The sequence below is a fragment of the Benincasa hispida genome, chromosome 12 (genome assembly GCF_027475165.1).
Source record: "Benincasa hispida cultivar pf3 chromosome 12, pf3_genome.v1.1, whole genome shotgun sequence".
Taxonomy (NCBI): Eukaryota; Viridiplantae; Streptophyta; class Magnoliopsida; order Cucurbitales; family Cucurbitaceae; genus Benincasa; species Benincasa hispida.
Genome location: NC_143489.1, coordinates 34,859,924 through 34,932,012, shown reverse-complemented (window position 1 = coordinate 34,932,012; position 72,089 = coordinate 34,859,924). Strand labels below are relative to the sequence as shown.

General features: G+C 33.4%; 1 protein-coding gene and 2 pseudogenes across 1 annotated transcript; 2 read left to right on the top strand and 1 right to left on the bottom strand.

Moving 5' to 3' along the window:
* Window positions 1-29,609: 29,609 nt before the first annotated feature.
* Window positions 29,610-30,176, bottom strand: LOC120067488 (uncharacterized). The gene has a single exon (XM_039019041.1). It carries the CDS (start codon window positions 30,174-30,176, stop codon window positions 29,610-29,612), a length of 567 nt encoding a protein of 188 aa, XP_038874969.1.
* A 3,530-nt stretch (window positions 30,177-33,706) lies between these two features.
* LOC150031960 (uncharacterized) lies at window positions 33,707-36,701 on the top strand (annotated as a pseudogene).
* Window positions 36,702-36,733: 32 nt separating this feature from the next.
* LOC150031959 (uncharacterized) lies at window positions 36,734-43,618 on the top strand (annotated as a pseudogene).
* The last annotated feature ends 28,471 nt before the right edge of the window (window positions 43,619-72,089 follow it).

The window sequence follows — 72,089 nt, the reverse complement described above, 5'->3', positions numbered from 1 at the left end:
GCTAATGTGAAACACATCCATTTTTAAAGGACAAAATCTATTGAATTTAATAAATGTGGAGTTACTCAACTTTCTTTCTTATAATAACAATATTTTTCTAATTTCAAAAGTAAGTCATGAGTTTATGTGTATTTTAAATATTTTTAGTTAAGGTTCAAAACATAATGTTATTGAGATTTTTTTTTTTTTTTTTTTTTTGCAAAATACAAAAATTTTCATAAAGAATTATATAATATCACAAGCTTAGGTAACATGAATGAAAAAAATATATACAAAAATAATATAAAATAATAATTTAAAAAAATTATGGATTTTACTAATGTTGCACTTGACCCCATTACCTCCTTCCACTTTCAACTTTGTCAAACTTAAAAGTTTTATCTTTTAGTGATTGGTGCCTCTTGGAAGAAACTAACTTTAACTTTCGATTTTTAAACATATGAAAATTAATAAGACAAAAAAAGCTACACTAATTTTGCAAATAGTTTTCAATTTTCCTTAGATTTACTATAATTTTTTAAAGAGCCCTGATTTTGCACTTAATCCGTTGTTTGTTGAACCAAGTGGAGTGCACGTGTGCATTTATTTTCTATGGAATTTAATAGGGAAAATATATTTGGTCTAATTTTTATTTAGTCTCTAAAGAATATTTGGACTCCAACTTCACGTAGGCGGCGTATACAATTATAATCCACTACATTTTAGGATTTCAATTACAATAATTCATGTTTCCAACTAGGGTTGTCTACACATGTAGCCTAGATGAATAGGTTTTATTACATAATTGTCGAAACTTTCTTTTCTTTTTTTTTTTTTTTTTACCTAAATAGCCTAATAGAATATTATTTTACACAAAAGTCTGACTTAATTTAGTTTTTCAACCCTCCTTACTTGTTGTGGGTAAAAAAAGTTAATAGTTATTTGTCTCAATATGAAGATCGAGCCACCATAGGTTTATTTGGCTAAGTATGGAGAGCGACCTATCAAACTATAAGGTCAACCATAAAGCTATAAATTTATTTGGCTAACTATGGGGACCGACCATAGACATGCCATACAACTTAAGAAGGTTAACCCTATAACGGTAAAGATTATGCCTAGTGCTGTACTTTTGCACATGCTTAAGTCACTAATGAAATAAATCCAATAATTCACAATGGTTAGTAACGGCTTGCTTAATAACCTAAGAAGTTAATTAGCGAATGATTGTTATGAAACCTATTTTTATATAATTGAGAAAAGCTCATAACATTTGAGATATGCTGAAATACTCTCGAATTCTCTACTCTTCTAGCTCTCTCTAAATGATTACTAACTTGATCATCAAAGTGTCGATGGTCAAGCACCACATCAATGATAGATTTTCTATTTTACAAGGCGTTTGTTCGATTCCTCCCAAAAATTACAAATTCAAAGTCGATACCAAATTTTGGTATCAACATCACCATTAACTTTTTTTAAAAAAAATACATATAAATAACATTATTATATAAAAAAAAAAAGAAGTATGCAAGATAAGTTTTTTGTGGTTATGAACTTTCTAAAACAGTTTTTTTTTTCCAAAACCTACATAAGTAAGGAAAGTTTCTCAAAAAATACAAAAAATTGTTGCCATCATAATTAAAATAAGAATCGACAAGAAGTCTGGAAGGAGAAAACAAAGTATATTTGATATATACAACACCATATATTTGAATTTTGTAGAAATAGACCAAATACACTTGATAACTGCATAAACAAGACAAGTACTACAATATTTCGTGATGTATATATTGTTGGCTTTTTTGTCCTTAATCTCATATTAGTTAATTTTAATTAATTAATTAATATTTTGATGATAACAAACTTTCTCTTATTCACTAATAATTTTAGTATTTTGAAATGTCCATTGCGTAGAGCTCGGAACAACTATTACAATGCAATTTGAATCATTCAAATAGGAGCTCAAACAAAGAAGATATAAGCAAAATAGGTTTAATGAATGAGAAATTTTGGACCAATCACAAATTGCCACGTCATTCATGACGAAATTCCAAATCATCAAATTTGGGACCAATTAGGAGTTGACATGTATTTGGAATTGAAGACAAATTATGATGACGCTACATGGTTTCATCATCACCAATGAATCAGATAATATTAATTTGACCCAATTTAACATTATTATTTGCATTAAAGTCCAAATAAGCTTAAAATTGGGTTGAATTTGATCTAAACGTCAAATCAGCTCAAGTCCAACTAATCTGGTTCAAGGACCAGGCCCATGGACCAACCAAGCCTAAGGCCACAAAGCCCACCAGAGAGCTCTATAAATAGAGGAGCTTTTCTCATTTCAAGAGGTCAGCAATTATGCATTCCATAGAGCTTAGAGAATTCTCTACAATCAGAAGACTCTTTGACTCCTGAAGTTGGGTCAGTCCTTTGAAGATACAAGCATTCTGAACACGCTTGAAGAGTAAAGTCATTTAAAGATACAAGCATTCTTCCAAGACTCGAAGTTCAAGAACATCCACACACCCCGCTTCTATACATCAAGCGTACACATTCAACCGAGAGAGAATAAGAGGATCAAGCACTAGAGATCGAACCATACCGCATAAAATTAACATCAACATCAACACCAACTTAAGTTCAACTCCACGAAACAAGTTTCTCCGAAAATTTTGTGCGAACACTAATCCTCCAAGAAGATCAACAAGCCCGAAGGCCGATCATCCAAGAAGATCAACAAGCCCAAAGGCCGATCCTCTAAGAAGATCAACAAGCCTAAGAACGATCATCCAAGAAGATCATCAAGCCCAAAGGCCGATCATCCAAAAAGATCAACAAGCCCAAAAGTCGATCATCCAAGAAGATCAACAAGCCCAAAGGCCAATTGTTCGAGAAGATCAACAAACCCGAAGGTCGATCATCCAAGAAGATCAACAAGCTCAAAGGCCAATCATCCAAGAAGATCAAGAAGCTTAAAGATCGATTGTTTAAGAAGATCAACAAGTCCAAAGGTTGATCATCCAAGAAGATCATCAAATCCAAAAGTTGATCATCCAAGAAGATTAACAAGCCCAAAGGCCGATCCTCCAAGAAGATCAATAAGTCCAAGAACGATCATCCAAGAAGATCATCAAGCCCAAAGACTGATCATCTAAGAAAAACAACAAGCCCAAAGGCCGATCGTCCAAGAAGAACAACAAGCCCAAAGGCCGATCATCCAAGAAGATCAACAAGTCCAAAGGCCGATCGTCCAAGAAGATCAACAAACCCAAAGACCGATCGTCCAAGAAAATCAACAAGTTCAAGGGCCGATCGTCCAAGAAAATCAACAAGCTCAAAGGCCGATCGTTCAAGAAGATCAACAAGTCCAAAGGCTGATCATCCAAAAAGATCAACAAGTCCAAAGGCCGATCTTCCAAGAAAATCAACAAGCCCAAAGGCCGATCATCCAAGAAGATCAACAAGCCCAAAGGTCGGTCATCCCAGAAGATCATCAAGCCTAAAAGTCGATCATCCAAGAAGATTAACAAGCCCAAAGGCCGATCCTCCAAGAAGAACAACAAGCCCAAGAACGATCATCTAAGAAGATCATCAAGCCCAAAGGCCGATCATCCAAGAAAAACTCAGCCCAAAGATCGATCGTTCAAGAAGATCAACAAGCCTAAAGGTCGATCATCCCAAAAAATCATCAAACCCAAAAGTTGATCACCCAAGAAGATCAACAAGCCCAAGGACGATCATCCAAAAAGTTCATTATGCCTAAAGGCCAATAATTCAAGAACATCAACAAGCCCAAAGGTCGATCACCCAAGAAGATCAATAAGCCCAAAGGCCGATCGTTCAAAAAGATCAACCAACTTAAAGATTATAGTTTATTTTGAAAGCATAACAAATACTATGTATTAGATATTGTATTCACTTTCCACAAAATTAATACAAATACAAAGTTCAAGTTCCACGAAATAAATTTCTCTTGAAATCTCATGCGAACAGTGTCACTTAGACCAATGGAGGAGTGGTACATGGTAGACTTTTAATTTTTGAATTGGTTCCAAGAAAAACTCAGCTCAAAGGTTGATCGTTCAAGAAGATCAACAAGCCTAAAGACCGATCATCCCAAAAAATCATCAAGCCCAAAAGTTGATCATCCAAGAAGATCAACAAGCCCAAGGACGATCATCCAAAAAGATCACTATGCCTAAAGGCTGATCATTCAAGAACATCAACAAGCCCAAAGGCTGATCACCCAAGAAGATCAACAAGCCCAAAGGCTGATCGTTCAAGAAGATCAACCAGCTTAAAGATTATAGTTTATTTTGAAAGCATAACAAATACTATGTATTAGATATTGTATTCACTTTCCACAAAATTAATATAAATACAAACGAAATAAATTTCTCTTGAAATCTCATGCGAACAGTGTCACTTGGAGCAATGGAGGAGTGGTACATGGTGGACTTTTAATTTTTGAATTGGTTTTAACAAGAAATTGAATTTAATATCATTATGTTTGTGTCTAATGACTAGTTGGACACATGGTGAGTTTTTACTTTTGTTGGATTTTAAAAGAAATGATTTTTAAAAAATATATATTATTATATTATATTATATTTATGTCTAACAACTAGAATTTAAATCTCCACCATTCAATTTTCTTTTACCAACATCCAATAGCCCAAATTGAATTTGACTTTCATTTACCCCATATCTTTTCAAACTCTTCATCTTCACCAAAATCAAGACAACAACTTTCATTATTTTTCGATCCTCCATAATTCACCAAGCCACCATTGTTGCTTTCTCCAAAGTTCAATATTATTCTTTTCATCTAATTCTCGAGAGGGATATTTTATGTATTGTGAGGATTGATTAATTGCGAGCTAAAATTTGTAAATCTACTCTTTTAGAAAGTTTGTCTAAGTGTAATATTTGTTTTTTCATATCATTGTCGGGCTACTCTTGATCTCGAAAAAAGAGTCATTATAACTATTTGATCCTCACCCATGGAAAGGATCGAATTTATTCTTGCGTCCAAAAAAGAACGTCGTACGGTTCGGCTCTAAGCCATGGAAAGAGTAAAATTTGTAGTGACATGTCCAAAAGGAGCTTGGGAAGTGGATGTAGACCGGGTTGTCCTGAACCACTGTAAAATTAATGGTGTCAATTTTTCTATTTCTCTCCTAGTTAATTTTGCAATTCATTTGTTAATAGATTTCATTGCATAGAATTAACTGCTATAATTTGTTCTTGAATTTGTTTAAGTCAATTTATTGATATTTTTGAAGTAAATGTGTTTGCATAAAATTCTTGTTTAAATTACCAATTAACAAAAAGTTTGTTGATTTTCTTATTTGGGCCCACATTAGTAACAAGTTTTCATTAATTTGATTAAAATCTATTCACATCCCTGTTAGAATTATCATATCGATCCTACCATTGGTATTAGAGTGAGATCGCTTTTATTTTTAATCAATTTTTTTTATCAAAAGTTATTTTATTTGAAACTTATTGAGGGATATTTGGCTTATCAACATGAGTCGAGTTGAGTTAAATTACCAACTAAATGTTTGGCTCACCAACTTTAAATATTGGTGGAATTGAGTTGGTTTTTCAACTCACTCTAAATCCCCCCAACTCTCCCTCTAACTCATCCCAACTCTCCCTCCCTCCAATGTTTTCAATGCCTCTACCCATCGACCATTGTCGTCGGCTAATGCTATCACACTCTGATGACTACCTTCGTATGGCCAACTACGACAACCAACTCTAGACTCCGATACCACCTTCGTCCTTCACGCAAAGCAACTTTGACGACCAAGTCCAGGTCTCTATAATCACCTACGACGACCACCTTCGAACAAACAACGCCAGCGACATAATCTTGACAACCACCTTCGTGTGGCCAACTCCGATGACCATCTACATGCTTCAAAAACCACCTTTGACAACAACTTCAAACGAAAACCACCTTCGATTGACAACCAACACTAACATTAACCTCGTGCAACCAACTTCGACGAAGACTATCTCTTACTTGTAGGCCAAACTAATTGCATAATTCCTCTAATAATTAGTTTGAGGTTCATTATTTTTAAGTTTGGAGTCTACTTTTTATAGTTTAAATTTTGTTTAATTGTTGGAGAACAATTTGTGATGTATTGAATGTTATTCATTGCTATGTATTTTTCATGTACGTAGACATTTTTGTAGATATTATTATTTCATTTGTAAATGGAAAATTAAACTTAATCATAAAAAATGTTTGCAAAAAATGAGTTTGCACAAAAAAAATCATTTCGTTATATTAATATAAAATGTAAAAAATCAAACATTTGCACGAAAAAGGAAAAAAAACATTAACTATGAAAATTGAAATTCATATTTCACAAATGGCCAAAAAATATGATAAGAATGATTTTTTTTCCTTTTTGAATTAACATTTATGGTTGAGTTAAAATTAATCGAGGATTAGGGACTAGAAAAAAATGTTCATTTTATTGGAATATGACTTGACTTTAGGAATGTAGATAAAATTATTATGCAATGAGTGTTCAGATTATGTGGTAAAAATATGTTGCATTTTTCAAATACAAAAGGTTGTTCAATTTTATGCTTTTTCAGTGTTCATGATTGAGGGCTAAGTAGTTGTGAAAAGTTTTCATTTGTTTGAAAAATATTTGGTGTATAGGAATGGAAAAAAAAATATGTTATATAATTGAGTGTCAAAAATTAAATTCAAAATTTGTGCTTAGTATATGTTTATTTTATAGGAATTTGTTATGTTTTAAGAATAGGAAAAAAAAAAATTCAACATTGTTTAGAAAAACTGCATCAGATACAACAACTCAACGCAACTAAATTCTACATCCCAAACACATATTTTCTGACTCAACTCAAGTCAACTCAGCATCCAAAATACATGAAGGATTGGAATACCCCGAAGCAGAAGCAAACGGATGCGTAGTTTTCCATTTTCGTTTTACAAAACATAAAATTATAGAGGACAGAAACATGATAAACAGTTTACACTAATCTAAGCATGCTTGTCATGGAAATTACAGAGAAAAATGGATCAAAAGGCTTACCCTTGAAGAACCGTATATTGACATATCCTCTCGTTCACAGTACAAACTCAACCTTCTCGATCTCTGGAACTCGACACCAAAACCTCGAACACTGCAGCAAGGTGACACCAACACAAGGAGTCCTTGTTATTCTCAAGGATGAGGATCAACAGAGAGTCGTGGGCTTCTATTGATTAATTGGGTTGAAAAGAGTTTTTTTTTTAGATAAATCACACAAAGAATTCTTGGGAGGATGTAGAAGGAAGATGAATAATTGTAAAAAACTCTTTTTTCAAGAATTAAAAAATCAAACTCTCTCTCTATAAAGCACATTAAATGAGAGGGTGGTTAATGGGGTGTTGAGGGAGTTATCAAAATATATATAAATATTAAACTAACTTAACATATATATAAATATTAAACTATATGATATATCATATATAACACATAACTTATAGTTTATATTATATCACATATAATATAACCTATAATTTATTACTCTTTCGTATAACCTATAGTATTAATACGAATCATATTCATATTGATTTTAATCTATAGTTTTTATATAAATCACATTCATATAATTAATATTCGAATCATATTCAAATATTCATTTCTCTCATTAAAATTTTATATTATAATGTATCATATACATTATATTAATTATATCTTATATAATTAATTTCCTTTAATTTAAACAATTTAAATTAATCCAAAATTGATTCGATTCTCATTAATCCTTATCGAGCTAACAAAAGAACCTTATGGACTTATAGATTGAAGCTTCAATGATACTTGATTAATTAATTAAACTCTTTAATTAAATTAATCAACCTTCATTGACTGTCAGTCACTCCACTAAAGACCAACAGCTATACTCTTCGCACTATAGATATATTTCTGTACTCATTGGATATACCAATCAATAGGGCATTGACCTTTCACAAATTAATCGTAAGTACAACTAGGTTAATTACTGTTTGCCCTTATACTTACATCCAACTTCTTAAGTACCACTGATATATCAAATTAACATTTAGTTATAGTCCAACTATAACCAAATCCCTCTTGGACCAGGAAAGAGTGTGGCGACACATTGTTCAAGACCCGAAAATCATCCTTAGGAGAGCAATTTATCTACTTGCCCTAACAATAGGAAAAAAGTGAATTACTTCTTGTGTATTTGTGTTCCCAACTCCCCAATCAAATGGATCCCTAAAATGATAGGATTATTGAGTCAACAAATCTGGCCACTCTTACCCATACAAATCAAAGGACTACCCTCATAGGCAAGAGTTCACAACTCACTTAGGATTTAGGTCAAGTCACCTATGGTCTATGGTCATCCTAGTAAAATGTAAGTCTCTTTTAGCAACGGAGTTATAAAGAGAGACTACTCATTTCGTGGTTTAGTCTTATATAAACTATTTCTATATGATACCCCCACTCACAGTTTTCTACATGAATGATTAGGATCATATCAATTGTAGCACTTTACAACAATTGTAACAACTATAAAGTGAACCGTATCTGTATTGTCACAAGGATAAGGTACCCAACCTTATCTATCTACAACATAACCGTTCAGGTTATTGCTTAAACATGATCCACCTGTATGTATCCATATACATGTTTAAGCTTCATCTAATAACCTTGAATACTAGTTTATTGGTTTTGGGATTAATGCAACTAAATGTCAAATAAAATACAATTCATTTTATGAGATAAATAATAAGTTTGTACAAATACAATTACAAACTACAAGACCATGAGATTTAGGGTATCAATCCCAACAATACAGACATTCCAACTCAACTCAATTCAACTCTAAACCCCAAATACAGACAATCTAACTCCACAAATAATCTCCCCAAACACAGACAATCTAACCCCACAAATAATCTAATTTTCCAGATAATAATTACATATTCGACTCAACTTAACTCTGCACGCCAAATGCCCTCTGATTGAGTTATTTACTCCAACAATTGGTATTAAAGAAGTTGTTTTAATAAAATTATTTTCCAAATATTATTTGGATACTTGAAATATATTTTTAATAATTGAAAAGCTTAATTGCTAGAACTATGATAAATTAAGAATATCTTGATAGACTGCAATTCTTTGATGGTAATAGAAATTATGATGTTTCGAAAAATAAAAGGAAAACTTTTATACTTGCTATAGATTTTAACATTTTATGTGCTTGTGAGCATGCTTTATCAAAATTGAAATTGAATAATGAGTTATTACTTTTAATGTCAAAGCCATAAATATTATATATTGTGCATTAGATAGACAAGTATTTAACAAAATTTTACATTTTGATTATGCATATGATATTTGGAATTTTCTTGATAATATATATAATGTAAAAAATTCTTCTTGTACTACTAATGTTTTATATGATGTGAAGGGGAATTATAATTCTAATAATCAAGAAAAGTTTCATAAAGTGAAAAAAGAAATATGTGATAAGTCATCTTTGTGCTTGATGACTCATTCGAAAAACAACTTCGATGGTGAGACCATTGAAGATGAGGTTGAAGGAAATCAGACATGAGGATTTCCATGAGCAGCAAAAGGATCGTTCCAAATTTCATTCGAAGTTGAACAATAACAATTACAATCAATAAACGGAAACTAACAAGTCATGCAATAACTAGGATTTACAGCATGCTAACAAGATAATCAATGGATAGAGTATGCGTACCTTTGGACAGTCCAGATTGGTTGGGTTACTGGATTTTTGAACATCCCAAGCATGTTGTTTATCCTTTTAGGACGAGTAATTGTCTTTTGATTAAAATTTTATTTGATATTTCTACCCTTGAGTTGATTTATGTGCTAAATGTTTTTCTGTCCCTTATTAAAGGGGAGTTTTTAATTGATTTCAAAAAAGGGAAGAAATTTGTGAACTTGATTCATTCTTTTATATAATGATAAGAGAAGAAATACTAAGTATGTCTTCATGATTTTAGGAGAAACTTTCATGTCTTTATGTTATTTTTTTCTTAATTGTCCTTTTTTATTGATTCCAAAAGGGAGGAGAGGTAATAGGAAAAATGAAAGCATGTTGATATCGAATATCTTTGTTGCTTTTGAATATGAGAATTGTTGTTATGTTGATTGTGATTCAAGTTCATATTTTATATCATAAACACTTTGGATTTTATTTTTCTTGAGTAGTTTGTCATTATCAAAAAGAAAAAATTGTTACCTTTAAGCCCTTAATCTCAAAATAATTAATTTTAATTAATTAATTAGTATTTTGATGATAACAAACCTGTTTTTATTCACTAATAATTTTAGTTTTTTTAATAGAGCTCGAAATAAAGATTAGTATGCAATTTGAATCACTCAAATCACATCTCAAACAAAAAATATATAGGCGAAACAAGCTTAATTCCGAGCTGATGACATAGATTATTTTTCATCAAAGTGGACCCGTACCATTGGGAACAATGGAGGAGTGACATATGGTGGGTTTTTGATTTTTGGATTGGTTTTAAAAAGAAAATGAATTTAATATTATTTTATATTTATGTCTAACGGTTAGTTGGACACATGGTGGGCTTTTACATTTTGGGTTTTAAAAGAGAATGATTTTAAAAATATATATTATTATATTATATTTGTGTGTAATGGCTAATTGAGTTTAAATTTCCACCATTCAATTTTCTTTTACCAACATCCAATGATTAAAATTGAATTTGGTTTTCACCTATGACGTACCCTCGTATCTTTTTAAACTCTTCATTTTTTCCAAAATCAAGGCAACGACTTTCATAATTTTTCAATTCTCCATAATTCACCAAGCCACCATTGTTGCTCTTTCCAAGCTTCAATTTTATTCTTTTCATTTAAATCTCGAAAGAGATATTTTATGATTGTGAAGATTGATTTGTTATGAGCTAAAAATTTGTAAATCTATTCTTTTAGAGAGTTTGTCAAATGTGCTTTTTATTTTTTTTCATGTTATTGTAAGGGTTGCTCTTGATCTCGAAAAAAGAGTAATTGTAACGACTTGATCTTCAACAGTGGAAATGATCAGATTTGTTCTTGAGTCTGAAAAAGAACGTTGTATTGTTCAACTCTAAGCCGTGAAAAGAGTGAAGTTTGTAGTGACATATCCATGAGGAGCTTGGAAAGTCGATGTAGGACGGGTTGTGCTGAACCACTATAAAATTACCAGTATCAATTAATTTGTTAACGGACTTCATTGAATAAAATTAATTACTACAATTTGTTCTTCAACTTGTTTATGCCAATTTATTGATTTTTTTGAAGTGAATATATGTGTATAAACTTCGCTTAAATTACTAATTAACAAAAAGTTTGCTGATTTGCTTAATTGGGTCCACATTAATAAAAAGTTTCCATTAATTTGATTAACCACTATTTACCCTCCCCTCTAGGGTTGTCATATTGATCCTACATATATGCATTTTTCAATGTATTTGTAAATACATAAAAAAAAAAAAACCATGATATATGTGATGTGAGATGTTTAAGTATACTATCTGTATGTTCGACATATACTTGAGATTTCAATGAGAGGTGATTGATTTTCAATTAGAAATATGGAAGAAAATAAACAAATTTCCTAAAATAAAGGAATCATTAATTTGAAATATCCTAATGAACGTCAATTGAAATCAATAAATAACAAAAATTTGAAAATTGTGTGAATGAGGAAAAATAAATATTTCAAAATTTTATTGATGATAGATAATGTAATTAATAATATTTAAAAAATCTTCATATAATCGATAGTAAATAAAAAAACTGATATACTTTTTTATTTTAAAATATTATTAAATTAAAAAATGAGAGATTTTATCAAAAGGTTAAAAATGACCCAAAATGTTGTTAAGATCCAGTTATGAGATGTACTCAATTTTAGAATATTTGTGAAATATTAGTTATGTAAATTCCCTAAATATTTATTTCATCTATTATATGTCTGAACCAAAATGTCAAACGTCATTGTTATGTCGTGGTAAATCTACTGCTTTGGAAGCAAATTTTGGCACAACCTTCGTACTAAATCGCGTATGTCGGTTGCTTCCCAAGGCTAGTACAACTCCCTTATTCAAGCGTGCACCCACCGAAATTAGGAATAGAATCATTAGGAAAGAATGCTCAGAACAATATTAAGAAGGGAGAAAATAATAGAGAAGAGAAGGAGACGATTTTTTGTGTCCCCAGTTGAAAAAGCTCTCTTGTATGTATGTAGGTGAAGAACACGACGACTAGTTGGAAGAATAAATGGCCAACGGATTGGAAATTACATAGCCAACGGATCTAAAGCGAAAAACGGAAGGAGAAATAAATTTAGTTCCAATGAAAACGTTTTAATTAATTAATAAAACGATAACATTTTAAAAAGAAAAAAATGTAGTAAAATTTTATCCTTTTTGACCACCAGCACAGTTACCCAAACTCACTGCTGCCCATTCAACTTAATGAAAATCGTAATGGCACATGTATGTGGCCACCACATCTGAAGACTCCTTTACACATCTTTTTATTTATACCACTTCCCCATCGTCAAAACTTCCAATGTGGAACAAGTTACTCCAAATCCCTTTTACTTTTGCTATGGTCCGAGAACATTAGTCATTTCAAACATTATAACCTACAATTAAATATAATTACTATTTCAAATCCCTCTTCGTTAAAATGTCTACTTTTTCTACCTATAATAAAATAACATGTACCCTAAACACAAATTATTACAATGCATACTAAAATAGAATGCACCTCAAACAAAGATTATTACAACTTACAAACTATTATAATAAATTACCTACATACTATAATAACCACTTCAGCATCCCCAAATACCCCATAAGTTTCCAACTGTTATGTTTTTAGTCTTTTATGTTTTGAGTTTGATTTCAATGTTACAATATTACATTTGAGATTTGAGTTTTGTTTCAATTTTATCTCTAGTCTCAAGATATTCACACTTTGAAGTTTGAACATCGATTTTTCATTAAATACTTACTTTTTGTCTTTAGTGCCAATATCTATTAAATAATTTAAGAGAATTAAAGAATTATAATGAACTAAGTTTCACTATTTTCCATCACTATTAAAATTAATTTTAAAATTCCACTTCATAATTAATTTAAATTAATTAATAAACATTAACTCCAAAAACTGAAATGAACACTTGATAAAAAAATTGATATTAAAAGTGTAAATCTTGGAACATATGGATCAACTGAAACAAAACTCAAATTTCAACTGTGAAATAATCACATTTTGAAGCTTAAGGACTATGTTGAAATCATATTCAAGATTTAGAGGTCATTTGGATTAAGATTTAATGGATGACTTTAGAATAAAAAATGACTATGTCTAATTGTACATAAGAAATGCTATTAGAATTTTATGAATAAAAATTATGTCTATATTTAACTTATGGAATTAAGTATGACAATCTTAATTTTAATGGACAAATTAATTAAACCATAAATATCAATCAATGTATTGATAAAAAAATAATTAATTAAGAATCATATAATAATTTTAATTATAAATATTTGAAGAATGAATAATTTTTAATTAAAATTAACCTATTAATATATTTTATGAATATCTAATTATATTTAATTATTTTCAATTAGTTAAGTTTAGCAGTAGTAAATATAAATTTAGTTTACGTTTATGAATAGTATAAAAAAAAATATTTTAATAAACAATATATTATATAAAAAGTAAGAATACTAAAAACAATTATAAAATATAAATAAACAACAAGTAATTAACTATGACTATTAAAATGAATTTTTGTCTAGTTTAATTAATTAAAGATTTTTAATATGTTGTTTACTAATTAATCAATAATTCAGTATAATACGAGTTTTGATCTTATATATTTTAATGGAATATTATTGAGTTGTTAAACAATTAATTACATTGATTTTGGTAAACTAATAATATTAGTTTTAATTAATTAACTATATTTAAAATAAAAAGTAAATGAATGGAAAAAAAAAAAAAAAACTCGTCATTTTGTAAGGACATGAGATTCTACTTATCTAAGAGAAAAAGGATGTTCATGAATACAATATTATCATACCAGAAACCTAATTCTCATCCTTTATTTCCTTGTACCAAATGGTTTTGTAAGAACTAAAGGCGCGGCATTTTAAAACATAAAAATCAAATAGAAAGTAAACCAAAATACTCAAGACCAACGAACTTTCTTTTTTCTTTTTTTTAGTTGTTTTTATACTTTGTAGAGTTGGGAAACCCTAGGTTTTCGGTTCGAATGGACGATCAATATTCAATAGGTTTTAATCAATGATGCAAATATTTGTCAATATGTCGATATCTCATACATCTATTATAAATACTCATAAAATATTTAAAAAATATCATATATTTAGTCGAATATAAACAAAAATACAAATAATAATATCGATAACTTAGTAATTAATCTAAATAAATTTTATAAATTTCATAACCTACAAAAATATCTATCAATATTAATATTTTATCGATATATCTATAAAATTGAAATCCCAACACTTTGGTTCACTTGTTTTTGTTGAACAAATCTCGCACTTTGAATTCCCTAAAATCAACGGTGGATGTGGGTCCCTTCACGAAATATAAATGCCAGATTGGGTTAGTTAGAACTTAGAATAGCATTGTTCTCAGTGGCATGTGTCGTGATTTGTGTAAAGTATTTGGTCAATTTAAAAAGACATAAACATGCGTGTCATTTTCGAGCTCCATGGGCCGCAGCAAAACGCTTGTTCTCTGGGTGTCTTCTTCGTTGGCGTCCCAAAGAAGGGTAATCTAGGAAATAGGAATTCAATAGTTGGATTATTTATTTATTTGTTGACAAATATAAAAAAGTGATTGAATTGATTAACCTTTAAATTATATTTTGGTCTTTGAATTTCAAATCTTGTTTATTTTAATCTCTATAGTTAAGATTGCATCAATTATTTAGATATTGAAATTTATTTAAAGATGCAATTGTATTTACCATGAATTGAACAAGATGAGTGAAGCAAAATATCAACAATCAACGTGCCAAAATAGTGAACGATCAAAATTTTAGATACAAAGTGACTTTTGGGATTTCCTATAGAAAATCGCTTTACCACTTAATTCAATTTTGAAGCTCTAGGTTTTTTAGCATGACTAATTTAAAAATTGAAACTTTAGATTTTTTAACATGACTAATTTATTTGTCTGTCTAGTCATCTAAAAATCCCAAGTAATCTCATAATTATGTTTAAGAGTTAACATAATCTTAATACCAGAAATCAAAGTAATCGTCAGGGATTAGAATGAACATTTTTTAAAGTTTACGAACAAAAATAGAAAAGATTCAAAGTTTAGGGACCAAAATAGGATTTAAACCATTGATTTATAATTCAATTCTTCCACAAAAGATTTTTTTTTGAAATATACAAAAGTTTTTACAATGGCTATAAAAATGGAATTTATAATTAAATTACTTAGGTTAAAATTTTCATTCTACAATCACTTTCAAACATGATAAACTAGATGTAAATCATTTTGAATTATGTTTGTACATTCCAGTCTTTTTAACTAAGTGATTATATGACTAAATGGTACTTCATTTCTTGTCTTGATATGATTTAGATTATAAATATAAAATCATATTATAATTTTACAATGAAGACACGTTTTAATGGACATGACTCACGTCTTTTGTCCTTTTAAAAATTCATAAATTCTTATTTTTCTTAGCTTTACTATTCAAGTAGCTATAACTATTTAAATAAATAGAATCTTTTTGAGCTTCTTTCTTGTACTGAAATAAAATTACAATTTATATTATATATCACTTAAGCTTGTTTTAGCTTAAAAAGAAAAATCTTTAAACAAAATATTAAAAAGAATGTTAGAGACTATATGCTTTGTTCCCACTTTTACCATTTTATTGTGTTATTTCAACAATATGACCGAATATTGTTTCATAGTAGTTTTTAAATAAACCAACCATTCATTAACAGATACGTCAAAAGCTGAATCAATGCTTTGGTTATAGAAGTCAATTTAATAGTATTGATTTTAAAATTGCTAAGATAGCCTTTGACCCTATAAAATTATTTTTAAAATGTTTTTCAAATCTCAAAATTAATTTTAATGGTAACAAAATCGTGTCCAAAATTAAAGTTTAAAGTGGGAGTAATTTTAAACACAATAAAATTAATCTTAATTATAATTCTCATAACATTTAATATAAGATATTTTTAAAAGGTAAGTGGTTTGATTATCTAACTTTTTGAAATAGTCGAACTTTTATATATATATATATATATATATATATATATATATATATATATATATATATATATATATATATATGATCATAAAAATCTATAAGAATATTTGACCAAGAAAAGAACTTCATGTTATGTTTAGTTTCTATTTAGTCCTATATTTCTAAATGTTATACATTTAATTATTTAAGTTTTGAATTTAGTTTTAATTTAGTATCTAGATTTTAAAATGCTATAATTTTATGCTTGACATTTAAATTTTATTTCAATTTGATTTCTATACCTCGAGGTTTATACTTTTAATCTCAAATTTTCACTAGATACTCACTTTCCATCTTTTGGAGTTAATTTATGTTAATAAATTAAAAATTATTAAAAGAATTATAATTAATTAAGTTTCACTATTTTTATCACTTTTAAAATTAAAATTTCTAATTATTTTAATTAATTAATAGAAATTGACGTTAATGATTGAAATAAGTATTTAATGAAAAATTGTGGTTAAAAATATAAAATCTTGAATTTCATAGACCCAACTGAAACAAAACTCAATATAACATTTTGAAACTTAGAAATTAAATTGAAATAAAACTCAAAACTTTACTAATTAAAATCTAGGGGCCAAATAGAAATTAGGACTAAAACGTAGGGATAAAAAGGTATAATTCTTTTTATTTTTTAAGTTCAACACCCCACGTTATGGAAATACCGTTAAGAATATTAAAATATTACAAAATATATATAATATTTGTTAAAATATAAATCCACACGTATGAAATAACTAGAGGACAAACAAATCACATAAAGTTGGTGACAAAGATTGTGGTTATTAAACAATGGATTTTTTAACATTAAAAAATAACAATGGATTTAGTTTAAAGAAAAACAAATCTAAGCTTTGTCTTCAATTCTTATGATCTTTTCCAATCCCATTAGGGCACAGGTGGCAATGGGTCGCATCCATTAACGAGGCCACTTGATTTTTTTTTTAATTAATTAGTAATTTTGTATTCTTTTTTAGACAACTTGATAGAGAGAATTGGGTTTTTTTTTTAATATAAAAAAAATTTACAAATATACCAAAATTTCACTTTCTATCTGCGATAGATTACGATAAACTACGATAGACTACTATCTCTATCTAATATACTTTTAGTCTCTAATATTTGAGGTTAATGTCAATTAGCTCCCTGAGATTTCAAAAGGAATACTTTCATCCTCGAGGTTTGGAATATGCTTTTAAGTGATCCCTACATGAATTTGACCGTTAGTTGACTAATGGAAAAGTGAAGTGACATATTGAATAAATAAATCTAAAATAAGGTGGAAATTTTTATTAATTTTATGTATTCAGTAGATTTTTCTATTTACATTTTTTCCTTTTCATTTTCTCTTCCCACTTTCTCTCTTCTTTCCTCCTTTCTCTCTCCCCTCCGTCTCTATGAAAGAAAAGAAATAAATTAGAAGAACTTTTAACAGCCTTTGAATTGACTTGGGAAAAATATATTTTTAAAAAAACTCATTTTATTTAAACATTTTTGATAAAACTCTATTAAAATGTAGTTGAAAAGCTATTTTGAACGATTGTCAAACACTCAATTTTTTTTTAAATGACTTATTTTTTGAATCAAACACTTGAAAATATATTCCAAACACGTCCTAAATTCACTATCAATTTCCTTCCTTGTGTTTTTAGCATTCTTTTAATGAGAGAGTTGAATTGGTCGTCTCTAATATGGACATTGAACAAAAAATTGTTTCCATCAAACCCCTAAAACTCACAAGCTAAAAAATCAAAATAATAAACCATTCAACAATTCGTGGTGGCCAGATGAACTTTATCATCCCATAAATCTGGATTGAATTTAGATGGAGAAGCGTAAATCATTTAGAGCTAAAAGATTTTATGAATTTGGAACTAATCTTGGAGTCAACCTTAAATTTAGGAGACCAAAAGTGCATTTTGTCGTCTTTTTTTTTTTTTTTTTTTTTTTTTTTTCAATTATATAAAATAGATAGCGAACACTTTCATTAAGTCAAAATCAAAGGCTGAGACGCGTCCTTCTTACCTCCAACAGGCTCGACAAGCCAATCAAGAAAAGAATGAGTTAAAAACTATAAAGACATAAGATAAGATTAGAAGCATGGGCAACCAAATTATGGGCTATGATATTAAAAATTTTAGGGATGAATTTGAGGTTCACAGTTCTGATTTTAATCATCAAATCATAAATCTCAGCATAAATGGCCCTCCAAGGAGAGAGCAAAACTAAATAAATGCAACTTCTTGACAACCACCTCTACATTAGTTTCAATCCACGAAGAAGCACATCCAATTTCCTTAGCCATTTTTAAACCCAACAGTAAAGCCAAAACTTTCCCCGCCTCTGCCTCTATACTCCCTGTCCCTGATCAGTACAAAGCTTGGGCAGTCACCATCTCCGTATATTCATCATGGATAATCGCGCCCAACATGACCCCTGCTTGCTCGGATGCTAAGCCACATCCACACATTAAGTTTTAGACCGCGCCTACTAGTGGCGTCTACTTCACTTATTGGATTTTGATAAAATATTAGAAGTGTAATGTTGTCCCACTTCGCCAAGATTCAAGAAAGTGAGAAGCTTAGGCCCATAGGAAAAGTTAAGAGAAGTGAGAAGTTTTGTCCCACCTGGATAGATTTAGAATTGCCTAGAAAGTATAAATACCAAGACATTCTAGATGAGAGTCTAAAGTGTGTTGGTGGTAGAAGTATAACTTTTTTACCATACGCGTGTTGTCATCGCCAAACGGATGGGTTTGAGTTTTTTTTTTTTTTTTTTTTGATCTTTCATTTTTTTTTAACTTTTTAATGACTGTTCATTTTTGCACTTTTATGAATGTTGTATCAACATTCATCTGACTATTCATATTCTTTTTACTGTTTATTTCCTCTTCTCCTCTGTTATTTAACACAAATCATACCTGAGAGGAGACACACAATTGAAATTTCTTCTTCTATTCTCTTCTAATTGTTCTTCTATTCTGAGCAATCTTCTCATCGATTCTAGTCCATTTTCCGGCGAGTGCATGCCTGAATTTGGAGGCTGCGTTAATCTTGGGGAACAACTGACATAGTGATTAGCACCAAGGTCGTGCCGTAATTGCTTCCGCAGTGGTTTCTCCACGATGCAACAACCTTTCGTGACATCTGTTCTAACAATCTGAAAGCAAATAACCAGATGTTGATCAAGAATGGTAAGGTTATCCGCAATTTGTCCAAGCTCGAACCATTCGATGGAACAGATTATCGCCGCTGGTCTAAAAAATTTGATCTTCTTCGAACAGCTAGAGATTGATTATATCCTTACCATAGAAGCGCCTACTAATATCGAGAAGGTGACCATTATCTCTGATCTAGAATCCTCCAAACAACCCCTTGATGTTTTTGATCAATCAAAGCAATCCTCCGCGATTGATCCTGATAAGAATGAGAAAGACAACAAAACAGTCTGTGGCCATCTGCTGAATCATATGACAGATTCGATGTTCGATTTGTTCGTGGTCCAAAAGCCAGCAAAGGTAATTTTGAGTATGTTGGAGTCCCGGTATGGAGGAGATGATGTTGGCCGCAAGAAGTATGTCGTCGGTAAATGGCTACAATTTCAAATGATGGGCAAGAAACCAATAGTGGAGCAGATACATGAATATGAAAATTTGGTGGCCGACGTTTTGACCAAGAGCATGAAAATGTTTGAGGTTCTCCAAGAAAATGTACTACTTGAGAAATTTATGCCATCTGAAGCAACTACAGAAATCATTTGAAACACAAAAAGAAGGATCTGACACCCTAGGAGTAGATCAATCACGTGTACAAGAAAGAAGCCAACAGACTAAAAAATAATTTAATTTTTGGAAATCTAAATTCAGTTATGCTAACTTGGTTGAATCTTCTGCTGTTAACAAAGACAGGTGCAAAAATCATAAGAAGCAGTCTGGAAAGAATAATTCTTCTCAAAAGAATGGTCGTAAAAAAACCGTTGGTGGGAAGATTGAAAATAAAAAATTAATTTCTTATATCTGTGGGAAACCTGGGCACAAATCCTACCAATGCAGTCAAAGGGAAGGAAGGCCAAATCAACAACCTACACCACAAGCTAATCTTGTTGAATAAGATGACGTAATCGTTGCTGTTGTGGAAGCAAACCTGGTGGAAAACAAAATTGATTGGATACTTGACGCTGAAGATTCGAGATACTTCTGCTCAAACCGAGAGCTCTTCCATGACTACGAAGACACTACTGGCAGAAAATGTGTATTCATGGGTAACTCTATCACAGCATGAGTGCTTGGAAAAAGGAAGGTTCTTTTAAAATTAACCTCTGGAAAAACTTTATCCTTAAGTAATGTATTGCATGTACCTTCCTTATGTAGGAACTTGGTATCTGGGAGTCTATTGAATCAGGTTGGGCTTAAGGTTGTCCTGGAAACTAACAAGATTGTCCTCACAAAAAATGGAGACTTTGTTGGTAAGGGATGTCTTGCTGATGGTCTTTTTGTATTGAATATTATCCTTGTTGCAAATATAATGAATGCAAGTGCTTCTAGTTTTGCTTACATAATCGAGTCTCTTGATATGTGGCATGGTAGACTAGGTCACGTGGATATTGCATCGGTTAAGAAACTTAAGGATTTAAAATTGATCAATGCATCTGAAACACATGAAACTAATAAATATCTTGTTTGTGTAGAAACAAATTTTATCAAGAAACCATTTAAACCTGTCACATCTAGAAGTATAGAATTACTACAACTGATTCACTTTGATTTAGCTGATTTAAAAAACACTACAAGTAGAGGTGGGAAAAATTACTACATTTATTTTGTTCATGATTTTTTTAGATATACTAAAATCTATCTTTTAAAGACAAAAGATGAAGCTGGTAGTATATTTTTGAAATATAAAGAAGAAGTAGATAATCAATTAGATAAAAAGATTAAAAGGTTAAGATCAGATAGAGGTGGTGAATACTGTGATAATACACCTAAAGAATTTTGTGAATCAAATGACATTATTCATGAATTTATCGCACCTTATTCACCACAACAAAATGGTATAGCAAAATGTAAAAATCGATCTCTTAAGGGGATAATGAATGTTATGTTGTTAAGTTCTGGATTGTTTGATAATGTGAGGAGGAGTTGTGCTTTCTGCCTATTTTATTCTTAACAGAGTACCTCATAAAAAACTGAATAAGACACCTTACGAACTCTAAAAAGGATATGCACCTAATCTCTCTTACTTGAGGGTATGAAGATGTTTGGCTAAGATATCATATCTTGTATTCAAGAAACCTACAGTAGGATCTAAAACTTTTGATTGCATGTTTATTGGTTATGCTCAAGATAATGTTGCATACAGATTTATGTGCTTGAATGATATATCTGTATGTAAATATAGGGATGTAGAATTTTTTTTAGCATGTTTTTCCATTGAAAAAGAGAAACATTGAATATATTAGAACGTCTAATTGTGAGAATGTATCTATTTCCATGCCTTCCTCGTCCAATGTATCTAATTGTGAGAATGTATGTAAATAATATAGCTTCTGGTAGTATGTCTGAAATTGTAGATATTAGCATTACGGATAGAATGCATGATATAGAACCTAGAAGAAGTAAGAGATAGAGAATTGAGAAAAATTTTGGTCCTGATTTTTTAACTACTTTTTAGTTAAAAGGCCAAATGATATTGATTGTTAGTTTGCATATATGTATCTAATAGATGAGGATCCTAAAACTTACCAAGAAACCTTAAGTTCTGTAGATTCTAGCTTATGGAAGGAAGCCAATAAGAGTGAACTAAATTCTCTAATTATGAACCAAACTTGGAACTTAGTAGATCTTCCAAAAGAAAGTAAACCTATTAAGTGCAAGTGGATTTTCAAAAGGAAAATGAGGCCAAATGGTTCGGTTGAAAGATACAAGGCTAGATTGCTAGTAGTAGGGTATACAAAAAAACAAGGTATTGACTACTTTGACACGTATTCCCCTGTAACAAAAATAACTACAATTAGAGCCTTAATTGCACTAGTTACTATCCACGAACTTCCAATTCACTAAATGGATGTAAAAACAACATTCCTCAATGGTGATTTAGAAGAAGAAATCTATATGGTACAACCTGGAGACTTTAAAGTTGTCGGTCAGGAAAACAAAGTATGTAAACTGAAAAAAATCTCTTTATGGTCTTAAAGAAGTTCCTAAACAATGGTATGAAAAATTCAATGATACTTTGATAAACAATGAGTTTAAGGTAAACTCCTCAGATACTGTGTTTATTCAAAGTTGTTTGGAGCTGAGTGTGTGATTATATATTTGTATGTTGATGATATGCTCATCTTTGGAATATACATAAAGACGATACATAATACCAAATTGTTATTATCGTCACATTTCGAAATGAAAGATTTAAGGGAAGCTGACGTAATACTTGGTGTTAAGATAAGAAAAACTGAAAATGGTTTTTCTCTGTGTCAATCACACTACATCGAAAAATTACTAAAGAAATTTGGCTGTTTTGATGATCCTCCTGCAAGAACTCCATATGATGCTAGTATAAGTTTTAAGAAAAATAAAGGAGATGGTGTATCTTAGTCCGAATATGCAAAGAACATAGGTAGTGTTATGTTTTTAATGAATTATACTAGACCTGATATTGCATATGCTGTGAGTAGATTAAGTAGATATACACATAATCCTAATAATGATCATTGGAATGCTCTTCGTCGTCTGTTAAGATATCTTAAGGGCACTATGAACTATTGTTTTCATTTTAACAAATTTCCTACTCTATTAGAAGGTTATTGTGATGAAAACTAGGTATCTACAAGTGGATATGTATTCTTACTCAGAGGAGGAGCAATATCATGGAAGTTTGCAAAACAGACTTGCATAGTTAGATCCACTATGGAATCTGAATTTATTGCTCTAGAACTAGCAGGACAAGAGGTTGAATAGCTTAGAAGCCTACTAAGGGATGTACCATTGTGAGGGGCATCGGTACTAGTTTATATGCACTATGGTTCACAAGTTGCCATAGGTATTGCCAAGAATAGTGTATATAATGGCAAAAGGAGACACATATGTCTTAGACATAGAGTTGTGAAACAATTGCTAAAGGGAAGAGTTATTTCCTTGGAATATGTGAGGTCTGAGAAAAGTTTGGCCGATCCTTTGACCAAAGGCCTAACAAGGAAAATAATTTTAGAATCATCAGTAAACATGGAGCTTAAACCTTTATAGGTTACATACCCTTATTCTGGGTGGTCTATTGTGATAGACTCGATGGTCCATAGCCCATTTATTTGGGTGGTCTGTTGGGATAGACTTGATGGTGCATAGTCCGTTATATAGGTGGTCCAAGGATAGACTTGACGGATAATACTAAAACATTTTAGTGGTCCATAGCCCTTTCTTTGGGTGGGATAATGATGAAATCTTCATAGCTCAGTATTGGAGTGATTTTTCTTTGACAGACCTGATGAAGATGGTTTTGATACGGACTAGATGACGAAGTCTTCATAGCTCAGTTTAGTGGTTTGACTTTAACAAACTTGATGAAGCATCTAACGTGGTTGTGAAGGTGTGTCCGCCTTCTATGAAACAATTTAAAGGTTTCTTTCTAGAGCTTTCATGGTGACCCGAGGTTTATGTGTATGGCCATAATAAGCACACTCTATATCACAGAATCGAGAAAAGGACTAAGAGGGTAAAACGTGTTGTGGGGGTATCAACTAGTATTATTGAAAGTTCAAGAGGTAACTCACTATCTCTAACAAGGTTGTTGCCCTACTTCACTATGCATCAATTCAAATCGTTAGATCTTGATGTTTAAGTTTGATCTCTTTTACTTGCTCAAAACAGTTTTTTCAAAATAATATTTTATGTTGTTTACTTGTTAAATACCATGTATTGTTGAGAGAAATTAAAACTATAGGTTATATTGTACTTGATTCAATATAAAAATTATAGGTTATATGTTATATTTGATATAACATATAGTATATATACATATAATAAGTTAGTTATTATAGAATATATTTATCTATCTATCTATCTATCTATCTATATAATTATTAATTAAATTAAATTAATTTTAATTTAAATTAAATTAAAGGGAGGGAGTTACAACTCCCTTCCCTTAATTGTCTCTCAACCAGACGTGCAGTAGGGGTATTCAGTTTTGACGATTCATCATCTTCTTCCTTTTCTCTTTGTGGGTTAGAGAGATCTCTCTTAAAAATCCCACAACTCTTAAATTCTCAATCCCTAATGAGAATACACGAGGTTCATTTGTGGTGGTGGCCATTTGGGATATTGAATTTTAGAGATTGAGATCTAGATCAAAGAGTTCATGATCTGGATCGAGAGAATTCGTGGAGACCTTTTTGCTTCAAGGGTAAGATATTTTTTTCCCTAATTCCTTATCAATCAACATGTTGTTATTTTTTCCTTATAATGCATAATTTTTTTTTCATTATGTAAAATTTTGATTCTCTGAAAAATAAAATTGGGAACAATCCTACTTCTGCTTGGAACTTCATCGTTCCTTCAGTATAAACCTTTTGCCACACGCGCACGCCGTTGCCACCACCGTTCGTTCGGTCCGATGGACGGGTTCGGTAACTGCGCTAGCGCGAAAAAGAACTAAATTTTTATTACTTATTTATTTAATTATTTTTAAATAAAATCATTTTATTAATTTTAATGTTTGGGCGTGTGCAGAAAATAACATACATTAAATTCCCAACTGCTGATGCATAAGGAATTCTTTTCATATTCTCAATTTCTTGAGGTGTCTTAGGACACCGTTCCTTAGACAAACAAATTCCATATCTAAAAGGTAACAAACCTCTTTTGGAATCTTGCATATTATATCTTGACAATATTTTGTCAATATAAGATACTTGAGATAGTGCTAGCGTTCTGTTCTTGCGATTTCGAACTATTTGGATTCCAAGAATATATTGTGCATCTTCTAAATATTTCATTTGAAATTGCGATGCTAGCCATCTCTTCACATCAGTAAGGAATCCTACCTCATTCCCAATGAGCAAGATATCATCAAAATAAAGTACCAGAAAAGCTATAGTGTTGTCGACTATTTTCTTGTAAACACAAGGTTCGTCAACATTCTGTTCAAAGTCATAAGATTGGATCGAAGTGTCAAATCTTATATTCCAAGATCGAAAAGCTTGTTTTAAGCCATAGATGGATCTTTTAAGTTTGCAAACTTTTTGCTCTTGATCCTGTTCAATGAACCCTTTTGGTTGAGACTTATAAATACTTTCTTCAAGATAACCATTCAAAAAGGCTATCTTGACATCAATTTGCCATATTTCATAATCATAAAAAGCAGCAATGGATAAAAGTATTATAATAGATTTAATCATGGCAACAGGAAAGAAGGTTTTTTCCATAGTCTATCCCCTCTCTTTGGGTAAAACCTTTTTACCACGAGTTTAGCTTTGTAGGTCTGTACCTTACCAGTTTGGTCTCTTTTTGTCTTGTAAATCCACTTACAACCAATAGGTTTTACTCCATCTAGTTGATCTACAAAATCCCATACAAAATTGAAGTACATAGACTCCATTTCAAGATCCATGACTTTTATCCATTGGTCTCTATCTACATCTTCTATTACCTGTTTAAAGGTTAATGGATCCTCTCAGCCATCATCAGGTATGACGACCTGAGTTTCTGTTAAACCCATGTGTCGGTTAGGTTGTTGAACAATTCTCTCACTACGTCAAGGCATTCTCAATTCGTGAGAAGGATGTGATGGATCTGTTTCATCAATAACTTTTGTTGAAAGACCAGCTTGATCAACAACTTTTGTTGATTTATCTATTGATTCTCTTGACATCTCATTTAATACCAGTTTACTGTGAGGTTGATGATTTCTTATATGATTTTCTTCTAAGAATGTAGCAGTTATTGATACAAGTATTTTGTCTTCATGAGGATCATAAAATAGACTATCTTTTGTTTCTTTGGGGTATTGTACAAATAGGCAGTCTTTTGAACATCGTTCCAATTTCTTAGGGTTTTGCACCAATACATGTGTTGGGCATATCCAGATTCTGAAGTGACTACCTTTACTTCCTCTCCACAACTCGTATGGTGTTTCTGAAACACTTTTTGAGGGAAATATGTTCAAAATATATATAGCAGCCTGCATTGCATACCCCCAAAAGGACTGAGGTAACTGGGCATAACTAATCATTTAACGAACCATGTCTAACAGGGTTCGATTTCTCCTTTCTGCTACACTATTTTATTGTGGTGTAATAGGAGGCAGTGAGTTGGGATTGAATTCCATGTTCTACTAAATAGTTTTAGAACTGTAAATCCATATACTCACCACATCAATCTGATAGAAGGGTTTTAATCTTTTCACCTAATAGATTCTCAACTTCTGCCCTATACTCGTTGAACTTTTTAAGAGTTTTGGACTTATGATGCATCAAGTAAACATAGCTATATCTAGAATAATTATTAATAAAACTGATGAAATACTCAGATCCTCCTCGAGCTTTAACATTCATTGAACCACGAAGATCTGAATGTATAAGTTTTAGAGGTTCTTTGGCTCTAAGACCTTTTTCTAAAAAAGATCTTTTAGTCATTTTCCCCTCAAGACATGATTCACATGGAGGTAAAGAATTGTTTTCAAACTGATTTAGATGTTCATTCTTTACTAATCTATCAATTCTATTGAGATTTATGTGTCCAATTCTTAAGTGCCAAAGATATACTGTCATACCACGTCCCGATTTACCCTCTAAAACCAAAAGGGAACACGACGATAGCAGTTATCGACCTACTTGCCAGCACTTACTGCCTAACTTAAGTGAAATCTGCTTTAGACCTCAATATGCAAAAACAACTTGGCAGTAAAACAACTATGACTTTAACCAGCATAACAAAACTTAATTACAATTCCAAAACAACAAACATAAGTCCAACAAAAGCATAAGAATGAACATGGGTCCCAAAACAAAATTCACAAATCCCAGACTCCTCTCAAAATATGTGTACATCAAAACAAGCTTAAACTAAGCTTCTTCCTTCGATAACTGAGCTTTGAGTGGCAAGCTGTAGTGGGTTAAACCACGAGGAAACTGACCGCTACTTGGGAAAAAGGAAAACAATTGAAAACAGTGAGTTGGTTGCCCAGTAAGTGACTCATAGAAATACAGTTCTTCCCAAGCCTTTCATATGCATTAATGTAATTAAATAAACATGTTGGAAATAATCTCAAGCAACTTACATAGTATCATACATTAATCATCGCGTCATAATCAATCATATTGCCAAACTTAGTTGAGAACGAGCATTCATAGCTCAAGCTCCCAACGTCCATTCATGGCCGTGGACCTATACTTTGGTCCCATTATAAAGACTGTAGCCCGGAGACCTATACTTCGGCCTCTTATAAAGAACTACCTACGTGCATATGGAGTATACTAAGTACCGTTAACACCTTAGGTACTTCCCTTGATACCTTTTATACCTTCGGTATTCAATTTATTAGAAACGTAATATTCATAGAAAATTTGAGCATTATAAGCTTTAGGCATAACACTTATCTAGCTTTCCACATAAGAGCATTATTACAATTCAACATGCATGCTTTACAATTATAAACATGTAGTTTCCGATACTCTTTCATTCAATCTTAACATGTGCTAGGATTAGTAAAACTCATTTAAATAACTTAAAACATCATGCTTCGAAAATGCCATGAACCCTTTAAAACATAAGTATAAACTTTATTTGCTTGGAAAACCCATGAATGCTAGCATGAAATTCATTTGGAACGCATGTCCCTTTTATATACATATTTTGAAAACATTTAGTCACTCATGGATCTTTAGGCTTGATTTTTCCTAAGCTTGGTAGGCCTTTCCAATGGACGTAGCTCTTACACATAAAAGAATACGAGTTTAGTTGTCACTTTGGTCTCCCTTTTGAGACTAATCTTTTAACCAAGTCATACTTAGCAAGAGGTTGCCTGTTCGTCCAAAATTTTCAGATTCAATTTCTAACGCCAATAACTTGAAAACTAGAACTCATTTTAAGAAAGTTCCTTTTCCAAACATGTTTATAATTTTGTGAACAACGTTACCTCAAAGTTTCAGCATGAAAATCCTTGTGGTTTAATCTGGGCCTTCAAATCTCTCCCAAAAGTTCTAAACCGCAATTCCCTGCTTGAGCAATGATTCTAGGTTTAATTCCAAAATATGTAGCTTGAACCCTAGACCCTTTTCTTTCAAAATTTCTTTCTACAAACTTACTTGAAATGGTGTTAACAATAATACCTTAAAATTTTGGCTTGAAAACTCCAAGTGGTTTGGTCTAGATCTACGATTCTTCGTCCAGTGCCCAAAAATGCCTGAAAATGAACCTTTGACACTTTCTTCGTTCTCTAACCCTCTTTCTAGTGAGAACTCCATTCCAAAGGATTGATTTCAGAAACTAGACTCATATAGCTTTCTAACGGTACCAAGTTTGTCTAGTTTGCTCGAGGAAATCGTCCAAAATGAACTCTTGAGTTTCTCTTCTCTTTTTATACTATCGTCCAACCCTTTTGCATGGAATCTTCTTAAGACACCTCACCCACTAGTGGAGATTAAGAGCCGAGATTAATCCATCTATATAGATAACTAAAAGAGAAGTTTAAAACTGAGCGTTTCGAGCAAACTAGATTCTCGCTGGAAAAACTCGATAAAGAAGGGTCATTACTCAATGGAAAATTCAATGGCTCTCTGTTGAATACTCGATGGTAAGGACTCGATACTTGATGGGATACTTGGTTTGGGATAGCCGCTCGATGCACATTCCTTACTCGATCGTTCATACTCAATGATCGACCCTTCCTCGCTTACACTAGATGCTTGACCCTTCCTCGATCGCCTACACTCGATGCTCGACCCTTCCTCGATCGCTTATACTCGATGTTCGACAACATTTACTTGATGCCATCCTTATGCTCACTCGTAGTCACCCCTCATCACGACCAACATTTAGCTAGAAATTCTCTTTGTAAGGCTAGATTAATAAGTATCCGAGAGCTAAGTTTCATACTTAAACGTTTTCCTTCTTTAAACTTTTCATTTACCTGAAAACGCACAAATCCAATCTAACTTAAATATTTAACCTCATCACTTTGCTTAACTCAAACAATAAACATAATAAAAAAGGGAAAGTAAGGTGCATGTTTTACAACCTACCACCCCTTAAAAGAAATTTCGTCCTCAAAATTTACTTGTATAAATAAGTGAAAAAGTTGAGGATACTTCTTCTTTACTTGCTCCTCAGATTCCCACGTCACTTCTCCAGCTCCATGGTTGTTCCATAATACCTTCACTAAAGGTATAATTTTGTTCCTAAGCATCTGTTCTTTACTGTCTAAGATCTGAACCGTCTCTTCTTCATACGATAAATTTTCCTTGAGCTGAATCGGTTGTTCTACCAGTACGTGCATAGGATCAGGTATATACTTCCTCAACGTCGATACATGGAACACGTTGTGAATACATGTTAGCTCTGGATGTAACTGTAACTTATACGCTACCGGGCCAACTCGTTCTATAATCTCATAATGTCCGATGTAGCAGGGACTCAGTTTCCCTTTTCTTCCAAACCTGAGTACTTCTTTACATGGGGATAATCGAAGGAATACTTGGTATCCAACCTCAAATTCTAAATCTCTCCTTCGCTTATCAGTGTAACTCTTCTGCCTGTCCCGAGCTGTCTTCAAGTTTTCCCTGATAAGCTTCAAAATATTTGCCATTTGTTGCACTAATTATGGACCCAAAAGTTCCCGTTCCCCGACTTCATTCCAACATGGGTCCTACATGGTCTGCCATACAATTCTTCACATGGGTCCATGCCTATGCTCGAGTAATAATTGTTGTTATACGCAAACTCGACCAACGCATTTGTGCATCCCAATTTCCTTTAAACTGTAGAACACATGTTCTCAGCATGTCTTCCAGTGTCTGTATTGTCTGGTCTGACTGACCATCCATCTGTGGATGAAAAACCATGCTAAAATGTAGTTTGGTACCCAAAGCCTTCTGAAAACTAGGCCAAAACTTCGAGGTAAACCTTGGATACTGATCTGATACTATCGATACTGGAGCTCCGAATTGGCTAACTATCTTGTACACATACAACTTAGCCAACCGGTCCAAGGTAAAGGTAACTCTTATCAGTATAAACTAGGCCGTCTTGGTTAGCCTGCCAACTATTACCTAGGTTCCATTATTCCTCGAGGGCGTACTAGGCAATCCAAACAAGAAATCCATAGTTACATGATCCCACTTCCACTCTGGTACTTGGAGCAGGTTGAGTAGTCCCATGGGTCTCTGTCTGGGTTTAACCTGTTGACAAATTAGACATCGGTCTACATATTCGGCTATTTCTTTCTTCATTCAAAGCCACCAATATGATCTCCTCAAGGTCCTGTACATTTTGGTGCTTCTTGGATGCATGGCATAAGCTGAACTGTGCGCCTTCACTAGAAGAAATTCAGGCTTTAATGTCGGTTAAAAAAAGTAAAATCGGATGTATAATGTCGGTTTGGAAAAAAAAATGGATCTTTAATGTCGGTTTTAAACCGACATTGAAGATGGGCTTTAATGTCGATTTAAAACTGACATTAAAGGTTTAATGTTTTTTTTTCTTTATTTTATTAAATAATATATCCCTAAATTGCGTGCTCCTTCTCTTCTTTACGCCCAAACCCTTCTCAGTCGCGCCGACACTAAACCTTACCTCGCCCAATCCCTAAACCTTTCCCTCGCTGTCCGTCGATCATTATCAGTTTTCTTCCCTCGTAGTCCGTCGATCGTTCTTCACGCTGTCGATGATTCACGCTGTCGATCTCCTTCACTCGCCGTCGATCTTCTTCATTCATCGTCGATCTCCTTCACGCCGTCGCTCGCCGTCGAATTTACTGTATTCTTCGACAATGAAGTGACTGTAAAAAATCTGTACTGTTGTCAAATTTACTGCTGTTTTTTTTACATAGTTGTTGTTTCTTCTAGTTTATAGCTTGATTAACCCACTTTTAGCTTGAACTCCCAAATGCACTTCCATATTGATATTTTAGGTAGTTTCTTTTGACTTAGTATGGGTTGCGAAGAAGTTAAGTTGGTTGAAACAAGTGTTTGAAATAGAAAAATGGTGTTAATATTATTGGTTTAACAATTTCAGGAAAAATAAAGATTGGGGAAGCTTACAACCTAAACAGTTCTCGCCCTTGACTGTGAGTGACTACTTTCTTGAAAATAAACCTTTGCAGTTTTACCTGATTTTATGAGCATGACTTGTTATTAGAGTAATTAAATTGTAGTTTTGATGACAATTTCCTATCACTGATTCATGGGCATTTATGGTACTTTTAATATTATGATTCGTTGAAAATTTATATCAAAAATATATTTTAGCTTGGATTTATTGATGAAAATGTTTTGAAAATCCTGTTTTAACTTGATTTTCATGGAATGGTTCGGTGTGAAATGCTATTCATAAAGGTTTATGGAAAGTGATGGTTTATGCTGGTTTGTGAAAGATTGTTTTCAAACTACTAGATCTTATACTCATGGTGAACCACTAGATCTTATACTCATGGTGATTTTACCCTTATGCTATGAGAATGTGTTTAACGCCACCTAAGTGAGTAGGAGATTACCAGGGATGAAAAAGGCCAGAGTAACCGGGAAATCCAGAGATACCTGACCATGTGGTGAAGAGATATGATTTAGATCTTTAGGACCCACCATAGCACACATAAGAAAATAGAGGGGTATGGAGCTCCTATGGAGTAATTGTTTTGATATGTAGTATGTAATATTTTTCCTATTGTTAATAAAGTTGGATCCTTTTTAACTACTAACTTTGGGTCAAGAACTATGGAGTAACTACTAACTCAGTCGCATATTCCTTTTTGTAAATTATCCACCATATGTTATAATCTTTGCTAAGGTATGTTAGTTTCGAGATTTTAGTTTAATGGTTTGAGATTATAGCTTAATTATGTGATAGCTCTAAAAAAGAGCTATTATTCCTTGATATTGACTCATACAAAATCTAAGGACTCGATTTATTGTGATATTTGTTTGGATTGATATTTGTTTTGATTCAATATTTGATTTTGAGTGAAGTTTTTCATTTGTTAGGTTCAAGTTTGATATGTAAGGCTAAATTTTGATTCTTGGGAATTTGGAAGGAAGATAGGAAGATTGCATTGGACGTGTTTTAAGAAGGTTGACAAGTGGAGAAGGTGCACCCGACACAGAAAGAACTTCATAACAACATTAATAACAAAGACAAGGTAATATTTATAAGATGCTTATCTTAAAAGTTTAGTTGTTCTAAATTTGTTGATGTTGCATATTTTACAATTATAATTTTATGCTTTTAAATTTTTCCTTGTTATTGTTTTTTTTTTTTTTTTTTTTTGTAGATTAAGTTCCATATTTTACAATCATGGATAAGTCATGGATGAAAATGAATAAAATGTCAGCTGAGTATGGTTTAGGGGTCGAGGTGTTTATTAAAAATGGTCTACAACATTCAAATATACCGAATGTCATGAGTTGTCCATATTTGAAGTGTGTCAATGCAAAGACTCTAGATGTGAACAAAATAAGAGAACACTTATTTTTTAATGGTATAGATCAAAGTTATCAGACATGGATTTTTCATGGTGAATCATTACCGATTAAGAGGAACAATGAAAATGTGTCTACCAGTGAAAGAGACGAAGCTGATGAGGATGATGTTGATATTGATGACACAATTGGAATGTTTGAGGCTGCATACAATAACTATTTTAGTGGAAAATCCGATAATTTTGAAGAATTATTAGATGATGCGAAGAAACCATTGTACCCAAATTGTAAAACTTTTTCCAAAATATCTACATTGGTAAAGTTATATAATTTAAAAGCTAAATTTGGATGGAGCGATAAGAGTTTCACTGAGTTGTTGGAATTAATTTATGACATATTACCTAGTCCTAATGAAATTCCAACTTCTACTTATGAAGCAAAAAAGATGTTGGGTACTCTTGGAATGAAGTACAAGAAGATTCATGCATGTAGAAATGATTGTTGCTTGTTTAGAAAAGAACTTTCTAATGCAAATGTATGCCCCATTTGTGGTACGTCAAGATGGAAGCTTCAAAAAATTTAAACGAAAGGGTTAAGAATATCCCAACAAAAGTCATGTGGTATTTTCCCCCAATTCCAAATTTGAAAGAATGTTTCGAAGTAAAGAAACAACAAGTTTATTGACGTGGCATGCTAAAAAAAAGAGAAACAGATGGTTTATTAAAACATCCCAAAGATACCCTATCGTGGAAAAAAAATAGACAATTTGTGGCCAGAGTTTGGGTCAAAACCTAGAAATCTTCGTCTTGCTCTTTCGACAGATGGGGTAAATCCACATGGAGATCTTAGTAGTAGATATAGTTGTTGGCCAGTGATGTTAGTGACGTACAATCTACCTCCATGGTTGTGCATGAAGCGAAAATTTTTGATGTTGACTGCACTAATATCTGGTCCTAAACAACCGGGAAAATGACATAGATGTTTATTTAGCTCCGTTAGTAGATGACTTGAAAAAACTTTGGAAAGATGGGGTAGAATGTTACGATGCATATGAAGAACAACGTTTCATGCTTAAAGCCATTTTATTATGGACCATTAATGATTTTCCTGCGTATGGTAACTTGTGTGGTTGTACGGTTAAAGGATATCATGCATGTCCAATTTGTGGAGAGAATACTTCATCCACTTATTTACCAAAAGGGAAGAGGATGGCATATCTCGGGCATCGCAAGTTTCTACCCCGCCATCATCCATATAGAAAACAAAAGAAAGCTTTTAATGGCGCACAAGAATTAGAATTTTGTCCAGAACCATTGAGTGGGGAAGAAATTCTTGCAGAAACAAGTCAGTATCAATATTCATTTGGTAAGAAAAGTATCAAAGAAAAGAATAGTGGAGATAGCATTTCAACTATTCTTTTCGAGTTAGAATACTGAAAGTATCTTAACGTGCAACATTGTTTAGACGTGATGCACATTGAAAAGAATGTATGTGCAAATCTTATTGGCACATTGTTTGATATTCCCGGTAAAACAAAAGATGGAATAAAGACTCGATTAGATTTGGTGGAACTGAACATTAGATCAGAGTTAGCCCCTCAAGTAGGAGAGAAAAAAGTATTTTTACCTCCCGCATGTTATACATTAACACGAGTTGAGAAATTGAGCTTTTGTAAGGTACTATCAAAAATTAAAGTACCTGAAGGCTATTCATCGAACATTCAAAGTTTAGTGACGCTCACAGATTTGAAACTTTACGGACTTAAGTCGCATGACCATCACGTTCTTATGCAACAATTATTACTAGTAGCCATTCGTGATATTTTACCCAAATATGTAAGACTTGCAATTACTCGCCTATGCTTTTTCTTTAATGCTATATGTTGCAAGGTGATCGATTTATCTTCGTTAAAGGGTATGCAAGAGGATATCGTTGTCACTCTATGCCTCTTAGAGATGTATTTTCCTCCATCATTTTTCACAACAATGGTACACCTTGTAGTGCACCTCGTAACAGAAGAGTTTTGTGAACCTGTTTATTTGAGGTGGATGTATCCTTTTGAACGATACATGAAAGTGTTGAAAACTTATGTACAAAATAGAAATCGACCATAAGGATGTGTTGGAGAAAATTATATTATTGAAGAGACTATATAGTTTTGTTCTGAATTCGTATATGGTGTTAATTCTATTGAGCTAAACTCATCAACAAAGAAAGTAAATTCAAACATTGATAGAGCATTGTCAGCTGCTTCTTTTATCAGATCGAGTAAGGATAAGTTGGATCAAGCTCATCTTTATGTCATTCAAAATGTAAATGATGTGTTTCCTTACGTCGAGTATGTAGATCTTCATCTTATTCTTGTTTTAGGTTACTTGATTATTCAATAATCTACTAACTTTGTCATTTATAATAGGCAACATTTGGATATTTTGTCTAAGCTCAATTCTGATAAAAATAAAAGTAGAAAGTGGCTTCAAGAAGAGCATAATCTTACATTCAGTCGGTGGCTGTCCACACGGGTAATCTCTAGAGCCCTACTATTTGATGTATAATTAAATGTTTACTAAAATATTATGAAATATATCGTAGGTTACACTAGCTCTCGAAGTTCCCAAAAATTCCATATCGCCTTCTTTGAGATGGATAGCTAATGGACCTTGTTCAACTGTGGCAAAATATTCTGGTTATGTGGTCAATGGTTAGTACTATCACACAAAGAATCGCGATGATGTTAGGAGGGTTCAAAATAGTGGAGTTAGTATAACGACTATCACAATGCAAGTCTCTAGTGCTAAGGATAAAAGGCCCGTCATGTCAGATATGACATTTTATGGTGTAATACAAGAAATATGGGAGCTTGACTATCATGGATTATCATTTATTTTATTCAAATGTAATTGGGTTGAGAATAGAACTGGAGTCAAAACAGACGAGTTTGGGTTTACTATTATAGACCTCAATCGTATTGAACATAAATCAGACCCGTTTATTTTAGCCTCTCAAGCAAAACAAGTGTTCTATGTAAAAGACCCCGCAAATTCGGGTTGGTCAATTGTTTTAACATCTCCACACACTACAAGAATTTTGGGCTTTAATATCGGTTTTTTTTAAAAAGCGAATCTTTAATGTCGGTTTTAAACCGACATTGTAGGGGTACCTTTAATGTCGATTTTAAACCAACATTAAAGACCCGCTTAATTTAACTCACTTTCTATTTTCTCTCCATTTTTTTTTGTTTCCCTCTTCACTCTCCCCCTATTTTCTTTTTCCTTTCATTCTCACACTTCCCTTTTCAAACCCTCTTCTTTCTCACTTCTCTCTTCCAAACCCTTACCATTTGTCCGTCGATCGTGGGTGAAGAGATCATTGTGGTGTAGATCCGACCTCCGTGCAGGTCTTTTCATCGTGCAACCCGCGCCGCCACACCCAGTCGCCCACGTCCCATCAATCGCCCAGATATACTGCGCACCACCAGGTCCGTTCTTGGTCCAGATCTGCTCCGCGTCTCATCAATCGCCCAGATCTACTGTGTGCCGCTGTACCTAGTCGCTCACATCTCATCCGTCGTTCGCGTGTCTTTGTTATGCGCGCCACCAGGTCCATTCTTGGCCAGCTGCCGCCAACCCATGTCTGTCGTGGATCTCCGTCCGTGCCGTGCTACCGTCGTTCGTGGGTGCATATCGTCTGTTGCATAAAAAAGAAAAAGAAAAATGGGTGCATGTCGACGATGAAGATATGCATTCGTCTTTTGGATGCATTGCTGAGTGAAAACAGGTTTCAAATGATTAGTAAACCGATAAATGTCAAGTTTTTGTCGTGGTTTATTAAAGGCTCTGTTATGGTCCCTTATTCCAAACCTTGAACTCATTCTGTAGTGACAATTTGCAGATTTATGATACCATTCGGAGTGGATCCATAGCCATTGTTGCATCAACATTGGATTCCTTACTTGTATATGAAGCAAGTAAATATTTATAAATACCCGATTGGAAAGCTGAAGGTACAGCCAGTAGGCATTATTGTATTTGCTGCTGTCATGGCTACACTAGGTATCTCTTGTTTTGTAAACCAGTTTGAAAGTGTATTGATTTTCTCACAGTCATTTGAACCATGATTGAGGAGTAGGAAAGTCTAGTAATTCTGTTGCCTATCTACCTTATATTCCTACTAGAAATGAAGGCCCCTTTCTCAATTATAACAAGTGAAAAGATTGACATCCACTATTGATGGTTATTACATCGATGTCTTGTAACTAGCAAAGACCATGTCTGCAATTTTCTATTCTAGGATCTTTAATTTTTGGATCAACTTGGTTACGTCAAAATTTCATATTACTTTTATTGGTAGCAAAGCATGATTATATATGATTTTGGTTCCTTTAACAATGCGGAGTAGCTAAACCGTTTGGATTTCTTGTTTAGGCTTTCAGGTATTGCTTCAACCAGTAGAACAACAAATTCAAGATAAACCATTTGAAAGTCTATCATTAGAACAATTCATCTGGTTGTGTGCAATTATGACCTTTGCCACAGTAGTAAAACTTGCTCTCTGGTTATACTGCAAAAACTCAAGAAATGATCTTTTGGATTCATTGCTGAGTGAAAACAGGTTTTAAATGATTAATTCGTTGTATACTAATATGAGGAAAGATGGGTTAATTCTTAATGTCTTTACATATAATATACTTTTGAAGGCATTGTGCAAGAATGATCGTGTTGATGCTGCACACAAGCTATTTATCGAAATGTCAAGTAAGGGCTGCCCACCTGACGTGGTTAGCTATACGACTATGGTGTCTTGACTGTATAAAGCAGGTAAGATTGATGATGCTAGAGAGCTAGCGGGAATATTTAATGCAAATGTCTAGATAGAATCCTTCAGCATAATACAAATGTTTAGAACTATATGAAATGCTATCGTGCCTTGTGGAGATGACATTTAGTTTAATTAGGGCATTTAGTCTTTAATTAATAGTTGGACCTCGTCTACTGATTTATTGTTGGATGTTTAGATTTTGTTATTGCTCCATAGAACTACATGTTGGATTTGTGATATGTTTCCATTTGTTAGGTATTTTATTCATTGTTAACTTTTCTTCAAGTATTTATAGAAATAGTCTAACTCTAAGGACACGAGTCTTGAAATATATCTCGAAATTAATCTTTAGAGTTCTCATTTCTTATTTGATATGGTTGTTAAGAGTTCTCATTTCTTATGCTAACTACTTGTGTTTGTTGGCTTTTGAAATCACTTCTTTCTGTAGATTTTGTTTTTTGGCATTTCTTTTCATTGATAGGAAATGAATCCATGAATCTAGAGGTAAAAGATCGACTGCCCATGTGACAACTTTTGATATTTGAAGTAAAGTGAGTAATCAAATTTGAGTTTTTGTAAAACATTGTTGTTTATGTTTGAATGTCTGAAGAAACCTACAAGGAGAGTTTTTGTAAATCATTGTTATACTTTTTGTGACAAATTTTGAGATTTGAAGTACATTGTGAGCTAAATTTGATTATTGATGTATGTGTTCTTGAATATTCATTTTTTGGGAATTCTGATAGTTTTATTTAGAACAAGTGGTTGTGGAATATTATTGGGAGTGTGTTTCTTTGAACATGTTCAAGGTAAATATTTGGTTTTGTTGTGGTAGCATTGTTATGCTGCCAAAAATTTTCCATCATCTTCGTAGCTCATATCTAGGTAACCAAGCTTCTCTTCTTCAAGATCTTGAAAAAAAAGATTCTCTCATCTATTGATATCAGCTCTTGAGATCTATCTGTTTTTCTTGGAAGAATATGTTTAAATTGGCTATTTCCTATTTTTTTTCTTCATGTGTATGAGCTAAGAAAGAAAGATTACTAAAATAATGTCATCTTTTGTTGTTTCTTCTTCAATATTTAAGACACCTTTGGAAGAGACATGGAAGGCATTGTCATCGTTCATATGTCTCCGCCACACGCGCTGCCAGGTTCGTTCTACCCTATACTTTTAATGATGTTGTTTGTGTGTTTTTTAGGTGTTTGGAAGGGGTGGGGAGGAGATGGATTTATTGCAACAACAAGGGATTCACGTAAAAATTGTTCCTGGTAAGTGCATTTTTGAATGCTTGCAGTTTTAAGAATAGTTAATAAGTTTTTTCAAGTGACTTTAATGATATGAAAATTCCCGTTTGAGAAGTTATAGTATGTTTATTTCTCTTTGGACCATATTGGATTAGAATGTAACACCCGTTTATGACTCATGGGTACTATTTATTTGTAGTTTAGATTTGATTCAAGGTGCTTGAGTTTGTGGGTTGCACTATGGTAGTTTGTGGGTTATTCATGCACTATGGTAGTTTTTGTGACAACTTTTGAGATTTGAAGTGAGCTAAATTTGCTTATTCAGTATGTGTTCTTGAATATTCATTTTTGGGAATTCTGATAGTTTTATTTAGAACAAGTGGTTGTGGAATATTTTTGGGAGTGTGTTTCTTTGAACAGGTTCAAGGTAAATTTTTGGTTTTGTTATGGTAGCATCCTTATGCTGCCGAAAATTTTCCATCGTCTTCGTATCTCATATTTAGGTAACCAAGCTTCTCTTCTTCAAGATCTTGAAAAAGAAGATTCTCTCATTTATTCGACTATTGAGTTTTCTTGTTTTATAGGTGCAACAAAGGAGTAAAGATTTAGTATCGCAACCTCTTTATGCTTTTTCTTGGGGAACTCTAGATCCAACACATTCACTACAAGAATTTTGCCTTGAATGTACCATTTATACACATTCCCAATAAACACGATTAGTTGAATAAGAATTATGATCACATTTTCACTTTCAATCCTTTGTCTTAAACCTTTATTGTTTGTGATCCTTTGAACAACAGTGGTCAGACAAAGATGCCGATAACCAACCACTGTTGAAGCTGGGGGAGGGGGGGGGGGTCTGTTCAAGAAGAATTATGAAGGGATCCATACTTACCAAGTGGAGAGGGATAGTAAACTCATAATGTTTGTATTACTTGTAATTTTTGTTTTCAAGGCCTGAATTATTGTATGGCCATTTAAATTATAATTTTATAGCAGAATTTGCAGATTAAATGTAATAGATTTGCATTCCATACATGAATAAATGTCATAGCCGCAACGTTTGATGATGATGTGTCATGTTATACTTTTTGACCGAAAAAATGGATTTGGCAACGGAATTTAAAAAAAGACAATAATTGATCAAATGGATAGATCCTGGGCTTTAATGTCGATTTAAAGGGCTTCATTTAATTCTTGGGCTTCAGTTGCAACCGACATTAAAGGGCTTTAATGTCGGTTGCAAATTTCATTAAAGGGCTTTAATGTCGGTTGCAACCGCATTAAAGACAGTGTTATTAAAGCCCTTTAATGTCGGTTTTTAACCAACATTAAAGACAACCGACATTAAAGCCTGAAATTCTTCTACTGACAATGAACAATTGAGGATGATTTTTATGAAGATGAAATAGGAGATATGTTACAAGAGTGTAGTTATAGAGGTATGCAAAGGATGCCCAATGTTGATACATTTACTGAGATTAATGATACAACATCCACATACATTAGACATGATTTTGAGGGTCGATGGATTGTTAAATAATCTATTAAACATGGTATGTCATTTACTATGGTTATATGTATTTAAATATTTAGATTATATGTTTTTTGTGTGAATAATTTTTTATTTTTTTATTTATTTTTTTGCAGATTGACATGGAAACTTCAACAAGTAGCAGCGAGGATGATAGAAATATGATCCCACAAAAACATAGTAGAATAAGTATGCCACGTGGCCCAACTACAATGTCTGAGTTGGCACAAATAAGGACATCAGGAGAATGGTTGACCATCGGTTATAATGAACATGGACAATCGATTGGATTTGGAGGAAAGAAGATGCAGAGTTATATAGGAGTTTGTGTTCGATAACAAATTCCTATAATATATGATTCTTAGAAAAAAGTTCCAAACTATTTAAAAGACAAACTTTTTTATTATGTAGCGGTATGTTTTCTAAACTTTTAATTCATGTGCATAGTAGTTTATTAGTTTATTGTTTAACTACTTTTTTCATTGTGCAGATGTCGTTAAATTTGGACTGTAAGTCCAAACATTATATACTAATGTCTGCATCTAGGAAGTTTCGAACTTTCAAGACAACGTTGACTCAAAAGTTCATACTTCCATTTAAGGATGAACCCTCAGTCTTGCAATTTCCATCGCAACAATATTCTCATATAGAGCAAGATCATTGGACATCGTTTGTCAATGAACGATTGAGTGAAGAATGGGAGGTAAGTCATTCACAATAAATTACATGTCAACATTATCATTGTTTTGATAGGTAACTTCAACTAGATTTGTTGTACAGAAAATCAATCGTGTTAAAAAAGAAAGATGTGCGAAATGTAAATATAATCACCACATTTTTCGGAAGGGCTATGCGAATCTTGCCCAAGAATTAGTGAGTTATTCAACTTAAATTAAATATTTTATTCTAATATGTTTATGCTAATTAAATATGTATGTTCATGTAGAACCTATCGAATGACCCTTCTTATTGGTGACTTTATGGAAAGAAGCAAGAAAAGGAAAGAATAATGAATACTTTGATGAAGTTACTCAAGAATGTGTCAATCGGATTGTAAGTATATATTACGCAAAATTTAAGATGACATATATATAAGTTTAAGATAATATAGATATTGTGTGAAAATTGTAATATGTTTTACAGGATAAATTGATTGAAGTTCATGAAGGTGAAGATGTTGTCACCGAAGCATTGGGTACGGAAGAACATTGGGGACGTGTTAGAGGAATGAGTGATTTTGTTTCCCATTCTCAATATTTCAATTTAGTAAAACCAAAGTCCTTTATGAGCCAAGAAATTGAAGGAGGCTCCAGTCAAAAAAATGTTTGACATGGTAAAGTGTCAAGAGAAAGAACTCACAACAGACAATCTCATCAGTCCAAATCATCTGTTGGAAATGTTGCACTAAGTGCATCTGAAGAAGATACTGAGAAGATGTCTAAAGAAGATTTGGAGGTAATTTATTTATTGTGACTGTTAAATTTTAATCATATTATACGTATTTAACCATGCATGACATAAGTTCTTTTAAATTTGTTAAGGGGACACCATGCCACTTGGCTATAGGAACTGTAGATAATATTGTTGCAGTAGCCACAACATTTGATGATGATGTGTCATGCTTAATTGTTAAAGTTCTAATTGACATGCTCATTGGAGAAGATTTGTCTATACCAATTCCTGTGAAGGGTAAAATAGAGTTCTTAAAGCAAGCAATGGGCAACTTCGTAAAATGGCCTCGTAAACTTATAGTTATGGTTGACGAGAAAAAAATATGTTTCTTTTTCAGTTTATGAGTTTGGTTATTTATTATTTTTCCTACTTTGAATTTTTGTAACTTTGGTTATGGTAGGATCATTCATCAATTAAGAGCTTCAGTCAGTCCTCCAAATATACTAACACTAATGGTACTATCAAATTATTGAACGGACATGCCATGCATAACATGAACGATGTAGACATGATCCGTATCTCTTTGGACGAGCATATATTTTGAAGAGAAAAATTTATTTATTTAGGCCGCGATGATCTGCTCCAATATTGCAATATGGTTGAAATAGGCTACATGTGTATTTTGACATACATTGCGTAAGTATTACTCATCTAGATTCACTTGTGTATACTTTGTTTCATATTGATAAATAATAACTTTTACTTTGTTTAGGTATCTTTGGGATGAATGTGATCGTGATATTACGAAGAAGTTTTTTATAATTGATCAAGCAAGAATATCGCCACATGTGAAGTCTCAAGATATCCGATCCAGAAATTTAGCCAATCAACTAGAAATTGCTAATTTAGACCAATCAGTCCTCATTTCATATAACACAGGGTAAGTAGATACAAGTTCTTAAGTTATTTTTAATTTTCATTATACACGTACTAATATTTCAAAATTATTGCTTATTATAGTTATCATTGGATATTGATTGTAATCAATCTACAAGAAAATTGTGTTTATGTTTTGGATTCTCTTCAAAGCAAGGTTCAAGTGGATTTTCATGGAGTTATAAATATGTAAGTGTAATTGAACTTTCTTAGCTCTTAATTGAAGTATTTATGTTTAACTAATGTTTTTAAACTATTTAGTGGATTGAAAACATGACAAGCCAAGCACGATCTCCAACACTATCAGTCTTCTCCAAAGTGGAAACCTGTAAAGGTAAATTTGTATTCATTTTTTAACAATTTATGTTCATTCGACTTCTTTATAACAATTCAATAATTGTTTTCAACTTCTTTATATGCAGTTCCCCCGTCAATTAGATTCTGTAGGATGTGGGTACTATGTGCAAAAGTATATACACGAAATAGTGCATAATCCTACTACTCCCATTACTAGCCTCGTATGTAAATTATTTATTTTTTATATAGTGCTAGCTTTAATTTAATAAAGTGATGTAAACTTATGTTGAGTTTATCTCTTTTTTCCTTTTTGTAGTTCAATACAAAAGATGCATATACGCAAGGAGAGATCGACGTAATTCGGACCCAATGGGCAAGTTTTGTTGGCTGATTTGTGTAAGGATGTAACTCTTGTTTTTTGTCTCCATAGAATGTAAATGCTAGCTTAGAATGAATGTAAATTTATCTAACCATGATCTTTGTGAATGGAATTAGTACTAATATGATATTTGTGAATGAGAGAAATGATGGCTTGGTGTAAGTATTCTATGAAAGTCTGGTTCTGGTATTGTGATTCTTGTTTGTAGATAAATTCATAGGTGGAAGACATGATCTGTTTATTATTGGAAGTTGTATTCATGGTATTGTGATTCTGGTATTGTGATTCTTGTTTATTCATGGAATTAATACTAATTGATATTTGTGAATGAGAGAAATGATGGCTTGGTGTAAGTATTCTATGAAAGTCTAGTTCTGGTATTGTGATTCTTGTTTGTGGATAAATTCATAGATGGAAGACATGATCTGTTTATTATTGGAAGTTGTATTCATAGTATTGTGATTTTGGTATTGTGATTCTTGTTTATTCATGGAATTAGTACTAATTAATATTTGTGAATGAGAGAAATGATGACTTTGGTGTAAGCTGTATTCTATGAAAGTCTGGTTTTGGTATTATTTTGCAAATTTTGGTGGATAAATTCATAGGTGGAAGACAAATATTGATGAGTATATGTAATGGATTAGAAATATTGATTCTTGTTTGTGGATAAATTGATAGGTGGAAGACAAATATTGATGGGTTCGCCATGCAATTTTTTTTACACTTTTTAATATAAAACAATGACAGACATTTCCTGACCCAACACGAGACATATAATGTCGTTTTTAACTTATTTGACCAAAAAAATGGATTCGGCAACGGAATTTAAAAAAAAAACGGACAGATTCGGGCTTCAATGGCGGTTAAGAATTAAAAAAAAATAGGCTTAACCGACATTAAAGACCTTTAATGTCGGTTGCAAGACCTTCAATGTTGAGACTTTCAATGTAGGTTACAACCGACATTGAAGGCTGCAATATTGGTGTTATTGAAGGCCTTTAATGTCGGTTTAAAATTGACATTAAAGGCAACCGACATTAAAGGCCTTTAATAACACTATCTTTAATGCCAGTTGCCAACCGACTTTAAAGCCCGAATTTCTTCTAGTGCTTCTCTAGTATGACCTGCTTAAGCTGCAACACATTCGACACACACAATCTACCTTCATTCGATAAGGCACCATCTGCCGTTATTTGGAAATCCGTTCTCAGTCCCTTACTTGCCTCCTCTGCCATCTTCTGGAGGTTAAGATCCTTCAACTTTTCACGTACAATTTTATCCATGAGGGTGAGTCGTAGTTGGAATGAGGCCAACAATCCACCTGTTTGTTCTACTTCCAAAGTCGCTCTGGAATTCCTGAATTCTTGGATCAATATGCCCCTTATTGAACAAACAGTAGCTTTAGACCCAGTCAACTTCCTGCTTAAGGCATCAACCACTACATTGGCTTTACTAGGGTGATACTCAATCAAACAGTCATAGTCTTTGATCAGTTTGATCCATCTCCTTTGCCTCAAATTTAGCTCTTTCTGCTAAAAAATGTACTTTAAACTCTTATAATCAATGAAAATACGGCAACGCTCCCCGAACAAATAATGTCTCCAGAGCTTTAAGGCTAAGATAATTGTTGTTAACTTCAAGTCATGAGTGGGATAGTTACCTTCATGCTTCTTTAGCTGTCGATAAGCATAGGCTACCACTTTTCCTTTCTGCATCAACACACAATCTAGTCCCTGCTAGGATGCATCACAGTAAATTACAAACTCCTTGCCTGGAGTGGATAACATAATATGGGCACTGTAACTAGCCTTTGCTTCAACTCCTGGAAACTCCATTCACAATCTAAAGTCCAATAAAACTTTACATCCTTCCTGGTCAGATTCGTTAGTGGGAGGGCTATGATCGAGAAACCCTCCACAAAGCGCCTATAATAACCTACTAGGCCCAAGAAACTACGAACCTCAAACACATTGGTTAGTCTTTCCCATATACGACTTCCGTCTTTTGAGGGTCTACACTAACTCCAGCTACAGAAACTACATGCCCCAAAAACGCTACCTGATCTAGCCAAAAGTCGCATTTGCTGAACTTGGCGTACAACTGCTTTTCTCGTCGTGTCCGCAATACTATTTTTTAGATGGTTAGCATGCTCCTCCTTGTTGCCTGAATATACCAAGATATCATCAATAAAGACTATGACAAACTTGAGATAAGGGTGGAATATTCTGTTCATCAACAAACATAACCAGAGCATTTGTTAGGCCAAAAGGCATCCTCAAAACTCAAAGTGGCCGTACCAGGTTCTGAATGCAGTCTTAGGGACATCCATCTCTTTCACCTTCAGTTGATGGTACCCTCATCTCAGATCTACCTTTGAAAATACTGTAGCTCCCTTCAATTGATCAAAGAGATCATCAATACGTGGTAACAAATATTTGTTCCTGATCGTTACCTTATTTAACTGCCTATAATCGATACACAGTCTGGAAGATTCATCTTTCTTCATTACAAATAGAACTGGAGCTCCCCAGGCGCCATTCTATACAGAGCTTGCGATATAGGGGTCGTGCCATGAATTGGGTCAATGGCGAATTCTACTTTCCTATCAAGTGGCAAGCTTGGCAACTCTTCAGGGAATACGTTCAGAAACTTTTGAACTATTGGTACGTTTCAGTTTCAATTTTTCATCGTGGGAGATCACTACATGAGCTAGATAGGCTTCACATCCTTCCCTCATCAACTTTCTGGCTTTTACTGCTGAAATAAGGCTACCTAAAGTTAACCCCCTGCATCCCACAAGAACTACTTCCTGCTTACCTGGTCTCCTAAAGGTCACCTCCCCTTTTATAGCAATCAAAAATTACATGATACTTACCCAGGAAGTCCATTCCTAGAATTGCGTCAAACCCTAGAAAGTCTAAGGGAATTAGGTCGACACAGAAATCCTGGCCTTCAATCGACTCATCACAACTCCTATACCAATCACTTACTACTACTACATCTCTCATAAGAGTAGAGATATACAAATCCTCTGACATACCCTCAGGCAACCTATCTAAATGTGATTCAAACATGCTATATACATAGGAATGTGTGGCACCAGGATAAATTAAAACATAAGCAAACTGATTACATAAAGTCACATTACCAGTCACCACATCTGGAGCTTCTGTGGCTTCTTGGTGCATAACTGTGTACACATGCCCCTGTTGCTGAGGTCAATTTGCTACACCCTTCAGCTTTGCACCACTTGTTCCTTTTCCTCTACTCCCAGCACCTCTCAGCTGGTTAACAGTCTGAGATGTCATCTGCTGTACTACTGAAGCCCCTCAGGTTAACTAGGGGCATTTCCTCTTGAAATGACCTATTTGCTCACATTGGAAGCAAACACCACTCCCGCTGTAACATACCTCAAAGTGCTATTTACCACAGTTCTAGCACAAGGGCTTCCGGTCTGTGCTGGCGACTGACTCGCAAGAACGTGCTACACCTGGCCGACTAGCTGCACTAGTAGGGTTGGAATTCCTTGTCCCTCGGCTCCACAGACATAACTTGGTCCTTCTATACTTGATCATCATTCGCCAAACTCCGCTCAAACCTGAATAGTGGGCTCCACCAGCTGGTTAAAGTCCACCCAGTTAGTGTAGAAGTTACTGGAGTTCTAATCTCCTTTCTCAATCCATTCTCGAACCTTCTACATCGGTTCTTTTCTTCCGCTATAATTGGAAGAGCGTATTGGGATAGTTCAGGGAATTGATGTTCATACTTAACCACTGTCAATGTTCCTTGCACAAACCTAGGGAACTCATCCCTTTCAGCCTCTTGAAAAGAGCTAGGGTAATATTTGTCTTTAAAAGCCATCCTAAATTGAGGCCACAATAAAGCACTTGAGCTGTCCCGCCTAGTGAATACCACATTCCACCATTTTTCTACTCCTTTTTGCAAAAAGAACACAACGAACCCAACCTTACGGTCTCTATTTGGTTCAACCATACCTCCACCTCTGTGGGGTCAGCAGTTCCCTCAAAGACCACAACACCAAAGGCTCGAAGCCTCTCAATGCCATACCTCTTTTCTGGGTTAGCCTGTACTGCGCTTACGCTGGCCGCCAACATTTGGCAAATTTTGTCAAACACCCTATCCTCTAATTGAGGTCTACTCTGGCCTGAGGTGAATGAACTCTTATTCAAGAGTACCTATGAGCAGAAGTAGATCTTTCCAATTCATTGTGACAGAATTTCCACATATACATTCAAACATACTAAAACGCATTCACAATGCTAAAAAATTGACATGCTCAAAAGAATAGTAAATAAGAGATCGAGAGATCATACCAGTTGAAGGCTTCTTCTTCACAACAAATCTTGCTTTTGCTGAGATGGTAAGCTATTTCTCAGCAAAAACCAATCGTCTATGTCAAACAATTTCCACACGAACAAAAGGAAATGGAAATGACACCACCACTCAAAGCCCCCAGTATTCTTAGAGTGAGAATACAAAGGGTGGGCTTTGTTCGGATTTGGTATAGGGAAGGAGGAAGGGAGATCGTATACAATGATCAAGCAAGTGGGAGATAGGTTCGTCTATCATATATACAAAATGCTTGATCGTTTAGGTGAAGTATACGATCGTGTAGGAAAAAGGTAAGCGATCGTCTAAACGATCATGTCGGAAAAGGTAAGCAATCATCTAAACGATCGTGTAGAAAAACTAAGCGATCGTCTATACAATCATTTAGTAAATATTGGGTGCTAACGATCGCTTAGGAAAAGGTAAACGATCGTTTAGTAAGTAGCGTGTGTGGGTGTAATCGTTAAGCGATCACTTAGCATTATCGTATAGGTAAGCGATCATTCAGGCACTATTGTATAGGCACAGATTTTCTAAGCGATGACAACTTCAACACAATGTCCGTGAATACCATGCTTAACACACCGTGAGCTATTTATGCGTCTCAAAGTGATCTTTCAACTTACTCATCCATTATTAAAACAGGAGAGACGTCATCCCATTACCCTTTTAACCATCCAATTAATAGATAAATCATATTCATAACTTATGAATTAATATCATATATTAACCATATTATTTTTCCTCCACTAGATATAAATCATATGTATATCCAATTTTCTTCAAACTAATGTATCTCATACATAATGTTAATTATACCATATATAATTAACTAGTTCAATTATATCATATATAATCGAATTCCCTCTTGTCAATTTGAACATTCCAAATTGACCCAAAAACTAACTCTCAACTTGTATCCAAGCTACAAAGGGGACTTTATAGACCTACGGCTTGAAGCTCCAACGGTACATGAATAGTTGACTAAACTCTTTAGTCACGATATCCACCATTTGTTAACTGCCAGGCATTCCACTAAAGACCGAAAGTTGAACTCTTCTTTCCATAGATATATTTCTATGTCCATTGGATATAACCAATCATCAGTACAATGACCCTTCACAGATGCTCGTAATTACAGCAGGCCAATTTATCGTTTTGTCCTTGTAGTTACATCTTACTCCTCAAGTACCACTGATCCCTCTAATGAAAGATACAACATAGTCCTACTATATGTGAACACCTCTTGGGCCATGAGAAGATATGTGGCACCACATCGTTCAAGTCCCGAGATCAGTCCTTAACCCATACATCGGGGAAGGAGTGAACTCCATCTTGTGAAGCTGAGTTCCTAGCTCCTAAATCAAACGAATCCTCAAAGTTGTAGGTTTAAGTCGGCACTCTGGCCACTCGCACCCATTCAAATCAAAGGATTGCCCTCAATGGCAGGAGTTCTCAACTCACTCAGGATTGAGATCATGTTACCTATGGTCATCCTAGTGAAGTGAAGTCTCAGTCATGAATGGAGTTATATGATGAGACATTAACATTTCGAGGTCAGGTCTGTTGGGGTTGATGTCTTAAAGTCTCGTGTTCTGTAGTTTGTAAATAGTTTGTACGAACACTTGTATTGTATAATATATGATATTTTACTTCACATATTGCTCAGTTGCATGTTTTATTTGCTTTACCACAAACTAATAAACTTAAAATCCCTGATTATCTGTATGTAACTCAAATATATATGTGGTAACATACAAGTAAATCATGTCTTGAGTGATAACCAAAATGATTTGTAGTATATGGATATAGGAGGGAAACCTTATCTTGGTAACGCTACGGATACTGCCCGCTTTGTGGAATGGCCACAAGTATTGTGACTTGTCACAAATGGTCTGATCCTAATCATTCGTGTTGGGAACATGCGAGCGGGGGCATCCTATACAAAGAGTTTGTATAAGATCTGACCACGAAGTGTTAAAGTCTCGTTATATAACACCGTTCATGACAGAGACTTCACTTCACTAGGATAACCATAGGTAACATGACTTCAATCCTGAGTGAGTTGGGAACTCCTACCATTGAGGGCAGTCCTTTGATTTGTATGGGTGTGAGTGGCCAAGTCGCCGATTCAAACCTACCATTTTGGGGATTCATCTGATTTGGGAGCTGGGAACTCAGCTACACAAGATGGAATTCACCCCTTCCTCGAGACAAGGGTAAGTAGATAGATAGCTCCATTAAGGGCTGATTTCAGGGCTTGAACAATGTGGCACCACACACCTTCATTTGGCCCGAGAGGTGTTCACACATAGTTGAACTATGTTGTATTGTTCATTAGAGGAATCGGTGGTACTTAAGAAGTGAGATGTAACTACAGGGGGAAAACGTTAATTTGGCACAGCTGTACTTACGAGCATCTGTGAAAGGTCACTGTACTGATGATTGGTTTTATCCAATGGACACAGAAATATATCTGTGGTGAGAAGAGTTCAACTTTGGTCTTTAGTGGAATGCTTGACAGTTAACGGATGGTGAATCTCGTGGCTAAAGAGTTTAATCAGCTATTCCTAGACATATGCATGAACTCTCTCTCATTCCCAAGACCTTATGCTTTGATACCAACTTGTCATATCCCCTCCTAGTTTACCCTCTAAAACCGAAAGGGGACATGACGACAGCAGTTACCGACCTATTTACCAGCACTACCTAACTTAAGTGAAACCTGCTTTAGACCTCAATATGAAAAAACGACTTGGTAGTAAAACAACTATGACTTTAACCAGCATAAAAAAACTTAATTTTAATTCCAAAACAACAAACATAAGTCCAACAAAAGCATAAGAATGAACATGGATCCCAAAACAAGATTCACAAGTCCCAGAATCCTCTCAAAATATATGTACATCAAAACAAGGTTAATCTAAGCTTCTTCCTTCGATAATCGAGCTTTGACTGGCAAGCTATAGTGGGTTAAACTGCGAGGAAATTGACCGCTACCTGGGAAAAAGGAAAACAATTGAAAACAGTGAGCTGGTTACCCAGTGAGTGACTCATAGAAATACAGTTCTTCCCAAGCCTTTTATATGCATTAATGTAATTAAATAAACATGCTGGAAATAATCTCAAGCAACTTACATAGTATCATACATTAATTATAGTGCCATAATCAATCATACTGTCAAACCTTAGTTGAGAACGAACATTCATAGCTCATGCTCCCAATGTCCATTCATGGCTGTGAGACCCATACTTTTCAACATGCATGCTTCACAATTATAAACATGTAGTTTGCAATACTCTTTCATTCAATCTTTCAAGAACCTTTCTTCAAGTATCCCTCGATCGTTCAACAACTCATTCAACAGCATGAACTCGAACGCAATGATCCGAAGTTGATCTCAACGAACGAATGAATGTACCTTGATCACAATCGAGTTCAACCCGATCTTCGAACCTCGAACGAAAATAGAACACCACAAGAGTTACCTTGGTATTCTCGATGTGAAAATCCAGGAGTTGTGGGCTCTGTGTGACTTTGGATAGAGGAATGAATGAGGTAGACGTTTAAGTAAATGGGAGATGGATGAAGTCTATCGTATAGACTAGATACTTGATCATTTAGTAAGAAGAAGCTTATCATATAGACTTGCTACTCAATCGTGGAGGAATGAGTAAACGAGTAACTATCGTATAGTAAACTTGGTACTCGATCGCGTAGTCTCTCTATGCTATCGTTTAATAAAACACTTTTACTCGATAGTCCTTCTGTGAGATTAATCCAAAAAAATATATCAATCTTTTGAATTTTGAAAAACCATTTTCCTTTTATCTCACAGTTACCATAACCGTGCAAAACCTCCCACTCAATTTGGTTATTAAAGAAAAAGATTAATTAATTATCATATAATTAATATGTTATAAATAAATATAATAACCAACTTATAATATTATATTTATAACCTATAGTTTTAAGCTTTCGTCATATGAAACATATAAACCATAAATCTTTTTCTATTTTATGGTATTTAATATAAATCATATTTATATTAATTCCTCCAATGATAATGTATCAAATACATCATATCAATTATATCACATATAATTGAATTTCCTCTTGTTAATTTGAACACTTCAAACTAACCAAAAATTTGATTCTCAACTTGAAACTATTGAGCTACTAAGAGGACCTTATGGACCTGTAGCTTGAAGCTCCAACAGTACGTGAATAACTATTAAACTCTTTAATCACGAGATCTATCATCTGTTAACTAGACTGACAGCTGCATTCTTCTCACTACAGGTATATTTCTATGTCCATATAACCAATCAACAATACGATGACCTTTCACAAATCTCTCATAAGTGCAACTGGACCAATCAACCGTTTAGCCCGTATACTTATATCTAACTCCTTAAGTACCACTGATTTCTCTAATGAACAATAAGTCATAGTCCTACAATGACTAAGTCCTCTCGGGCAAGGAGAGGGTGTGGCCACTATGTTCAAGACCTTAAATTAGCCCTTAAGGGAGATATTTATCTACTTACCCCTACTTCGGGGAAGAAGTGAATTCCATCTTATGTAGCTGAGTTCTCAGTTCCCCAATCAGACGAATCCCCAAAATAGTAGGCTTGTTGAGTTGGCAATCTGGCCACTCCCACCCATACAAATCAAAGGACCGCCCTCATGAGCAGGAGTTCCTAACTCACTAAGGATTGTCACCTATGGTCATTCTAGTGAACTGTAAGTCTCAGTTATCAATGGCGTGATATAAAGAGACTAACTATTTCGTGGTTCGGTCTTATAAAAACTCTTTGTATAGGATACCCCCACTCGCATGTCTCTACATGAATGGTCAGGATCAAACCATTTATAGCACTTTACAACACTTGTAACATCTATAAAGTGGGTCGTATCCGTAGTGTCATCAGGATAAGATATCCCTCATTTATCCATCTACTACAGACCATTTAAATTATTATTTAAGACATGATCCACTTGTATATTTGCACATACATGCTTAAGCTACATAAAATAACCACGAATCTTAGTTTATTAAATTGAGTAAATGCTTATAAAATAACATTTATTTTATTAATAACAAAATATTTACAAAGTGTTTACAAACTACGAGGCTATCAGGACAATTAGGACACCAATCCCAACAGCCCCTCATCATGACCAACACTTAGCTAGAAATTCTCTTTGTACGGCTAGATTAATAAGTATCCGAGAGCCGAGTTCCATACTTAAGCGTTTTCCTTCTTCAAACTTATCCTTTACCTCAAAACGCATAAATCTAATCTAACTTAAATATTTAACCCCATCACTTTGCTTAACTCAAACAATAACATAATTAAAAAGAGAAAGTAAGGTGTGGGTTTTACATAGGCATTAGAAGAAATCTTTCGTTTCTCATGTTGAGTATCAACTATTTAAAATAGCTTTTGCCTCAGTTAGCTAAACACATACAAGTTATTTTCAAGTTTAGTAGAACATATTTGAACACCTCTTGAACTAATGAACACTTCATTTATATCAAAAGTAACTTTGTACATAAGTTCTAATAAACAGGAGATGAAGATTAAGTTCTTTTTCATCTTAGATACATAAAACACATTTTCTAATAAAATGTATGCTTTTCCAAAAAATAACTTGAGATCTCCCATTGTTTTAGCCAAAATGACTTCACCTGTTCCCACCTTGAAAGTCATCTTGCATTTTGTTAACTGTGTCGAAGAACTAGTTTCCTAAATGAAAGTGTACATATGACTAGCGATGCCTGAATCTAGTATCCAGGTCAACTGAGAACTTTCAACTAAACATGTTTCTATTACAAGTAAATCAGATTTACTTTGGTTTGCCTTTTCAATCTTCTTTTCCAGAAGATATTTTGGACAATTTTGTTTCCAATGCCCATCTTCGTTACAGTAGAAACATTTTCTTTTGCAACTTTTGTCTTTCTCTTTTAGTAGGAACCTTTTTCTTCCCTTTTCCCTTTTTCTTCATTTGGATACTTTTATCCTTTGAAGGACCAGACTTCTTTTCAAAAGGTTTCGAACCAGATGTCGATCCCTTCTGAAACTTCTATTGGGTAATAACATTTGCTTCCCCTTCTTTATTTTTCATTAATGATTGATAGGTCTAGTGTTCATTTCAGAGAGTCGACAAGTTATAATCAATTTTATTCAACACAACGTTTGTGCGAAAGGTTAGGAAGCTCTTTGAAAGAGATTCCATGATCATACTAACCTGAATTTTCTTGTCTATGACAACACCGTTTGCTTTCGCTACATTGAAGTGGACCATCATATCCAGGACGTGTTCCCTAACAAAGGACCTTTCCTTCATGCAGGAATTGTAAATGTATTTTATAGTATCATGTCGTGCTGATGAAGACGGCTGTCCAAACATCCCTTGTGACGACTCCATGATCTCTCTAGCAATGACCATGGTTTCATGCATTTTAAGTAAGCACATAAGATATGCTTGCTAAAATTTAGGCTCAGGCCTTTTCATTAGCCTTGACCCATCTATCATAGGCATCCCAAACATTTTAGTTTGCATTTAAACTAAGAAACGAAGAACATTCCTCTATTAAAACGAATCTCAGGTCATCAATAACTAGTATAGTATTTATGTTTGATTTTCAATTCGAGTAACCTTCGCGATTGAATTTATCGAAAGCTAAGAGTTTAACATGTTGAAATATAAACAAATTCTATCAGAAAATTGCATCTAAATCCAATTTTATCAGAAAAAAATAAAGTACCAAGAATCTTTATTTAATTGCAACAATACTTTAGTGAGTCAGAATAGATGCTACCGAGGAGCAGTCAAATACTCCTTCACTGAAGCAAGACATTCTTTACTAAATACTAACTCAAGAATAACTCTTTATTCTATTAGTTATTTAGTTACTATTTCCGATCAAGAACTTACTAGCACTTAGTAACTCTTGTAAGTGTGACCCTCCATTTTTCAGATTTCATAGTACGGTATGAACAAGCCCCCAAATTGGATGACAATGTTAAAAAAGGAACTAAGAAACCCTATTCATTTATGAAGTTTGAGTTGTTCCGAATTCTATATTACAACCTTTTGAGAGGATAGTCACGAAAAACGATTAGGTAATGCCGCCTAAAAATGACAGCAAGTGCAACATAAGAATCTCATGATTTAAATTAATGCAAGAGACCGTAGGATATGCTGGGCCATTTCCTGCACTCATTTACTTTGAACTGCTTCCCTTAGTGACCTATGCAGACAATTTTCGATTGGAGAAATCACGGTAAAAACGACACGAAACTGAGCATGGATCTCACGGTGTGAACTCTTACGGACGTGAGACCTCAAAATAATATATCATATATATTATTAATCTCCTATTGAAGTGATCTAATTGTTTGGATATATTCTTTTACTTAGGTCTATTCCGGCTAAAAGACAATTCTAAGTCTAAGTGGTTTATCCAAGTATAACGATTATATTTCACTTTTAACCTACGATGTCTAGGTGATAAAGCCTTTTTTATTTCCTCACACCACTCTCGCATGCTCATAAAATCGGGTTAAATAACATTCAATAATTCGGTTATAATCTCCAGGTAGTAGGTGTTCTGTAGACTGTCAACTTAAATGTTGGAGAGGTACTTTTACGTAGCGGAAGAAACCAGGATCCATCAACACTCTAATTGATTAATTTTGGCAGAAACGGAAACATGCTAAAATAGAATTTAATGGGTTTCAAGACATACCTTTGTAAAACCGTTAAAATATTGATTTTCAGCTACTAAATCCTCCAAATCTTTGTGCAGACCAGCACAAGATCTTCCCTACTATTCTCTTTACTCTATATTGAGTGGTGGGGCTCAAAATAAGCTGGAATCAAAGGGAATTTGGAGAAAGCTCACTGCAACAACCCTAAATAAAGAATACCTTCTTCTACCTGAATTTTTCAGAAAAATTATATCGATTGCATCATCTCAACTTTACTCCAATCTCTTCAATATATTGCAGACTATCATGCAAAGAGATTTGTTGCATGGATGCAGAGCATGCTTGGAGTAAATGAAGGTTGAAGAAGTGGGTTCTTTGTGAGCAACTTTGAAGATGAAGATGACTCATTTTTTCTTTTTGTGTAATTTTATTTCCAAAATCCAAAATTGATTTTAAAATCATATTTTATTTCTAAAATCAAATTTTATTAATTTTACAAATTAATTTTCTAATAAAATTAATAAATAATTATTTAAACAATTTAAATAATTCTAATTAATTTAATATCCAATATTCAATTAATTTTTGCACAAATTCATCTTCATATATTTAAATCATATTTAAATATATATTCTCCAATTCCATTTGATTCTAATTTGAACGTTTCAAATTAACTTATCACGCTACTCTAGAGGTAATCCATTTTCGAGCTAGTAGAGGGACCTCGTGGACCTACAGATCATGGGCTCCAACGATCCGAGATTAATCGGCTAAACGCATTAGACCAATCCAACCCCCATTCGTTAACTAATGGGTCACTCTACTAAAGCCCATAGTTAAATTCCTCTCACTGTAGATATATGATGTCCAATCGATATAACCATGATTAGTAAGTCAACCCTTCACAAGTTGTTCGTAATAATGGTTGTATCAAATCTCTGTTTTACCCCCTAAATTACCTCTTGTTCCTTAAGTCCCCACTGATCCCTAATGAACAATTGTTTTGTGATCCAATCAACAAAACCAAGTCCCTCTCGGGCCAGTGAGAGGGCGGACCCCTTGTTCAAGACTCAGAATCAACACTTAAGGGAACAACCTCTCTACTATCCATAGACCGGGTAAGAGTGAATTTCGTCTTGCACCCTATGTCCCTAGCTATCTATTTAGCCGTACCCCTAAAATGGGAGGTTTATTGAGCTGGCACTGTTGAGCCAACCCTCATCTATGCAAATCTAAGGATAATTCCAAATAAATAAGAGTTCATAGTTAGCTCAGAATTAAGGTCAAGTTACCTAGGTCATCACTTTGAAATAGTCAGTCTTAAACAGTAAACAGCATTATAAAGTAAGAGTGACTCATTTCGTGGTTTGATCTTGTACAAACCCTTTTGCACAAGGACACCCCACTCCTCATGTCCAACATGAACGAATTAGGATCACTTTGTTTGTAGCACTTTACAACTCCTTGTAACAACTACAGAGCAGGCCACATCCAATAGTGTTACCAGAATAAGGTACCCAACCTTATCCATATACTATAAATCATTTTGACTATTTACTCGAACCTGATCCATCTTTATGTCTCCACATAAAGTTCAAGTACTCATCCAATAGTCAAGGGGCTTTCAAGTTTATTGGATTTCTATTAAGCAAAACATTTATTCAATAATACCTTATTGAATTTCCAGAATAAGTTCTATTGTTTACATACCATGAGTTTTAGGACATAAAACCTAACATTAAATACCTCCAATCTTAGACAGGATTATAGACGGCTTGAGTTTGTAACCAAAGCTTTACAAGAGAACGACATATTTTAACAATTAAAACAAGTTGTTATTTGTTAACCCAAAGTGAGCACGTTACTTATTTTTGTTATAGATTTCTAATGTCTAACTCATTTTATAACACTTTATAAAACTTAGACATGCTATAACATTCATCAAATATTCCATATTTTAATATAACAATGATATTAAAACCATGAAAACCTAAATCATGCATACTATATATAATAACATACTATAACATACATTCAATGCATGATACATGCTTCCTATGTTGGGATTTTAAATCTACATGGCATACTTTATGCACATACAAGATTTAATTTAATTAAACATACATACATAATGCATAAATAATTAAACATACACTAGTATGGACTGGTTTTGGCATATTAAGCAAGCAAATAGGCTAATTATTACATTAATAAATAAAAAAACAGCTTTTCAAAGCCTCTAGACCGCTCGAACTCAATCAAACTTGACCTGAACCACCTGAATCGGACCTCCATGGCTTCAAAAAGGGCTGAACTGAACCACCAAGGCCTGAACCGGTCAAACCAGTTCAGTTGAACTGCTGGTCGTTTGGCACGCGTGCGAACTGTGCTGGGATGAACAGTGTCGTAGCACTCTATCCTAGCGTTTCAACACCACGAGTTTTTTTCCTTCATTTCTGGGTTGGTTGAAGAATAATGTTGCAATGCTGTGAAGGTAGTGTTGCATCGTTGCAACGCTATCTCACATAAGCTTCAATTTTGGATTTCTGTTGCTGACCTTGCTTCGTATTTCCTTCAATGACAACCTAATTTCAACTCTATTGACTCTAATAAATTTACAGATTCTTAATCAACATTAAGACCCATAAACAAAGAGTCAATTACAATAATTACTTGTAATTTGATTAGAAATTTAGATGCCAAAACCATAATATATCCATTTTAGCAACTATTTCATGCAACTCATGAAAAATACCCACCATGCTAAAATTAACGTAAATTGAGTGCTTAGAATATGCTCTAAGACCAATTAATGGAGTTGACTATCAACATATGAAAACAATTAAGGATCTAACAATAAACTAAGATCCATGATAATTACATGAATACTTGGACTTCATATGGAGATATAAGAATTAATCAATTTCAAGTAGATAGCCAAAACGGTCTATAGTACACGAATAAGGTTGGGTACCTTATTTTGGTAACACTATTGGATGCGGCCCACTTTGTATTTAGTACAAACGATGTGATCCTAAATCCTTCACGTGGAGACATACAAGTGGAGGTGTCCTATGCAATGAGCTTGTGTAAGACCGGACCAAGAAAACAAGTCACTCTTACTTTATAACGTTGTTTACTGTTTAAGACTGACTGTTTCAAATTGATGACCTAGGTAACTCGACCTTAATCCTGAGCTAACTATTCGGGATTATTCTTAGATTTACATAGGTGAGGGTTGGCTCAACAGCACCGGTTCAATAAGCCTCCCATTTCAGGGGTAAGATCGGGTAGATAGCTGGGGATATAGGGTACAAGACATAATTCACTCCTACCCGCTTTCAGAGATAGTAGAGAGGTTATTCTCTTACGTATTGATTCTAGGTCTTAAGGGATATCGGGGCCAAGAAGGATTCCGTTTGGTGATTGTAATCTCGGGGGTAAAAAAAACATGTTTGTTTGTACTCCCCACTTCGCTTTAGGACAAGTGGGAGATTGTTGGGGTATGTGCCTTAAAGTCTCATGTCCTGTAGTTTGTAAATAAGAACGCTTGTGATGTATAATATATATGATATTTACTTCAGTTCTTGACTTTGTACATTTAGATGTTTTTATTTTACCACAAACCAATAAACTTAATATCCCTGGTTATCTTTATATAAATTAAGAATGTATATAGTGACATACAAGTGGATCATGTCTTAAGTGACAACCAAAATAGTCTGTAGTATATGGATATAGGAGGGAAACCTAATCCTGGTAACACTACGGACGCGACCTGCTTTGTGGAATTGTTACAAGTGTTGTGACTTGTCACAGATGGTCTGGTCCTGATCATTCGTGTAGAGGACATGCGAGTGGGAGCGTCCTATACAAAGATTTTTTATAAGACCTAACCTTAAAGTGTGAACATCTCGTCATATAACTTCGTTCATGACTGAGACTTCACTTCACTAGAATAACCATAGGTAACATGACCTCAATCCTGAGTGAGTTGGGAACTCCTGCCATTGAGGGCGGTCCTTTAATTTGCATGGGTGCAAGTGGTCAGAGTGCTGACTCAAACCTACCACTTTGGGGATTCATCTGATTTGGGAGCTGGGAACTTAGCTTCACAAGATGGAGTTCACTCCTTCCCCGAAGCAGGGGTAAATAGATAGATTGCTCTCTTAAGGGCTGATCCTAGGGCTTGAACGATGTGGCGCCACACACCTTCTCATGGCCCGAGAGGTGTTCACACATAGTAGAACTATGTTGTATTGTTCATTAGAGGGATCGGTGGTACTTAAGGAGTAAAATGTAACTACAGGGGCAAAACGATAAATTGACCTGCTGTAATTACGAGCATCTGTGAAGTGTCATCGTACTGATGATTGGTTATATCCAATGGACATAGAAATATATCTATGGCAAGAAGAGTTCAACTGTCGGTCTTTAGTGGAATGCCTGGCAGTTAACGGATGATGGATATCGTGACTAAAGAGTTTAGTCAGCTATTCACGTACTGTTGGTGCTTCGAGCCATAGATCCATAAGGTCCCCTTGGTAGCTTGGATACAAGTTGAGAGTCAGTTTGTGAGTCAGTTTGAAATGTTCAAATTGACAAGAGGGAGTTCAGTTATATATGATATAATTGAACTAGTTAATTATATATGATATAATTAATTTTATGTATGAGATACATTAATTTGGAAGAAATTGGATATAAATATGATTTATATCTAGTGGAGGAAAAATAATATGATTAATATATGATATTAATTCATAAGTTATGAATATGATGTGATCACATTCATTGGACGACTAAAAGGATAATGGGACGGCGTCTCTTCTATTTTAATAACAGATGAGTAAGATGAAAGATCATTTTGAGACACATAAATAGCTCACAGTGTGTTAAGCATGGGATATGCACGATCATTGTGTTAAAGTGTGCCATCACTTAGAAAATCTGTGCCTATACGATAGTGTCCACACGATACCTATATGATAGTGCTAAGCGATCGGTTAACGATTACACCGGTGCGCGCTATTTACTAAATGATCGTTTACCTTTTTCTAAGCGATCGTTTAATGCCTGATATTTACTAAACGATCGTATAGTCGATCGCTTAGTTTTTCTACACGATCGTTTAAACGATCACTTACCTTTTTCTACACGATCGTTTAGATGATCGCTTACCTTTTTCCTACACGATCGTATACTTCACCTAAATGATCAAACATTTTGTCTATACGATAGACGAGCCTATCTTCCACTTGCTTGATCGTTGTATATGATCTCTCTTCCTCCTTTCCTCTACCAAATCCGAACAAAGCCCACCCTTTGGATTCTCACTCCAAGAATACTGACGGCTTTGAGTGGTGGTGTCATCTCCGTTTCCTTCTATTCGTGTGGAGACTGTTCGAGGTAGACGATTGGATTTTAGACTTGCTGTGAAGAAGAAGTCTTCAACTGGTATGATCTTTTGATCTCTTTAGCATTATGAATGCAATTTAGTACGTTTGAATTTATATGTGGAAATTCTGTCACAATTAATTAGAAAGATCCCCTTCTGCTCATAGGTACTCTTGAATAAAAGTTCCTTCAGTATACGATATAATTACACGTTTAATTATCGAATTAAACGAAATTGGAGAATTGGATAATATTTAAATTTGATTGAAATATTAATTACATGAATAGAGATTCATGATTGTGGAATTGATATTTTAATAATTTAATATTGGATATTAAATTATTTTAATGAATTAAATTTTTTAATTAATTAAATCAATTAATTTTATTTAAAATTGAAAAGTTGAATTTTATAGAAAATCAATTTTTATTTTAATTCAGGTTTTGGAAAATTAAATTAAAACTAAATTTTAATAAATAAACAAAATTCAATAAATTTATTTTAAATCAATTTTAAATAAAATTATTTTTAAAAAATTGAAAATTGGAACTTTCAAATAAGTGGGTTTATTCCACATTTAACACTACAATACCACTCAAATTCTACTTACTTTCTCAAGAGGTGTCAATCCATGAAGCATTCTGAATGTATGGAAGAATTGAACAAAACAACTCCAATTGCTGAGAAAAAGGAAGATGAAAAATCTGGAAAAAAGAGAGAACCAGTTTCTTACTAGTCCTTGGCATAAGCGGTTGATTTTCTTCTAGTTTCTGTGACAATTTAACTCATTTTGAATCCCAAAATTCAATCTAGGGTCCTAGAGAATAGTAAGAAGGATCAAGTAATGGACCACACCTTGTTGCTGAGGAGATTTAAGCTAAATTTCGTGGATTAAAGGAGTTCTACAAAGATATATCAGAAACCCTCTTTTCTATTCTATGAACATGCTTTCTTAGTTGCTAAAATTGATGAATTAGAGTACTTAATGATTCTGTTTACTTCTGCTAATTGTGTTCTAACTCCAAAAATTGGTATTAGAGCATGATTTAAGCACTCAATTTGTGGTAATTTTAGCTTGTGAGTCATTTTCATAGGTTGTATGAAAATGGTTGCTGATATGGATAATTTCAGTTTTGGCTTTAAAATTCTCTTCAATTAAATGTTAATTATTGTAATTAGCTCCGTGTTTATGGGTTTTAATGTGTGATTAAGAGTCTATAAATTTGTTAGAGTTAATAGAGTTATAATTAGGTTGTAATTGAAGAAAGAAACAAGAGAGATCAGCTGCAGAAATTCAAGAATGAAGCTACTGACAGGCAATGTTGCAACGCTGCCAAGTGTTGCAGTTGTTATCAGAGATATTTTTGCATTAGTGATTTCTGACAAAATGTTGTTTTTTTGGAAATGTTGATTCTACAAAAATACTTTCATTTTCTGGATTTTTCTTTCAATAATATTTTTTTCCGATCTCTTTCCTTTTCTGTGTGCAATTGATTTGGAAGTTAGGGTTGCTCACCTGTGTATCCAGTGTGCATGTTTAAAGGGCATTTTAGTCCTCCATCTAGGTTGGCCAATTTTGTTGAGAACAATATTGTGTTCTATTGTTGTTTGTGTTTGGTCACAATTAGAATTACAATTGTGAGAAGAAGAGAGAGTTGCATTGTTCGGACACATACTCCAAGTTACTAATTGCATATGTATTGTGATTCATTTGAGAAGGGATTCTCAAGCTTAGGAGGAGCCTAAGCTATTCGAGCAAAGCAAATTTTGTTCTAAGAAGGAAAGGTACAATTCAAGTAAGAAGGAGTCTCGCGACTTGATGGGAGCTAGAGTCTTACAGATAAGGAGTCTCGTTCTTATGGGAGCCTAAGACATTCTTCACTAATACCACAACTTAGGAAGAGACTGAGTTACTGTAGAGGGAATCTCAAACCTAGAGGGAGCCTAGGTGAACGGTTGGGTGATTGATTTGTTAAGGAGTCACTGTAATTGTGTCACTATTACAGACAAATACTATGTTGTAATTGTTTATCATTGATTTCCTAGACACATTGCCCCCCAACCATAGATGGATTTCACCAAACTGGATTACACTTTTATATGCACTTTATTTATGGTAATAGTTATATGGAATATTGTAATATTGTTTATAACATTGCTAACGTGCAATAAACTCCTCCATATATTTTTCAAAAAGAATTACTAATTAATTAGCCAAATATATCAAACGTTTCTAATATTTTAGATAAATTTTAATTTGATCCTTAAATCTTTTTAAAACCTAAAATTTAGTCTTAAGTCTCATTTTGGCGTACGTCAATGTTTTGTAAATGTGTATATATATTTAGACACACGTGCATGCCACATAACTTGAGAGATGAGTTCTGGGTTGGTTTTTCATGTCAGAAATCGAATCTCCATAATGTGATTTCTATGCATTCAAATCTATTAATAAATACAAAAATTCAAAATACATCAACTTTTTGCTAACAAATTTAAACAATATCTTTAATTGAATGATTTACTTTATAATTTAAACAAAATACAAAGTTAAATTTGAGAATTAAAAAAGAAAAAAAAAACAAACTAAAAACCAAGTTGAGAATAACTTAAAATATTATAGATTATTTTGTATATTGTTTTTGAAAAGGAATATTTTGTATTTTGAGTCTTACCAATTTAACATCTATATTTTTCAAAGTTGTATTTGTTTAGTTTTTAAACGTAGAAATATTTAATTACGTAACGGAACTTTGATTTTAATAATTATAACAAAATCCATATGGCCGTTAAACGCAACTTTATTATTGTTGTAAAAAAATAGAAAAATTGACACACCAATATTTAACTACAACAAATGCATTTGCTTAACTCAACAAAATGTCTTAAATGTCTTGTATGTGTGTGTATATACATATTTATTTATAATAGGAAGGGTGAGACAATTCGAACATTTAACTTTTTTGTTGAGAGTATATATCTAATCAATTGAACTATACTTTGGTTGATATGATGTAATATGATTAGGACCTACGTTTGAGAGTGATTTTGAAATTATTAAAATCTTTTTTTTCATGTTCAAAATCGAAATATGTTTTTAATCATCTAAAATCAATTTCGATAGTATGAAGATAACGTTGAAAAAAAGTATAAAATCAAACATTAAGACCCTATTTGGTAAATGTTTCATTTTTTGTCTTTAGTTTTTAAAAACTAAGTTTTTTTCCTCCACATTTATTACAATGGTTTGCATTTTCATCAAGTACAATGGTTAAATTCTTAATCAAATTTTAAAAACAAAAACAATTTTTTAAAAGCTAATTTTTTTCAGTTTTCAAATATTAGCTTGATTTTTTAAATTATTAATAAAAAATAAATAAATAAGGAAGAAATCTAGAGCTGATAAAAGCAATATCTTTAGGCTTAATTTAAAAAAAACAAAAAATAAAAAACCTAATAATTATCAAACGAGATCTAGATTAAATATTAGATGATTAGACATGTTGCATAGTGATTTTAAACCCACCTTTCAAAATCATTTATATCAACATACACTAAACTTACAAAGCAAGGAAAAATCTAACTTAAAATGTAAACCACCCACTCTTTCATTGAAGCTTTTTGTCCATTCATTTTATTCTATTTAGCAAGCCCACAACATTATGTCATTTTACGTCATTATTCTCCCATACATGAGTCTCATGTCACAATGGTGATTCATTATTGTACCCAAAGATAAAAATAGACGTTGACATGTTATCTATTTGTTGATATATCTGTAAATCGGAAAATACAATATTGATATTTTTTTTAAAAAAAAGAAATATTGATATGAAAGATGATTTAAATCAACTTAAAATGTAATCCACCCACTCTTCTATTGAAGCTTTTGGTCCATTCATTTTATTATTGGAGGCCTACTACTTTTATGTCATTTCTTGTCAAATCATTCTCTCACACATGAACCTAATGTCACCATGAAGCATATGGTCACTCATTCATCATCCAAGCAAAAGATCTACTAAGATACTCAATGAATGTATTTTCGATATATTGATATATCTATCTATATGACTATGGATTTCTTGGCCCGAGTGGACTTCACTCTATGTTTGGGCTACATATTTCCTTTCTCCTCGTATACATCATCTCTTAATGATTTATTATCTTTATTCATGGCAAGATTATTTATTTTTTATATCTTATAAAATTCTCACAAATTACCAAAATATCAATTATGAACATAAATATTAGTAATAAGATCTCTAATGTCCTTGAGTATAAAATAAAAATTAATTACTCCTTTAATTAAATCATTTTTATATTATTTATTTTACATAAATATCCATCGATATCGGTAGTTCATTACATACACGCTCACCAATTATCTTATATCGAACTTTGATATTTTTAATGATTGATTATATGAAAAAAAAATGTTCTTTCGATATCCAAAGTCTTAACTTGGGATCTATTTGGTTTCTAAAGTTTTAAAATGAACATCTTAGTCTCTCAGAATTAAAAAACCAAATCTATATAGTTAGTTAATTAAGTTACTATTAATTGACTAATGAAAAAATGACATCAATTCGTTAATGTGATGGTTATTTTTAAAGTAAAATTTTTATTTTTCTCTAATTTATTTACCTTCCTTTTCACTTTTCCTCCTCCTTATCAGAAGCTTCCTTTGGTGGCCAACCATTTTTGTTGGCCATCATTCCATTCCTTGCTGACAAGTTTTAAGTAATTTGTATCAATTTTCACCCACACTTGTTCTCCTTTGCTTACGAGTGATTTTAAAATTGTTAAAATTATTTTTATCATTTTTAATCATTTAAAATTATTTTAATATTTTTAAATATAATTTTAATTCATATAATCAAAATTAGTTTCGAAGGATTTATAAAAATAAATGTTTCATAGTAATTTTGAAAATAATTTTTTTTTAACCATTTTAGAATTACTCCCAAACATGCCCTTAATCGAGTTGAAGTATTGATATAATTAAACTTACAACATCGTCTTCAGTATTTAGGATAAATTCATGATTTAACACAGGATCAATCTATCAAAACAAAAGAGTTCTAACTTGTGCATTAAACCCTTGTAATATCCACGTTTAACATTGATATTTTTACAACATTCTATACATTTTCAAATCCGAGAAGTATCAATATATAATTAAATTTACTATAACAATTAAGTTTTGAATTGATCCAATAATCTCTCATTTACTTCAATAGTACCTTCCAATTAAAGAGGCTTAAATCTTTCTTTTCTCCATAATGTTATCTTCAATACTCAGTTTAATAATCTTTCAGGTTAATTATTAACAACCAACATTCAAAAGAGTGAATATCTTCACATATTTTATTAAAGGAATTATGAGTATATATATACAGAGATGAACTTTAACAAACTGATTAGACCCAATAGAGTATATCATTATCAAGCAACGAGTATTGCATCGAGTATTTTAAGAACTACTGATAATCACCATCGAGTATGATCTCATCGTGTCATCGAGTATTTTAAGAACTTCTGATAATCACCATCGAGTATCATCTCATCCAGACATCGAATATTTTAAGAACTACTGATAATCACCATCGAGTATGATCTCATCGAGTCATCGAGTATTTTAAGAACTTCTGATAATCACCATCAAGTATCATCTCATCGAGCATCGAGTATTTTAAATAACTTCTAATACTTCCCCTCAAGATGGGCAATACCTTGTCGAGCAACGAGTACCATCTTCTCGTGTATCATCTAGTTGAGCAACGAGGAAAAAAAAAAAGAAAACTTCTAATACTCTTGCTCAAGATGGACAAAAAATATCATGTAGCCTCATTTTGTCGAGTAACGAGAAAAATGAAGGAGCAGGTAAAGGCTTTGTAAAAACATCAGCAAATTGATCACGAGAACGTACTGATAGAAACTTGATGGTCCCATTAGCTACTCGATCTCGAACAAAGTGGCAATCTAATTCTATATGTTTTATTCTTTCATGAAACATTGGATTTGTGGAAATATAAACAGCTGCCTTATTATGACAGAAAATAAGAGTTGGTAATGGGAAATTGATATCATTTCAGTAAGAAGGCTTTGAAGACAAATAATCTCACAACTTATGTCAAGACACGCTCCCCAGTCTACATTAGAAAAAGCACGAATAGAAAAGTCTGAAGTTTTAGACAGAAAGATACCTCTGTCAGGGGAGCCTTTGACATATTTAACGAGGTGGTGAGCTGCACTGAGATTAGCTCTAGTTAGTTTACTCATGAACTGACTTAGTTTGTGGATTGTAGAGGTAATATCAGGCCTTGAAGCTTTCAAATACAAGAGTTTTCCAACTAATGTTCTATAAAAAGAAGCATCTTTGAGGAGATCATTATCATCATGTTTTAACTTTGTCTGTGGATCCATTGGCAGACCAGTCGACTTAGCTCCAAGTAAACAAGAATCTTCAATAAGCTGTAAGACATAACGTCTTTGAGACAAGAAAATGCCTGACCGAGAACGAGCTAGTTCAAGACCAAAGAAAAACTTCAAGGAACCCAAGTCTTTCAATTTGAAAGCTTCGTTTAGAGTAACCTTGAGATGTTCAACATGAATGGAGCTGGCCACGGTTATTATTATGTCATCCACATAAACAAGGAGAGTAAGAAAAGTTCCATCTTTGCCTCGAATGAAGAGAAAATAATCAGCTTTGGACTGCTTAAAACCTAAAGACAAGAGAAGAGCAGAGAATTTAGCAAACCACTACCATGAAGCTTGCTTTAGTCCATATATGGACTTGTGAAGCTTGCAGACCATTTTCTCCCCCTGAATTGGAACAAGAGGCTTGTATCTGAGAGGTAGATCTCAAATAAATCACCATGTAAGAAGGCATTGTTGACATCAAGTTGAAGAAGTGGCCATTGTTTTGAAACTGCAATAGTGAGAATAGTCTTGATAGTGACCATTTTAGCAATCGGAGAAAAAGTTTCAAAATAATCAATGCCTTCTTGTTGAATGTAGTCTTTAGCTACAAGTCTTGCATTTATATCTTTCAATGGATCCATCTGCCTTGTGTTTGATCTTATAAACCCAACGACATCCAACAGAATTTTTGCCTTTTGGTAAAGATACAGTACTCCAAGTGTGATTAGCTTCCATAGCACCATTGCTTTTCTCCAATGACCATATTTGACAGCCTTATGATAAAAATTTGGCTCTTGAGTAGTAGAAATTTGTAGAGTAAAATTTCTATGTTGAGGTGAAAGCTTGTAATAAGAGAGATATTGATCAATTGGAGGTTTGGTATAAACTTTTGGGCATGATGACATGGCAAGTAAATTGCAATGGTAAGCTTGTAAGTATGAGGGGGCTTAGGGACTCTGTTGGATTTTCTTGGTAAAAGTTGTATAGGTGTATTTGATTGATTTTTAAGGATGATTTGGGAAGATATTTGAAAGGTTTGTGAGGGAGAAGACTGGGACTGAAATGAGGTGATACTGTATTGGAAGATTCAATTACTTGAGATGATGTAATGGCTTGTGGTGAAAGATATGGGTCAGGAGCTGGTAAGGAGTGATGAGTTGGAGAATTGTCATCACTATTTGTAACATAGTTTGATGTGGTTGGGTTGTTTTTGTCCTGTTCTGTGAAGGACAAGTCTGCAGTGTCAACAAAAGGTTTAGACAAAACAATCCCAGGAAATGAATCAACTATACTTCCATTGTCTGAGATTTTATGAAAGGGAAAATTTTCTTTATGAAAAACAACATCCCTTGAGTAAAAGAATCTTTTGTGTTCGATGTCATACAGCTTGTATGCTTTCATACTAGGAGGATAGCCAACAAAAACAGCTTGGCCCTTGTTTGAAATTTATGTCTTCCTTGAGCAAATGTAGATGCAAAACATAGAGAACCAAAAACTCTCATCATATGATAATTTGGTATGGAACCAGTGAGTACCTGAAAGGGAGATGTCCAGTCGTGTAGCTTGGATGGGTCTTATTGATGAGAACACTACAGTCAAGACACATTCTCCCCAAAAGGACAGGGGAACACGAGATTGAAAAAACAGAGCTCGAGCAACATTGAGAATGTGTTGATGTTTTTTTTCTACTACAGTGTTTTGTTGAGGACAAGCTACAAAAGAAAATTGGTGTATAACTCCATTTTCCTTAAAAAAAAAAATTCAGTGAACATCAACTTAGGGGCGTTGTCTAATCTGAATTGTTTTATTTTCTAATCATATTGTGTTTCAACAAGTTTAAAAAATTGAGGAACAATGATAGAGACATCAGACTTGTGTTTGAGTATTAAAACCCAAGTAAACCTAATTACATCATCAACTAAAAAAAAAAAAAAACCCAACATGAGTAACAGTTGAGAATGGACCCCAAATATCGGCATGAATCAAATCAAATGCATTAGAAGATAAATGATTATTGGAAACAATGGTAAATATTTTTGTTTAGCTAAAGGACACACATTACATGAAGAATATTTGTGACAAGCTGGGATGCAAACTCAAAACTTTATGCAAAGTAATGATGCATTCAGTAGAAGGATGACTCAATCTTTGGTGCCAGAGAGTAGCCCTTTTATCAGTTACAATACATATATGATTCAATGAGATACCAAGACTTTATATTTCGGGAGATATAATCCTCACACAAAACTGGCATTTCCAGTCCTCCTTGAAGTGTACTTGTCCTAAATTATGCAGCCATTAGTATCAAATTCAACAGCCACTAATGGTAAATCCTTTATGAGAGCACTTGTTAATAAAAGGTTGAACGAAAAATCAGGTAAGTAAAGTACATTTTTTAGGGCTAAAGTGGATGAAAGAGAAACGATGCCAACATTTTTAACTATAATAGTCTGTTTATCAGGGAATGTGACAAAAGTTGAGCAAGTAGTCATAGTAGTAAAAATACTTTTTGAACAACATACATGAGCAAATGCTCTTGAATCAACTATCCATTGAGATGTAAAATGAGTACCTATAACATGAGAATCTGTTGAGGATGTGGGTGGAGGATTTGATGAAGATCTGAATGAGGCTGTTGTTGACAATTGAGACTGTAGTTAATAAAGAATATTTTGGCATTGTAAAATTGCATCAACAGTGTTTGTATTTATTGGTTGATCAGTGACTGAGTTGGTAGCGTTGTTGCTGACAACATTGTTTGAATTACGTTGTTGCTGCTTAGTTTTATAACCAGGTGGATAGCCATGAACCTTGTTACATTTATCAATAGTATGGCCAACAATGTTGCAATCAGAACAGATAGGTCGATCTTTACATTGTTTTGATGAATTATTGAATTATTGGCAAAGACAGCAAGGGTAACTGCAGGAGGAATAGTAGGAAATTAGCCAATGGCTCTCTGTTGCTCTTCTTGGAGAAGTAAAGAGAAATCATGAGTAACTGAGGGAGTACGATCCATCAGAAGGATTTGAGCTCGGGCACGAGAAAAAATATTCATTGAACCTCAATAAGAAATCTATCAGGTACTCGATTTGAAGGAAGTTGACCATGTCAAGGATACCTCCACAGTGACACGTTCCACAGTTGCAAGAAGGTCGATATGTATTAAGTTCATCAATGAGAGTTTTAAACTTGGTGAAATACATACTCACTGAATCTTGATTTTGAGACAGAGTTGCAAGAGTCCTCTTGAGTTGAAAGATTCATGGAGCATTTTTCTTCTGAAAACGTTCTTGCAGATCAAGCCAGAAAGTTCGTGCAGAATTAACAAAAGGAATACTAGCAGATATAGACTTCGAGACTGAGTTCAAGATCCAGGAAATAACGATGTTATTATTTCGAATCCACGCCGGAAGAAGTTCATCGATTGGATGAGGAAGAGGACCATCAATGAAACCAAGCTTATTTTTAACAGAAAGGTCGATCACCATGGCTCGACTCCAAGAAACGTAATTATCTTCAGTCAGAAGTTTCGATATTAGAACAAGACTTGTATTCTCATTATGATGAAAATAATAAGGATTGAGGTAAGTTTCAAATTGATGTTGAGAAGTTGAAGATGTGAAGAAATTATTTGGAGGAATAATTGCAGGGTTGGCTGGTTGTTCAGTGTTGAACGGAAGACTTTTGTTACTCATGGCGGGAGGTAGAAGACGAAGAAGAGAGCGGAAAAATAAAAAAAATAGAGGAAAATTGCTCTGATGCCATATTAACAACCAACATTCAAAAGAGTGAATATCTTTACATATTTTATTAAAAGATTTATTAGTATATACATACATAGAGATGGGCTTTGACAAACTGATTAGACCCAATCGAGTACATCATTATCAAGCAACGAGTACTACATCTAGTATTTTAAGAACTACTGATAATCACCATCGAGTATGATCTCATCAAGTCATCGAGTATTTTAAGAACTTCTGATAATCATCATCAAGTATCATTTCATCGAGCAACGAGTATTTTAAATAACTTTTAATAGTAATATCTTTCAATGTCATAGATCTCTCTGATAATTTCTCGATGAAAAATATCCTAAAAACCTTAGCGAATTATATCATGCCCAAATTCGATTAATTGTCAAATAATTAACTCTCTAGCCCCAGTTTTTTGTTTATAATTTATGGTGGGGGATTTAGTTGGAAGCTTTTATGGAGAAATTGAAAAATTAGGAGAGAAAGGAGAGAGAAAATGAAGAAGAGGCATGATAAAAGAGGGAGAAAACTTGTCAAGATTAACAAAAGGAATGGGCAGAGGAAGAAGTTTGGGAGAGAGAGGAAAATCTAAAAAGAAAAAAAAAAGAAATCCGTAAAGAGAAAAATACTCCTAAGGTTTTTTAATAATAATAATAATAATAATAATAAAAAGATCTCACCATGAGTGTCATGTCATTTCTTCGTTAATCAATTAAATGAAAATTTATAACCAGCTAATGGTCAACTTAACGAAAAGAATATTTAAAACTATTTTTAAACATTAGACGTCAAGTTCAAACCTCACAAACGAACAAGTTTGCCCTTG

Excerpts from the sequence above, each read along its gene's own strand:
- LOC120067488 (XM_039019041.1), bottom strand. The coding sequence starts at position 30,176 with ATGGCAAATATTTTGAAGCTTATCAGGGAAAACTTGAAGACAGCTCGG.